Source organism: Zingiber officinale, chromosome 7A (genome assembly GCF_018446385.1).
Source record: "Zingiber officinale cultivar Zhangliang chromosome 7A, Zo_v1.1, whole genome shotgun sequence".
Classification (NCBI taxonomy): domain Eukaryota; kingdom Viridiplantae; phylum Streptophyta; class Magnoliopsida; order Zingiberales; family Zingiberaceae; genus Zingiber; species Zingiber officinale.
In genome coordinates, this window is record NC_055998.1 from 20,372,538 (window position 1) to 20,444,239 (window position 71,702).

Consider the following 71,702-nt stretch of genomic DNA (forward strand, 5'->3'; position numbering starts at 1 on the left):
GAAATTTAGTTTTTGAAACACTGCGACACTGAATACATTCATCATTGATGTTATAATCCGAATATTTCAAATGATTTGACGTCTTTTACTAGCAATAGGAATATGAGTCATTATCTTCTACATAGCAATAAAGAGAAATTGACATAAGGAGTTACATATAAAATAAGAAAACTTACTTAATTCAACCATAATCTCACTCATCTTGAGTAACGAATCATGGGTAACAAATCAAAAATTCAAAAAAAAAAAATCCAAGGACAGTTTCTAGGAAGATCTAAAAAAAGCATAAGCTTAAGTACACCTGCTCTAAATCAACTTTGTGAAGACTATTTCAAATCAACAAAGGATCTAGAATAAGGAAGGAATAGAGAAGAAGACGTGGTTTTTTGTAGTTCTGATACAAAAGGCATAGAAATATCATTGGAAATGCAAAACAAAATTGTAATTTGCTTAATGCAAAACTATCTTCTTTTTAGTATTTCTGCCACAATGACTTGAGGATTCAGTTACTAGTAAAGCAACGACTACCCTACTTTGTTCGTCTTGGTATAGAAGTTCAGAAGCAAATTGGGACAAGAAATATAAACTAAATGTAAGGAATGATTAAATTTGAATTTTGTTGACAAATACGTATAACGAATCAAGAATTAAAAAAAAAACAGTGAAATAAACAACAAACGATTCATTAGAGGTTTAGGGTTAAGGATTACTTTGAGCTTTCTAACTTGCTGTGAAGTACGACTACAGGGGAGGAAGACAAAGTCGAAGAGGAAGTGGCGGCGGATGCACTCGAAGAGCCTATGATGACTTGAGCCGGAGAGGACGATGTTGTCGCACGAAGTCAGGGGTGCTGTTGTCGCATGAAGTCGGGAACGGTGTTGTTGCATGATTTCGGGCTTAGGGCAAAAAAACGAAAGAAAAAAAATAAAAAATCTTTTATGGGAAATAAAAGCTATCTGAATGAGAATGAATTTTAAACCCACCTAGTTAATTGGGTTTTGTTCATTCCCAACTATTTAGGAATGCTTTTCAAATTTTTATTTCCAAACCCATTAACTAAACATCATATATTTCTTTTTAGTTTTTTCACTTTTTTTTTGGTAATAGAAGTTCTTATATGATGGCAATAGGGTTATATATTTAAACTCTCATTTTGTTGTAACTCAGTTGATGCCATGAGGACTATAAAATCATCGTATCAGATCAAGCGAGATTGGGTGGGAGATCCTTGTTCACCACAAGCTTTAGCTTAGGATGGAATAAACTGTACCTATAGCATCTCAAATCCTCCAAGGGTCACTACTTTGTGAGTAATAACCAAAAAAATTGCATTTCTTGAATTACCAAGATACTGAATCCCAAAGCAATTTGCTAACTAGTTGAAACATTTGCAGGAATCTATCATCTAGTGGATTGACTGGTGAAATAATCAATTCATTTTCCAACCTTGGCACTGTTGGTGTTAAGAAGGTTAAATTCACCTTCCAACCCTTTATCATTCCTCCATTAATGGAGGTAGAGGAAGATGTAACGTCATCTTTCTCTATAAAATAGGCGTCCAAGGCAATCAGTGAAAGGTGAAAAAAAAAAATCAGGAGCACAAGAAAGAAAAGAAGAGGGGGCTTGCTGTGTGCGAGTTTTGTGCAAAGTCAAAGAGAATGGGTTCGTCCCATATGAAAGGTCTCTGTGCAAGGTTCGTTCATGTGCACAAGATTGAAAGAGGCATGAAGAACATTCAAGATTGGTTTGTCTAATCTCGAAAGAGATATTTGATTTGTGAACTATGAAGAGCTTTTTGATTTGTTTGTGATCGCTCTCCCGACAGTAAATCCGAAGAGTATATTCTGTCGCCGATTGCAGATCTACAGGAGATCACTGTGAGTTTTTATAGATTTCATATTTCTGTATTTTTCATGCTTAGATCTATCAACCGGCACAATAAAATACTTGTAAGTTGACAAGAAATTTGAAAATGATTTGGTTTAAGAAAGAGAATGCACATTGTTAAGAAATCAATCATGTAGAAGGTGCATCAAATATATGATTTTTGTACCAAATTATATCGTACTTTAAGTTGTAGCTTATGTCATAACACTAACCGAATGCGGCTATTATGTTAACTTTAATTGAAGTTAAATCAGCATTAATAACTGATAGATTCATTGTAATGGGTGGTAGCTTTGTGATATTCCAGGGACTTGTCTTACAACAACTTAACAGGGACTATTCCTTCTGTCCTAGCCGAATTGACATCCCTCAAAGTCCTGTAAGTATATCCAGTAATTTCTTCTTTTTCTGCTTCCAGTATATGTAAAATGAAAACTTAATGGTTTCCTTAATGTTTGTAGAGATTTAACAAGCAACCAGCTAAAGGGACCGATTCCTTCTGCTTTACTTGAAAGGTCACAAAATGGATTTCTTACTTTAAGGTTTGTGTCTTTTAAAAACTTTTAACTTCAGATCCTTCCGTCAATAATTTTACACATCCAGATGAACATTGTTAGCTATTCTATACAAATTTCTTTTGTGTCATTTCTTGTCTTGCCAATTCTTTAACCCATAAAACATAGTTGGTCAAAATATAACAAAACCAAAGTAAGTGACCTAATTATTTGAGTACTCATCATACCACCATCTATCTCTTTTTTCCTTTAAGCTTGAGGGATAGATGATGACTGTGCAAGACTCCATGAGCCCCTCTTTTAAACCTTCATCCTAGCAGTAATATTCTGAATAATATCTTCTTATCGTTGTCTAATATAGTTATGATATCTGAAGTTCTAACTTGTAGAAATCTTCTGCTCTTCCAACATAACATCCTCCATCTTTCTTTTTCCTTTTTGTATACACTACATTGAGTGTTATTTCTACTTTATCAAACCTTAGTTTCTAAAACTTGTTATCATAATTCAGGCTTCATTTTTACTGGGATTAAATTCTGATAAATAAGTACAGTTTCATCTGCAAATTGACTACACCTAGAAGATTGTTTTGAACAAACAGTATCAAAGTTTATTTTGAATATAACAAATACTAATAAGAATTTCGTTATTTATATTCCCAATTGTTCCAATATCTAACATTAGCAACTTAATTGACTTTGAGAACTTTTGTTTCATTTCTTACTCTCCACAGACATACATTTCAAAATTTCATGTTGTGAGTCTTATAACTAATTAAGTCAATCCTTTATGATTAAAGCAACTTTATATATCTTATTTTTTTCTTATAACTTGGCATAAGAGCTTTCCTTCATTCATTAGACATTGTAGTTCCTACTTTTTGTTAGTGAACAAAACTATACCATGATGTCCTAAACCCTTCCATCACTACTTATACTTCTATTTTTGTTATTTATTCGAAACTTCCTTATTCTTTTTGTGTACACTTAAACTCTACTTTAAGTGAAAACATGGAGAAAGCTTTATTCAATGTTAACTTCAAATTGTAATACTTTTATTAAACATAGCATATGTGTAGTACTTCAATGATTCTATTTTATGCTGCTGCTTTTCAAAGACCTTATAGCTCTTCAATCGTTTAGTTTCTTTTCTCTCTGAGAATATTTGCAACCTAACAGAATGCCAATGTTTACATCTCATGCCAGAACTGAAGGTCATCCATCTCTCTGTGACAGTGGAACTTCTTGTGGAGTGATTTCAAGATCAAAGAAGAAACTAGCAACATCAGTGATTGCTGTTCTTTGTCTAGTTCCTGTTGTAATTCTGCTTGTGGTGATGGCCATAATTTGGAGAGTGAAGAAGTCACAAGGTGAGCTTTCTTGGAAGAACTCCTAGTCCATCTCAGAGAATAATGAAAAAAAATATTATATACCATGCGAACCAATTTCGGTGACTTGCGTTTGTTGATATCATATCATCATGTTTAACTTTAAAGGTTTATGGAGGAATACCATCATGAGTCCACAGAATCAAGTCTTCTCCAATCAAGGGAAAGGCCAATATCATAATTCATTGCAATTGGAGAACCGCCGATTTACATACATGGAATTGAAGAACATAACTAACAACTTCAAGAAGATCCTAGGTGAAGGAGGATTCGGGATCGTCTATCATGGGTGTTTAGAAGATGACACTCAAATTGCAGTCAAGATGCAATCCCGATAGGCATCACACGGAGCCAAAGAATTCCTTGCTGAGGCAATTTAACTAGCTCACGTTCCAATTTGAAGCTTGAGGTAGTGAAATTCTTCTCTGGTAAAGTGTTTGTATTTGTATGCTTTAATGTGGCATATTGTTCCTAAATAGAAATTACTTGGATTTTTATGTAATGATGTTTCAGAACTCAGATATTAGATAGCGCTCACCATCATATCCACTCAAGTTCTTGTTTAGATTTTTGTCATTTAAGCTTGAAAATTACTCTCCACTATTGTTTGTTTCCGGCCCAACACTTGACAAGGGTGCATCTCCGTTATTTAGTTTCTATGGTAGGTTAGTGTAGTGATGGTGATCATCTAGCACTTGTGCTCGAGTATATGCCACAAGGAACTCCATTAGAACATTTGCGAGGCATGCAACCTTGTGTTTTATGCCATCTTTACATCGAAACAAGTTCATTCCTTCAAAAGATGATGACAGGTTCATATAAAATTATACAGGCAGAACAGCCAGGACAAGAACTTTAAGTTGGGGGCAGCGTCTCCAGATTGTACGCGAAGCTGCACAAGGTTTGCTATACTCAAATTTTCTTTCTCCTTTCCCCCAATTCATCTAAACTTACAAATTTCATTGAGATACAGGGCTGAAGTACTTGGACAAGGGATGCAAGCCGCCACTGATTCACAGGGATGTCAAGACGGCAAATATCCTATTGAGCGAGAATCTGGAGGCCAAAATAGCTGATTTTGGGGTGTCAAGTTTTCCAAAGTGAGACAAACAGCCATATATTCACAGCAGTGGTGGGAACTCCAAGATACCTTGATCCAGAGTACGTATGTTATTGTTCTTCTCACTTCTTCGGTTTTGTTTGAATAGAACATTTAGTGAACTAACTTGTGCAGGTATTATGATGCCTTCAAACTCAGCGAAAAAAGTGATGTGTACAGCTTCGGGGGTAGTTCTCTTGGAGCTGGTCACAGGGCAACCTCCACTTATGCGAACTGTAGAGAATGAGAATACAAATGTAGCTCAAATGGTGCGGCAGAAACTTGTCAGAGGAGACATCGAAGATTCGTCGATGCCAGGCTGCGAGGGAACTGTGACATAAACTCGGTCTGGAAGTGCTCTGATGTCGCACTGAGATGCACCTTGCAGTCGTCCCATCAGAGGCCAAGCATGACTGACATCGTGAAGCAGGTGAAAGAGTCCTTGGCACCAATGTTTTGAGAATAGGATCTGTCATTGAACCGGTACGATGATCGAATTGAGATTTTTAAGATTTAACCGATCGAACCGATGGTTTAACCATTATATATATATATATTATCTTGTCCGGAATTTGAGTCGGATGGACCATTGGGTGAGGTGGCGAGAATGTTGATCAAGTCGCGGTGTCCCGGAGGGGGGTGTGCTGAGATGACTTCCGTGTTGATCAAGTCTTCAAAAGTTCTCTAGTCAACGTTATCTGTAGCCAGCGACCGAGTCCCCCGGTCCCTGGTACCCCGAGGCTCGAGGCGGATCCAACGAACATATGAGTAACAGACTAATAATATAATAATGAAATAAATGAGGGATGAGTACGGAAAACGTACCCTGGCCCAGGAGATGTCCTCGGATGGGACGCTACTCGAGTTATCACGACTCGGAAGAGCAGATGACTCGGAGCCAGATGTGAAGCTGGGTCTAGCGGCACGGAGCCGAATGCGGCCTGGATCTGGAAGACGATACGCGGACTGGGAAGCGAGATCGGCACGCAGGCCAGGACACGAGATCAGCACGCAAGTCGGGACACGAGATCGACATACAGGTTGGGACACGAGATCGGCACGCAAGCCGGGACACGAGATCGGCATGTAGGCCGGGACACGAGATCGGCACGCAAGCCGAGACACGAGATCGGCACGCAGGCTCGGGATAACAGTAGGTCGCACGCTGACATACAACAACACATAAAGTTGGAACAAGGCAACGACACGAAGGCCGGACCACAACGGGAACGAACCACAATCAAATCAGTGACAACGATAATGGTGGGCAGCTCGGTGCTAGGGGACCCGTAGAATCCGGATTGAGGCTGCATTTGGCCACCGAAGACCGAGGGAGAGGGAGGTAGCATGGAGGCAGCATTTGGGCTATCAGCATGCAGAGGGAGGTTGTGCGATCGGCCGACAGCCGCCGCTTGTTGCCGCTGGAGGTGGCGGCTGCGCAAGGGCTAGGGGTGGCAGCAGCCTCTCCAAACGCCAAGGAGGAGTGGAGCGTCGGAGGGTTGTCGGCATGAGGAACAAGCACGTGTGTTGCCGGTGAGAGGGGAGGCAGCGAAGTGGTTGTGTTGGCGGCGGCATCGCAAGGAGGACGAGAGGCGGAGTCCGCGGGGAAAAGGAGGAGAGGAGCAGTAGCGGCGAATCAGCCCAGTGGTAGAGTCACGAGGAGAAACAGGAGAGGAGAAGAGGTGGCAGTCGGCATCGGCGCCGCCGAGGAGGAGAAGGGCAGTAGCAGGTCTCTCCGACGGCGGCGTCACGCGGGGGAGCAGGCGCGAGAAAGGTTGGCTGGTGTCGAGAGGAAAGATGGCGGCACGATGAGGAGAGGGAGAGGAGAAGAGGTGGTGGCTGACGACCGGTGCCAGCGCCGGTGAGAAGCGCGGGAAGGAGGAAGAAAAGCCTCCTCCTCATTCCTGTTGGCGGCGGAAGCCGGGAGAAAAACCCCCCCCCCCCCCCCCCCCAATTTCTTTTCTCCTCAAGCCCTAACCAACCAAAAGACTCAAATGCCCTCCTTCCTCCCCCCAATTTCTTCTTTGCCCTTCACCTATATCTACATCAATATATATAAATCATATTTCAATCCTGATTGAACATGCGATTTTGACCGATTTTGATCTGTTTTGATCGATTTTAAACGATTTTGACCGGTTTTAATTGATTTTTTTATTTTTTTTTATTTTAATAGTGGACCGGACTAGATCAAGAGCCGATTTACGATTCAACTGGTCGGACCAGTTGGTCCAGTCCAATTTTCTCAATACTGCTTGGAACTGGAGAAGGCCTCTCATGGTAGGACTGGGAGCCAAGTCACTTGCAGTGAGAACTTGTACTCAGAAGCCAGCGATTTGAGCCAGAACAGCAATGACGTCGTTGGAATATAAAATATTGCAAAAATATCGTTCGAAGCGAGTGGGCCGTCAGCGAGATGATGGTCCACGAGCCATTCGAATGGCATTTGGTTGAACTTTTAGATTTTTACAGTTTGTTTCTATCGAAAGTGATTACTTAACCACACGTAGAAAAGTATTATCTATTGGATTATTGATAATCCAATCCATTAAAGCAAAGCACATGTTCAAGATAACGTACTTTTTGAGTTAAATAATGCGATTTAAGTCGTCCTGACGACCGCTATGCCGTATTTAATTGCTTCTTTTTTTGCCATTTATTGCCATCACTATCCGACTTTAAATCTTTAACGCCGCCGGGCGGCTAGCGTGTTTAAACCTAATGCCGATTAATAACATTTAAAAAGGTTTTTTTATACCCGTGATCTACACGCTCAGATGAGAGCGTTTAATGTGCAAAAATGATTTAAACAAATAAATTTAATATTTTATTAAATTAATAAATAAGTTTAAATTAATGATCATAGACAAATTTACTATTTACGAACAATCTGAATAAAGAAGAAATAAAGTTATTTCCTGAAAAAAAAAAGTGGTACGGCGGAGAAAACAATGCTGACGTCGGATAAAAGTGGGGCCACTTCCTGCCCGAACGATGACGTGGGAATTCCACCGCTTTCACTTTTTTCCCACGTGTAGGGCCCGACTCGATGATCTCGAAGCCTCCGTACGCTTTTCACCGCAGGATGAAAAAGCAACGGCTCGATGCGATCCGGACGAACTCCAGCTTTGGGGTTCTCGTGTCTTTGAGGAATCTCGTACGTTTTCGAAATCTTTATCATCCTGGCCGTCTATTAACTGAACGGTCCGAAGTCAGTCTTGGTCTAACGCACGGTCTCTGGAAAAGCTGACGTGTTCCGCCATCGGGATCACGGGGTTTATATGCGCGTCTCTCCCATTGGCAACTGTGCTTACGCCTCCTGCTTTCTCGTCGGATACCTGTCTCACCGCGTGGAGCAATAGATTGGACGCCGTGTGGAAGTTTGCCTGCCGAGTTGGTGGATTCCGGCCCACCGAAATCGTTTTCGCCATCCTCGCAGCTCCCGATCGAGGTACCTTTCGTCTGAATCGGTTGATTTGGCTGCATCTAATGCTCTTCTCTTTCCTCCTTGGCGTCCCAAAAGAGGCCTTCCTTCGATCGGCGTTCGATTCGAATGATTAGAGTTTGTCGAGTGTTTTGAGGAGGATTAGTGCTGTGATTAAGCGGCTGCAAAGCGGAATCGACTAGGATTAGTGATTTGTTACAAGGGATTATGATTATGGGAATTACGGAGTTAGGTGAGGGAAGAACGGACGAATGTGGCCGCCGCGAGATCGTGAGTTTTAGGGCCAAGAGAGCTCTTGTGGGAGCGGGAGCACGGATTCTTTTTTATCCTACACTTGTCTACAATGTCCTTAGAAACAAGATCCAAGCTGAGTTTCGATGGTGGGATGAAATCGATCAGGTACGTTTTTTCCATTTATTATCTCAACTTTCCATTTTTTTAAAGCAATTTGCTGCAACTAGTAGATCCTTTTTCTTTTTCTTTTTCTTTCCCTTTGAGCAATCGGGATAAAAGTCCCAAGGGTTCATTTAATGATTCAAGTGACGGGAAACGAAACAAAACTAAATCTTCAGTCAGGATTAGTGTTAGAGAAATGTTATCTTTGGAACGAACAAAATCATGGGTGTAAAGATATAAACTACTCGATCTTTCTTTGTTTTCTGGGATTTTGATGTTGGTTGTGTTATATTTAGAGATTTTAACACGCTCAACTTATTAAAAATTCGGTGAATTTGCTCTTTGTGGTGACAGTTTCTATTGCTGGGTGCTGTACCTTTTCCAAACGATGTTCCTCGTCTGAAGAAGCTTGGAGTTCGAGGAGTCATTACCCTAAACGAACCATATGAGACTTTGGTTCCTTCAAACATATACAAGGTACTGTCTGGATATGCACTTAGTATAATTACAATTTATGTTTGATATTAAATACTTTTCGAGCTTACTCTTATATAAACAATTTCTGTTTCCCTTATATCTTTTTTTTCTGGTGCACTTACGATTTTATCATTCAGACACAACTGAACTGACGAGGTTATTGTATAATTGTATGTTGCAGCAGAATTTAAGAATTAGCTATTTAGGCCTTGGTTCTAATAGAGCATTTTTTTTTTCTCTTCATTTCTTTGGAATTGACTTTGTCCCTGCCATCCAGGTTCATGGAATCGATCACCTGGTGATTCCTACAAGAGACTACCTTTTTGCTCCTACACCAGTTGATATATGCCGAGCCGTTGATTTCATCCATAGTAAGTTTTTTCTTTTATTAATACCTATTTGTATAGTAAGGACAACGTAAATGTTTTAATGCAAAATATATCTGACTAGTGTAATGGTCTCTTGTTTATGAGGATTGGTTGCTTACATCAAAGAAGAGATTTTCTTCCTTGTCCAAACATCATGCGGAATCACAAAAACTTCCTAGAGCATATTAGGCACATCCATGCTCAATGTTTTTTTAGTCGTGGAATATCTGTTTTGTGTTTTGTGGTTTATTTATAATATCTTCAGAGGAAAACATTGAATAGCAAGTTTCAACAATTTATTTGTGTTATTTTCTAGTACACTAATATCTCCTATTGAGAAAAGCAATCACTTCCTTAATATGGTTAAGGTTTGAGTTGGAATGATAAGGTTAACATACTGCTATTAAGCCAGGGCAGATTGCTTTATAACATGCTCTGTTATAAAGCTAGGTCACATTGTTTTTAGAACTAGTTTTAGTTTCTCAGTTCCTGGGTCTTGCTATACCAACTAGCTTGAACAATCCAAAGTCAACAATTAAACTAATCCCTATCAACCTATCAAGTCTGGTTTTGGAAACATTGATCACTGCTTGCTATCATGGTTCCATTTCTTCTCTCCATTGAAAAATCATATTAGTGACTTGTATTTTTCAGGGAATGCATCTCACGGGAGAACTACATATGTTCACTGCAAGGCAGGAAGGGGGCGTAGTGCCACCATTGTCCTCTGCTATCTGGTAATTAAATTTAAGGCGTATGGCCTATCTTTTATACATATCAAGTATCTGGCTTGTGAATCAACATAACTAGTTTACTTGTTATAATATGTGAAAATGCGATAAATTCTTTACTGTAACTTTGCAGATTGAATATAAGAATATGACACCCATGGCTGCTCTTGAATATGTGCGCTCTAGAAGGCCTCGTGTCTTGTTGGCTCCTTCTCAGTGGCAGGTATGAAATTAGTTTCAATTTTTTGCATAACTAAATTTATTGTTTTTTATGATGTATTAAATATCAAAATGGTATATGATCAGTGCATGAATGATTTCTACTTTACAACATGTTTTTGGAGAGTTCACGCTCCATAATTTTTAGTTCCTATATCTTGATGTGCAATGTATCAATTTAATTGATTTCTTGTCCACTTGTGTTGTTCATAACAATTTACCAGGCTGTTGAAGCTTATAACAAGAACAAGCTGGAGTTCCCTGCGATCCGAAGCCCAAAGCCTAAGCATTTACACACTGCAGATGTTGGAACTATCAGTCTGATGGACTCACCACGTAGTCCCCTCAAAGAAGAATACTTGATAACTGAGGAAGACCTAGAGGGGTATGAAAAGTTTCTGGATGTATATGAGGACACCACCTTATGTCCTTTTGAGGAAGATGGGATTTTGATAACTGACACAGATTTAGAAGGGTGCGAGACCTTTGTGGATGCTTTGGATGAGAGCAATACTTCTTGTTTTTCTGATGATGAAATTTTGATAACTGAGGCTGATCTAGAAGGGTATGAAACCTCTGTGGATGGTTGCAACCAAAACAGCATCTCATCGGATCAGATTAACCAAACCTTGCCAGTGATGAGGAGGCTTTCATGCTTCTTTGCTTCCATCAAGCTGTCTAATAGTGACCTACCAGTTTCTAGCCGACATTCTCACATCCATATAGTTAGTTCGTGATACAACAACCCTATTTGATTTTTCATGTATGTGATAAATCAATAGAAAAGCATGGTCTTCCATAATGGAATCAGTAAAAAGGCCTCAGATGATAATATAGAGAGACAGTCCACCACTCTGATTGAAATTTTTTGTTGCCTAGTGTTTTCACTACATTCAATTTTTGTAGTCTCTAAATTTATATATTTGTTTGATGAGGGTTTGCTTTGTATTTCAGTTAGTAACTTATACAAGTTTGTAGAAAATACAGTATAAATTGTTAGAAGTCATATCCAAGGATGTTCGACGGTGGCCCTAACCTCCTATATATATTCGGCTGAGAGTCTATTACAAGGTGCAGCTCTGGGGATTCGATTATCTGAGGAACTCACTGAGAACATGTGATAAGTTCCCGGCTCCAAAGGGTCAGTAGTCATGTCAAATTTTTGAGGAGAAAGTTATCAATGAAGGACAAAGAATCAAGAGAAAGATCATTTTATGCATGTTCGACAAGATCATCTCTCTTCGTTCTTGGTTGAACAACTGAGGTTAATAGTTTCTTTACCCTTTCAATGTTAGTCCTAAAAATGCTTCAATGCAATAAAAGTTTGATCAGTAATGAATGTAGTAATGCATAGTGAAGTTAACCTCAACCATGGAGAATTTCGTTAGAATAACATGTTTATATAGAGATGAAGCTATTTGGAGAAGAATGGCATTGGTACCTACAGCTCAGAAGCAATGATTTTTTTAAATGGATGGTTGATTTAAAAATATTGAATTGATGAATCGACAGCTCTAAGTCTTTTTTAATTTATTCTAGTGATGGTTGGAAAACTTTTTTTTTGAAGTCGGACCGGTTATTCTAGGATTAGTGGGAGTAAGTTGTATATTCGGTGTCAACCAAAAAAAAATTCAAAGGGCAAGAACTCTTAGGACATGTTTGTTTGAAAATTATTGTTGATAACGGTTGGAGAAATAATCTCCCAGAAATTCTAAGGAATTAGTTGAATTTAAATAAATAAAATTAAATTCAACTTATTTGTTGAAATGATCTGAGTTAATAATCTCAAGCTGATAATGGGAGTTGGTTTCTTCCAAGTGCTGAGTGCAGATTGGTCGAACAGACAGAGAGGTCGAGCGGGTAGTATAGCTGACCTCGCTGTATAGTAGATCAAGCTAAGCGACAGAGCGAGCGAACGGTTGGACGGGCATGTAGCAGAGCGGAGGAAGAGGTCAACTGAATGAGCGAACGGGCAGTCGGACGGGTAGAGAAGTCGAGCAACCGAGCGAGCAATCAACCAGGCAGAGAGGTCCAGCGAGCGACCAAGTGAGTGAGCGGTCAGTCAGGCAGAGAGGTCGAGTGGGTGATCGAGCAAGCGGCTGAGCGAGTGTTCGGCCGACCAAGTAAAAAAATCGAGCGGTTGGTCGAGTATTCGATCGACCGGGCAAAAATCGAGCAATCGGGCAAGCATGCGTCGAGACGAGTGAAGCAGGCAAGTGGCCAGTCGAGCAGAGAAGCTGAGCGATCGAGCGGGCGACCGAGTGAGCAAGTAGCAGGCCGGATAGAGAGGCCAAGCCGGCAAATGGACTAAGGCCTTAGATGGTCGTAGTTTCTTTGAAACAGATTCGCTCCACCTCTGGTTATGCTTCGAGGTTCACTTGGGTCGTCTGTTTCCCAGGATACAACGGTTAATCTTGATTCCCACCAAACACTGGTGGTCATGGCAAACTGAGTGGTACTCAACTGTTATCACGGGTACTCTGCCAAACAAGAGTTGCACGACAAAGCAGGAGGGGAACGGAGGTGAAAAGCTACTGCTTATTTTTTGTGTCTTGCTCAAGACCATGGTGAAAAGCTACTGCATATATTTAAAGAGAAGGTAGAAGTACAAGTATTAAGTGAAATATATGATGACTCTAATACAACATGGGATAAGATGGTATCAAAGTTGAAAATAGTAGCTAAGAATGTCCTCGGTGAGTCAAAGGGGCATGCACTGCTAAGTAAAGAATCTTGGTGGTGGAATGAGAAAGTACAAGAGAAAGTGAAGGAAAAACGAATAGCTTATAAGGAATTATATATTTGTAAGAACGAGGAAAATTTAAAAAAATATACAATAGCCAAGAAAGAAGCTAAGAAAGTAGTGAGTGAAGCAAAAAATGAAACTTTTGAACGGTTATATCAAAAATTGGATATAAAAGAAGGGGAAAAAGACATCTATAGAATAGCTAAAGTGAGAGAAAGAAAAACAAGAGATCTTAGCCAAATAAAATGTATTAAAGATGAATGTAATAGGGTATTAGTAAGCGATGGAGAAATAAAAGAGCGGTGGAAGAGGTATTTTCATCAACTTTTTAATTAAGGTTTAGGAGACCAACTTAACTTAGGTAATTTAATTAGGTCAAATGAGCATCGAAATTTTAATTTTTATCGTAGAATTCAAACTTCAGAAGTAAAACAAGCTTTAAATGAGATGCACAATGGAAAAGCCGTTGGACCAGATGATATTCCGATAGAGGTATGGAAGTGCTTAGGGAAACAAGGTATTGAATGACTTACAAAATTATTTAACATGATATTGAAAACGAAAAAAATGCCTGATCAATGGAGGATAAGTACTGTAGTTCCCTTATATAAGAATAAGGGAGACGTACAAAATTGCGCAAACTATAGGGGTATTAAACTAATGAGTCATACTATGAAACATTGGGAAAAAGTAATAGAAAAAAAATTAAGGAAGGAAACCATAGTGACATAAAATCAATTTGGATTCATGCCTTAAAGGTCGACAATAGAAACTATACATCTTTTCAGATAATTAATTGAAAAATATCGGGAGCAAAAACAAGATCTACACATGATATTCATTGACTTAGAAAAGGCATATGATAGAGTCCCAAGAGAAATTATATAGAGAATTTTAGAAAAGAGAGGTGTTAGTGTAACATATATTGAACTAATTAAGGATATGTATAAGGATGTAACGACCAGAGTAAAGACTTCAGGCGGAGTAACTGAAGCATTTCCAATAAAGATAGGCATCAAGGATCAGCTTTAAGTCCCTATCTTTTTACATTAATTATGGACGAACTCACTGCACACATTCAAGACACAGTATCGTGGTGCATGTTGTTTGCAGATGATATTATTTTGGTAGATGAGACACGTGAAGGAGTAAATACTAAGCTAGAATTTTGGAGGGAAATACTAGAAGGGAAAGGTTTTAAGCTTAGTAGATTAAAGACGGAATATATGGAATTTAAGTTTAGCAATATTAGAAGTAATGAAATAATTGTTAAGATAGGAGAGGACGAGTTGCCTGGAACCGAGAGATTTAAATATTTAGGATCATTTTTACAAAATGATGGAGGGATTGAGAGAGATGTCTTACATAGAATACAAGCAGGATGGGTGAAATGGAGGGGAGCGTCGAGTGTTTTATGTGACCGTAAAGTACCTCTTAAACTTAAAGGTAAGTTCTATAAAACTGCAGTTAGACCTGCTATGTTATATGGAGCTGAATGTTGGGCTATGACTCGAGCACATGAGCAGAAGATGAGAGTTGCAGAGATAAGGATGTTAAGGTGGATGTGTGGACATACGAGGATGGACAAAATAAGAAATGAGAGCATTAGAGAGAAAGTAGGAGTTGCATCTATTGAGGAAAAACTCAGAGAGACACGTTTAAGATGGTACGGACACGTATTTAGACGACCAATAAATGCTCCAGTTAGGCGATGTGAAACTATGATATGTTGGGATCGTTCGTACTCGGCTAGAGAGGGGGGGTGTGAATAGCCGCCCCAAATTCTCGCGTTCTTCCTACAGTTAGGGTTAGTCGTAGCGGAAATACAAGGAAGAAACTAAGGAGAAGAAAAAAAACAAACCGATGTAACGAGGTTCGGAGATGAACTCCTACTCCTCGGCGTGTCCGTAAGGTGGACAAAGCCTACCAATCCGTCGGTGGATGAGTCCCTGGAGAACCGGCTAAATATGAGCTCCTTATGGGTGGAGAAACCTCGCCACAACTACTTCTTGCAACAGCAAGATAAGGAGTACAAATACAAGAGAAGCAAGAAGTAAATACACAGCAAATGTAAACAACCCTTGCCTTCTTGTCGACTGTTGAACACCAACAACAGCAGGATATCCCAGTCGAGAAGCTCACGCGAAGCTTGCGAAGAAGAGCTCAACAAAGCTCAAGCACCAGAACAGCAGCTCTGTAGCAGAAGAGAAGAGGAAGAAGTTGTCGCGCAGCAGCAGCCCTCGACCCCTTTATACCTGCGAAGAAGACAGCGAAGAAACTAGCCGTTGCGTCGCAACGGCTAGAACCCTGATCGGTCTACGGACCGATCAGTCAGTGCACAGAACCTTCTGTGCGTACTCTGATCGGTCTGTGGACCGATCAGGCCACAGCTGGATCGGTCCACAGACCGATCCCAACTCTTGGCTTTGAAGCTCTTCCTTCCGCGACATCGTCTCCTGATCGGTCGCCACGACCGATCAGGGAAGCTCCTGATCGGTCCACAGACCGATCAGGCGTCTTTCTCGCGGCTACTGATCACCTTCTGATCGGTCTGCAGACCGATCAGATACCGATCAGTAGCACACTGATCGGTTACTGATCGGTCACCAGATCGATCAGATAACTAGTGACTTGGTTTTTGCCCAAACCAAGTCCCAAGCCTTCCAAACCAACATTCGGTCAACCTCGACCTGTTGGTACTTCATTCCTAGCATCTGGTCACTCCCTCGACCTGCTAGAATTCCCTGCCAAGTGTCCGGTCAATCCCTTTGACCTACTTGGACTTTCCTCAACACCAGATGTCCGATCATCCCTGATCCATCTGGATTTTCCCTTGCCTGGCTTCACTCACCCGGACTTTCACCTGGCTTCACTCACCAGGATTTCCACACTGCCTAACATCCCAGTTAGGACTTTCTCACTGCCTGGCTTCACTCACCAGGACTTTCCAACTGCCTAACATCCCAGTTAGAACTTTCCCACTGCCTGGCTTCACTCACCAGGACTTTCCACACTGCCTAACATCCTAGTTAGGACTTTCCCACTGCCTGGCTTCACTCACCAGGACTTTCCACCTGCCTAACATCCCAGTTAGGACTTTCCCTCGTGTCAAGCTCCCTGCTTGGACTTCTCCGTGCCAAGTCTCCATACTTGGACTTTTCCAGTGCCAAGTCTCCATACTTAGACTTTTCCCGTGCCAAGTCTCCACACTTGGACTTTTCGCGTGCCAAGCTCCCTGCTTGGACTTTTCCAGTGCCAAGTTCCCTGCTTGGACTTTTTCCGTTGCCAAGTCTCCATACTTGGACTCTTTCCCGAATCAGGTCAACCAGGTCAACCTAGACCTACGGTTGTACCAATAATCTCCCAAACATCTATTCTTGTCCCATATCAAGAATACAACTCTTCCACGAGTGTCAAACATCAAAATACAACTCAACTAGGTCAACCTTGACCTAAGGTTGCACCAACAATCTTCCTAAGTCAAACATCAAAATACAACTTGAGTCAGGTCAACTCGAGTCAGGTCAACCAGGTCAACCTTGACCTAAGGTTGCACCAACAATCTCCCCCTTTTTGATGTTTGACAAAACCATAATCAAGTTAATGTTCTTCCTTGAACATTATCTAGAACATTCTCCCATTCTCCAACACTCTCCCCCTTTTTGACACACATCAAAAAGAGAGAATCAAGGTCAAGAGTTTCCTCCTAATGAAAGTCTCATACCTTTCATTGAAACTCTTAATTTCCCCCTTGATACTAAACTCAACAATCAACTTAGTGACAATCCTATGTCACTAATCCTCAAAAGTCTTAAGGAGTAAAAACTCCCCCTAAGAGTCAACTCCCCTTGACAATTAGGTAAAAACTCCCCCTAAAGGTCAACTCCCCCTTGACCATTGCACCAACAATGTCTTGGAGAGTTTCAAACCTTTAGAAACCCGAAACTCAACTCCCAAAAACTGAAATTTCAGACACCTGCTGAAAATCAGAAACTGGCACGCACTGATCGGTCCTAAGACCGATCAAAAACCCCCTGGATCGGTCCCCAGACCGATCCATGCTTCATTGATCGCACTGGATCGTCACTGATCGGTCACCAGACCGATCAGGCCTTCACCAGATCGCACCAAGCTCTCTGGATCTTACTGGATCGGTCTGCAGACCGATCAGGACTTCCCTGGATCGGTCCCCAGACCGATCCAGACTCTGACAGGAGATTTCTGAAATTTCCTTCCCGAAATTCAGAAACTCCTAGAAAATTTCAGAAAATTCAAAAAATTGTGAAATTTTGAGGATACATTCCTCATAACATATACTATCATGGAAAAATAGTTTTCTATGAAAATAACTTCCATTTTTCAATTTTGATATAAAGTTCAAAAACCTTGAAATAGTTCAAGTTTAACTCAACTTTGTATCACAATGTTCAATGATGAATGCAATCACTAAGATGACTTCATCAAGGTTTTCCAAATCAATTTCAAAATGGTTTTAAACCTTTTAATTTAGGACCATAATCTTAGGGCTAAATGTACATGACTTGTACACAAGCTTTCCCTATGATCCTCCATTTCTTGAATTAGGCTCATCTAGGTACAAGAACTATGCACCTTGATCCTAATTCATGATCCTAATATCTCACACACATCTAAAGTGTATCAAACACATCCATGACAATTTTGATGTGAGATATGGGTTTAGGTATCTTAGACTAAGGTCTCATGCATTTTCTAAACACAAATTTGATCTCAATATCAAAATATGTTTTTCATCCTTAAATCAATTCAATTGATTATTAATGCAAGAGATGATGACATGGCATAAAATGGTATCATAAATGAAAACATGTGCCAATATCATGATGTCATGGCATAAAGTTTGAAACTTAAATAAACATGACATAAAAACTAGCCTAAGCATTATCATGACATTTCAAATGATAATAAAACTAAACATGATGTCATGACATGTGAGGGCAAACAATCATGGCAAGATTTAGCATAAATAAATATACCTAGATTACCTATCTAAGTATCCTTAACCACTTGGCTAACTTCAAATTTAATCCTAGATTGCCCCAAAATGCCAAAATCCTAATTTTGACACTTCTTGAACTCTAGATTAATTCATGCCACTTAAAGATCAAATTTATCCTCAAAACTTGGCATGTTTCATTTTTCCTCGAGAGTTCTCTAGATTTTTCCAAATTGTGCCAATTGAGATTACAAATGAAATTTCCAATCTTTAGGCACATTTAACTCTTCAAAGGAGTAAATGATAATTCCATTTCATTTTCAAAAGTTCTCAAAACCTTGAAAATGCTCCTTGAGTGTCAATTTCCTCAAAGTTGGGTTAACTACCCTTCTAATCGGAGTTGACACTCTCTAACCCATCTATGGGGTAGAGAAGATGCTCCTAGGAACCCAATACCTATTAGAGCTCATTGGGTTCACTAAATATTCACTAGGGATAACTTCCCTAGCAACCCTCCTAATGACCCTCTTAGGCTTTAAAGCCTTGGTCATTTGGGTCTCATCAAGGTCAACTATAGGGGTGACTCCCCTTGTGACCTTGGTAATGGTCTTCCTAGCCCTAGGTTTTGTTCCATAATCGAATGAACATTATGATAAGTGGGCTTGACCAATTGGGACTTAGGTTTGTGACCCAAACCTTTCTTGTCCTTGGACTTGGGTTTTTGACCCCTAGACCCTAGAGTTAAATCCTTAAGAGCCTTTTCTAGAGAGTCAAGTCTTGACCTCAAGACTTGATTTTCTTTCTCTAATACCTCAAGTTTTGATTTATCATTTTTCTTTGAGGTATTCCTAGGCATGTGTCTAGATGATTTGGGATTTCTATCTAGATTTTCCTTAGCCTTAGATGAGTTAATTCTAGGGTTAGCATTTCTAGAATTGTTCTTATCTAGGCTAACATGCTTGGCTCCTAGCACATGTATCGATTTCTAGTGTTAACATGCTTATCATTATTGACAATGGCAATAAGACTACTAGCATGCATCCTACTAGAATTGCAAGAATGAGCTTTAAATGTTACCTTAGGGTTTGCCTTAGCTCCCCCTTTACATGTGTTTGGCCTCTTGTCCTTGTGAGGTTGCCTCCCCCTTGGACATTGACTCCTATAGTGTCCCCGTTGCTTGCATTGGAAGCACACCACGTGCTTCTTGCTCTTGCATGTCGGGACTCCGACTTCCTTGACCTTTGGTGCCGGTGGAGTCTTTCTAACCATCTTTGGACACTTACTCTTGTAGTGCCCAAACTTCCTACACTCAAAACACATTATGTGTAATTTGCTTGAAATCACAGTGTTTGAGTTACCTAGGGTTGTGGATGTAGATGAACTTTCTTCTTCATCTCTTCCGGAGGTAGATGCCTCTTCTTGCTCCGATCTTGAACAAGAGCTCTCCTCCTCTTCTTCCTTGGATGTTGAGTAGCCCTCAACTCCCAATTCGCTTCCTCCATGATGTGAGCTACTTGGCTCACTAGGCTCCTCTTCATGGAATTTTGCCAAATTGTTCCACAATTCCTTGGCGTTGTTGTACCTATCTATCTTGCACAAAACATTATTAGGTAAAGCAAATTCAATAATTTTTGTTACCTCGTCATTGATTTCAGATTGTCGGATTTGCTCTTCCGTCCACTCCTTCTTCTTGATAGGTTTTCCTTCCTCATCCATCGGAGGGGAAAACCCTTCTTGTACACAAAACCAATTTAACATATTAGTCCTAAGAAAATACATCATCCTTACCTTCCAATATGTGAAGTTGTCGTGAGACTCGTAGAAGGGTTGAATCGTGACATCTTCTCCATAGAGATCCATCTCTAGCCCGTGCTCCCCCGGGTGTTGATCCGTCAAAGAGCGGCCTCGCTCTGATACCACTTGTTGGGATCGTTCGTACTCGGCTAGAGAGGGGGGGTGTGAATAGCCGCCCCAAATTCTCGCGTTCTTCCTACAGTTAGGGTTAGTCGCAGCGGAAATACAAGGAAGAAACTAAGGAGAAGAAAAAACAAACCGATGTAACGAGGTTCGGAGATGAACTCCTACTCCTCGGCGTGTCCGTAAGGTGGACGAAGCCTACCAATCCGTCGGTGGATGAGTCCCCGGAGAACCGGCTAAATATGAGCTCCTTATGGGTGGAGAAACCTCACCACAACTACTTCTTGCAACAGCAAGATAAGGAGTACAAATACAAGAGAAGCAAGAAGTAAATACACAGCAAATGTAAACAACCCTTGCCTTCTTGTCGACTGTTGAAGAAGCAACAGCTTCTTAGACGCCAACCACAGCAGCAGCGCAACAGGAAGAAGCTCACACGAAGCTTGCGAAGAAGAGCTCAACAAAGCTCAAGTACCAGAACAGCAGCTCTGTAAGAGAAGAGAGCGAGCACCGAAGATGCCCTCGTCTCCTTTATACCTGCGAAGAAGAAAGCGAAGAAACTAGCCGCTGCATTGCAAGCTAGAACTCGATCGGTCTGACCGATCAGCTGATCGGTCTGCATCGATCATGATCGGTCCCCCCGATCGCACGTAAACATTCATGCGATCGATCGTGGACCGATCACCGATCGGTCCACGACCGATCCCAACTCTGGCTTTGAAGCTCTTCCTTCCGCGACATCGTCTCGATCGGTCGCCACGACCGATCAGAAGCTCTGATCGGTCCACGCACCGATCAGCGCCTTCTCGCGGCCATCGATCACCTTCCGATCGGTGCAGATCGATCGATACCGATCAAGAGCACACCGATCGGTCTGCACCGATCGATACCGATCGATACACCGATCGGTCACCGCATCGATCAGATAACTAGTGACTTGGTTTTGCCCAAACCAAGTCCCAAGCCTTCCAAACCAACATTCGGTCAACCTCGACTGTTGGTACTTCATTCCTAGCATCTGGTCACCCTTGACTGCTAGAATTCGCCAAGTGTCCGGTCAATCCTTTGACCTACTTGGACTTTCTCAACACCGGATGTCCGATCATCCCCGATCCATCTGGATTTTCCCTGCTCGGCTTCACTCACCCGGACTTTCACCGGCTTCACTCACCAGGACACCGCCTAACATCCCGTTAGGACTTTCTCAGTCAAGTCACTCACCAGGACTTTCCAACCGCCTAACATCCCAGTTAGAACTTTCCCACCGCTCGGCTTCACTCACGGGACTTTCCTTCCGCCTAACATCCTAGTTAGGACTTTCCCACTGCTCGGCTTCACTCACTGGACTTTCCACCTGCCTAACATCCCAGTTTGGACTTTCCCTCATGTCAAGCTCCCTGCTTGGACTTCTCCGTGCCAAGTCTCCATACTTGGACTTTTCCAGTGCCAAGTCTCCATACTTGGACTTTTCCCGTGCCAAGTCTCCACACTTGGACTTTTCGCGTGCCAAGCTCCCTGCTTGGACTTTTCCAGTGCCAAGTTCCCTGCTTGGACTTTTTCCGTTGCCAAGTCTCCATACTTGGACTCTTTCCCGAATCAGGTCAACCAGGTCAACCTAGACCTACGGTTGCACCAATAATCTCCCAAACATCTATTCTTGTCCCATATCAAGAATACAACTCTTCCACGAGTGTCAAACATCAAAATACAACTCAACTAGGTCAACCTTGACCTAAGGTTGCACCAACAATCTTCCTAAGTCAAACATCAAAATACAACTTGAGTCAGGTCAACTCGAGTCAGGTCAACCATGTCAACCTTGACCTAAGGTTGCACCAACATGATAAACATGCATATAAAACGAGGAAGAGGAAGACCAAAAAAGACTTGGTTAGCAACAATAAAATAAGATAAAATTTATTTAAATATAGATGATGATATAATAGGAGATAGAGCTTAATGACGTAAAAAGATTCATACAGCCGACCCCACCTAGTGGGAAAAGGCTTGGTTGTTGTTGTTGTTGCTCAAGACCATGGTCTCCCTTTATATCGGAGCACCATCTCTTCCCAACATTGAATGACGAGTAATGGTCATTCAATTCCTAGGGTTTAATGATAGCCAATGACCATCAATGGCCGACCATTACTATCCGGGAGGTTACGAAAGCACTAGTTAATGCTTCTGTTACCTTTTTGTACTACCTGCTTGAGTAGCAAAAAGAATCTATGTTGGTTGTTCCGCTTGGGCAAATTTTATCCCAATCGGTCCGACATTTGGCACACACAAGTCGTGCTTGCACACGAGTCAACATGATTCAATGCAATTCGGGCCATGGATTTGTATCCCCTGCACACCCATGCATGAGAGAGAGTCTCTCCCCATGCATTTGTTCACATCATCAATGTATGTGAATCAATATAAATCAACTAATATGTCTTGAAACTCTCAATGTGAGACTAAAATCTCATTCATAATGGAGAGCTTTTTCCTTTTCCACCTTTTCTCTATTTACATATATCCAACAATAGCCCTCACAATCTTAGCTGAGTTGGTAAGTAATAGGTTGATTGTCACACAAGTAGAGCCCTCAATTTGGGTTAGGTCTGTCGGGTTGGGTTCGTCGGGTTGGTCCGCCCCGCCAAACAATTTAAGTGAGTTAGATTGAAATTTTATTAACCCAAGTCCGTCGCAAGTCGACCTGTCTAGGGCCGCGACTTGCACGGGTCAGCCCGCGACGGACTTGGGTTAGCCCGTGTATTGAGAAATACATGTAAGCTAAGTTTTATGTTAATTTATTATTTACTTTTTATAATTTTAAAATAAAAATAATACTTTTCATCAAATAGGTGTACTTATTTTGTCCATTTATATTTAAAATATCTATTTCTAGATATATTTCATTGATAAAAAACCTTTTGAAATAAAACATTAAATATATGATTTTTTTTTAAAAAAAATTCAAAAAAAATTTATGGGCTCACGGGTTGCCCCGCTTAACTCGCAATCTGCCTTTGATTGAATTAACCCGTGGTGGGACGGATCAATCCATCTGACAGCTCTACACATAAAGTCTTGAGGTCGAATCTCGAGGCTGGCAGAGCGTAAATCAACACGCATAAACTTACCTTACCTACTACTTACCTTCTCATCCATCATGATTTACCTCCTTTATATTGATCTTAGGACTAAACTGGTAAGCGCAATGGTGAGATATTCACCTTTTATCACATATATTTAATAATAATTTCAATTATCCATCTATCGTTATATTATTTAATCCTATTTAATTTAATTATTAAGTATCCACCGAGTCAAATGTTTTAATTATTTTCGAAGTGTGAAAATTCTACGTGATTTTAAGATTAATAAAAAAAAATTTTTTATTCATTTGTTTTTTCAAAGTGAGTATTCTAACATATTAATCCCTGAATATTCTATTTTCACACATTTAAATTAAATAAAAAATGATGTGGTAGAAAAATAAAAATAAATAGAGATGTGCAAGCTGATTTGGTCCACAACATACCACAGATCGAGTTTGACGCGTTGGGATTTCTCAGCCGTCCGATCATGATGTCCTTCCCGTGGATCGAGTCAAGTTGGTTCCCCGTAGCTCCGCTCCTACTAGGGTTCCTGCCTGGCCGATGCCCTTCCGCCTCCCGGTGCTCCTCCGCTGTCTGCGCCGCTCGCCTGCCGGTCTACGCTGCCATATTTGCAACATGGCCGGACTTCTATCTTCAGATAAAGTCGTAATACCGAGTACTACGCGGATCGGTTGGATCGGGACAGGCGTCATGGGCCGGTCTATGGCCGGTCATCTCCTCTCTGCCGGTTACTCACTGACCGTCTTCAACCGGACCTCCTCTAAGGCCCAGGCCCTGCTGGACCGAGGCGCTAAGCTAGCTGGCTCCCCGGTCGACGTTGCACGCGCCAGTGATGTCGTCTTTCTCATCGTCGGCTATCCCTCCGACGTCCGGCGAGTCGCCCTCGATCCATCTGAAGGAGTGCTTCCTGGCCTGGCTCCTGGCTCCGTCCTCGTTGACATGACCACAAGCGACCCTGCCCTAGCCGCCGAGATCGCCGATGCTGCTCTAGCGGTGTCTTGTGCGGCGGTGGATGCTCCAGTATCGGGCGGCGACCGTGGAGCCCGCACCGGAACTCTCTCCATATTCGCCGGAGGCGACAAGTCCGTCGTCCAGAAGCTTGAGCCGCTGTTCGGTTGTATGGGCACGGTAACCTACATGGGACGACCTGGGCAAGGCCAGAGAACGAAACTTGGGAATCAGATCGCAATCGCATCAACAATGGTGGGGCTGGTGGAAGGGATGGTGTATGCCCACAAGGCTGGGCTCGACGTCGAGAGGTGGATGGACGCAATTTCTACGGGCGCAGCTGGGTCAAAGTCGCTCGAACTATACGGAAAGAGGATCTTGAAGAGGGACATGGAGGCTGGGTTCTACGTACACCACTTCGTGAAGGATCTTGGCATTTGCTTGAAGGAATGTCAGAGCATGGGACTAGCATTGCCAGGTTTGGCGTTGGCGCATCAGCTGTATGTCTCACTCATGGCTCACGGAGAGGGAGAACTAGGGACTCAAGCACTAATTTTGTCCATTGAACGACTCAACAATACCCGTTTGGAAGGAGAGCCAAAGCCAAACACACAGTCGGCATGAACTCTGGTACTGGAGTTAAAATCATTTCCTTGCTTTTAGCCTAATCTTATTCCTTGATATGTGTTTGTTTGAATGCTTATGTGATTCCTGTTTAATAGTTTCGAACAATCTTCCTGTTTCTCTCAATATTATCTGCTGGTTTGGGTGCAATTTATTTGGTAATAATGTTATGTGATTGCACTGTCTTTGAAATGAAGACTATTGTTCCAGTTTTTGTTCCATTTTTACTCAATTCTTTGTTAGGAATATATTTCTGTCTATCACATTTCCTCAACAACCTTATTGGATGGTCCGTCATTGTTACACTGGTGTGACATCGCCTAGCTCGAATTGTCCACCTTCTGCTACTATCTCACAGGTACCTAGCCTTTTCTAAGACCTCTCAGTTCATCTCAATCCCTTCAACCATGAACCAGTGCAACCTCGCCACTTTGGGTCACGAGAAAGCGAGCTACTGCCTTGGGGATAGTGGCGTCTTATGGAAATAGGGACGGAAGCATGTACAAAGGGCACCAGAGGCTGCGGAGAGAGTTCTTGTTAGAGATGAGTAATGCATTGTTAAGAAAGACACCATCGTTGCAGATGAGGAAGATTTAGAGGTCGAGCCAGTTGATGACCCAATGTAGGAGAAGATTAACAGGTACCTAGCTGTCATTGGACAAGGGCCTCTCAGTTTGAGAAGCAGAAGAACCAGTACTGGAGTAAAGGATGTGAGTTGGGAAAGAAAGCCAGTTAAAGGTCAGAGGAACCCCAGTTTGAAAATACGAGGGTTCGTCGATCGAATATGCAGGACAATTGGTGTAGAAACACATGGAAAGAGGTGACTGAATCTTCTTCTGTGCCCAAAATGGTAGGCCTGAGTGTTTATGGTGTTGTCCAGTCCTAGCTGCATTGATGCAGAAAGAAGGGAGTTTTACGCTCTTTATGTTCAGGAAGGATTGGACTTGAGTGGAAACAACAAGAAAAAGGACAAGAAAGCAGCGGAGAGAATATTGAAGATAGTGGAGAAGGTAGGCTTGAAAATTGTAGAAGCCTCCAAGCATGACCTCAATATGGTTGTTGATAACAGACCTCATCGAGGAGTGATTCTTGATGCTTCTCCATAGAAAATGGTGAACATAAGAAAATCTCTTCTTTGGCTTGCTCGAGATGAGGTGACAGACCCACAGAACTCAGGGGGGCCATCATCAGGTCAGCTTATTTCTTTGGAGAAGAAGGGGTGTTCCTATGTGCAAAGAATCCCTTTAAGTGCAGTAAGCAAAGCCAGCGCTGGTTCCCTTGAACTGATTGGACTTTTGTCCTGCAAGAACATGACGCAGTTCGTCATCATCAGCTGAGAATGGTTGGCGAGTTCTTGGTGGATCAGTCTCTTCTAAGCCTGTTCCCTTAAGTGAGGTTGAAATTGGGGTGCCTAGAATTCTTGTCAAGGGTAGTGAAGGCAGCACCAGGTCAAGGCCCCTGGTTTAGAGGTCTTCGCACTCAATTAAGTAGAATCCCTGGAAGTTCTCCATCAGTTCATTCATCCCACAGGTTCAGGAACATATCATGTACCATTAAGCTAATGCCCTTATTAAATGATAAATCGCCGGATAAGCATGCCAATAATAATGTATATCTAAATAAAGGTTTTCACTGTTCAGAAATGCGTCTCAGTTCACCGTCTCTGCACCCGGACCTAACTACCGTTGTCTTTCATGTCTTTTCACTTTGTTCCCTTGTACATCAAAAGACCCAAGCTCTACTACCCGTCTCGCAAACTTTAGCTGGCTTTTAAAGAACCAGTCAAGCAATGGGATACAGACAGTGTCCCAACGAGCATCCATTCGCCTCCATGAATACCTCAGGGACCCATCCCACCTACCCTCCACCCATTTGCTCACATGCACTTGTTTATTTGTTAGTGTACACTCCAAAGAAGAGGAATAAATCATTTAACGCCCATCATTTTGATAATTATCGCGATGCACTGCACAAATTGATATGATTGCTATTTGCAGGAGACAGAGAGCCTATTTTCCAGCCGGAAGCCACATGTTCGGGTGCCCTTTTCCCTGTCTTTATCATCTTCTCCTCCCACATGCCGGTTGGTAACCGGAGACGGTGGTTTTTTTTTTTTTTTTTGGCAATTTACCATTTATTATTAATCTTCGTACGCGGGTGGGGTTCTCGGCCGACGGGAGACACATGTCTTCCCACGTGCGACGACGTCCCACTTCGAGTCCTCGATGTGACAGTCCCGGCCATGGCATCCGACGGCCACCTCCTGACGATCTCTGCAGAATGGACGGTTAATGTTCATCGAGAAATCTCGGCTTTTAACGGTTACAAAAAAAATTTCGATTCGACGGCCCAGATGCCATCTGCCAGCTGCAGGCCACCGCATCCAGGTCAGCGTTATAGTCAATTGCTGTTTTGTTTTTTCGCGGCTTCTAGTGCAGATTGACCGCTCTGCCCTCTTATTGTCCATGCAATTATCGACGGAGGGAGGATACGAAATGCAAGATAACATATTGAATGTAGAAGGGGGCAAGTTCGTAATATTGTTAAAGTATCAGGGTAGAATATCTGCTCGCTACTGTTTTCTCCATTTGCTATAGACCGACGGCACACACTTGTTGCAGTGAGAGAGAGGACTGAGCTTGGGGCTTGGGCTTTCGTATTCCCCTTCATCTCTCTCGCCGCCTCCAATCTTTCCTTTCCCCAACTCTTCTGCTCATGAATTCGATCCGCCCCTTCTTATCGAAGATCGTTGACTTACTCCATTTTGTTTGAATTCTTGGTTCCAAAATTCGTTTTTTTTCTCTGCTGCAATGGCGTTAATCCCGATCTCGCTCGCCGTTTCGATTCTGTTGCTGATCGATGCCGTTCCCTTGGCGTCCTCGACGGGGCCGCTCAATTGCTCTGACGTGGCCCGTGTTTGCACCTCCTTCCTCGCCTTCAAGGCGGGTCGACGTCCCGACGTCGCCCAAATCCAGAGCATGTTCGACGTCTTCCCCGAGGACGTCACCGTCGACGAGGGCAGCAGTCCCGGGTACGTCTTCGTGCGCAAGAACTGCTCCTGCCTCGCGGACAAGAAGTATCTTACAAACACCACTTTCACCGTGCGGGAGGAGACGAGCTCGGTGTACCCGGTGGTCGCCCAGACCTATGGGGGGCTCGCCTTCCTGCCCAACGTGACCCAGCGGTTCGCTCGCTCCAGAGCCGTCATCTCCCTCCACTTACTCTGCGGGTGCTCCAGCGGTCTGTGGAATTATCTGATGAGCTACGTGATGGAAGAGGGAGACTCGATCGCGTCGTTGTCGAGTAAGTTTGGGGTTAGCATGGACAGTATTGAGACTGTGAATGACATGTCCGGTCCGAATGGTGTTGTCGTTGGAGAAGTCTATTACATCCCACTGAACTCTAGTAAGCATCGTTTTCCTTCTCTCTCTTTTTGTATTATTGTACTACACGATCACCATTTTTTCTATCAAATAGATACATTTCTTATTGAATCAGTACATTAATCACTTAATTATATAATGGAAATGTGTTGTCAGTCATAATCAGTTAAACTATAGCCTCGATGAACTCTGAGGACTGTGGACGATGAAGACCACAAAGTCAACTTAAAGAGGAGAGAGAGATTTTGTGGATTAAATAAGTGCAGGGAAATTGGGAAGATGATCCTAGTTCTGAGAGACGAAAACTTCCATGTTGGTTATATTACAACAAATACTTCTGATACTTTGACCTAGCTTATAAAGAAATGTTTAGATTTATTTCACTTGAAAAACTATACTTATGTCTATTTTTTATCCCCAATAAGTTGAGGTATGGTACCGGTCTATGTCTTGATTAATTCACATAACACGTTATTGCACAAAACTTAATCATTTTCTTTAATTTGTTACATAAATATTGGTCCGCCTCAGAACTCATCTGCTCAAAACCAGACAGAAAACCTGTTTTTTTTTTAAAAAAAAATGATTAAACTTCTTCATTTACATTGGTTCAAGAAGGCAACTCAAAAGGTTTGGTGCCTTTTTATATATAAATAATTCCAATTTACCATCTTTGCAAGGAAACAAGGCCTTATCTTCTATTTCCATTCTGCTTTTTTTTCACCATTTAAAGTGTTTCTCTACTTACATTTGCCACATTTTGTTTTAGTTAGCTGATACTTCAGGCTTCATGATTTTTGCCCTTTTGTAGTTCCTGGCTTGCCTTATTCTGTAAACAATGGATCCTCTCCTTCTTCTGCACCTACTTCATCAGAAACATCTGTTACATTCTCAGGTATGATCTAATTGTTTATGTTTGTATGTGTTTTTCTGGTCCATTCATCTCTAAATGCATATTCCTTTCAAGTTTATCCTTGGTGATTTAGTAGTTGCTTGGATGAAGATATATTAGATACACCATGCCATTAGTTTCGTTCCATTGATTCTGAAATTTGTTCTCTTTCATTGTTTAAATGAATATTATTGATGATTCCTTGTTTTTCTTGTGTATTTTTATAACCAAAATGAACTTCACTAGAAATTTCTTATCACTACTAATCTTTTTTTAATCCTCCCTTCCCCAAGAAAAGAAAAAAAAACTCATTCATTCACTTGGAATGTTCCAATTGTGAAACTGTTCCTGAATTAAATATTATGTTCCTGCAGGCAATTCTATGCATAATTCTGCTGGATTCCCTTATGGGTGGGTTTTCGGTAGTATGGGTGCTTCTGTACTTCTTGTAATTTTGGTTTTATTTTCCTTTCTTTCTTTCAAGTCCTTCAATTCAAGGAGTCAAACAAAAGATCCTGAAAGATCAGTGTCCCATAAGTTCCACATCCTCCGGAACACTAGTTTCTGTTATTCTTCAGGAAGGTACCTTTGTTGCAATTCTGGAAATACAAAGGCATCAACAGGGGATGCAGGAAGTCACCATGCTAATATTCCCAAAGGTTTGCTTGCGATCCACTTTCATTTTACTTGAGATCTGAACATAATGGTTTAAGTTTTTCCCTACCATTATTTATGGGTGTTCTAAAAAGCTAATTAGATTTACATGTACTGGCGATTCTACAAAGATGTGGAAAACTAATTTGTTACTGGAAAAAACTTTCAAATGACTTTGCTCAATATCAACTGAAACGCAAGAAACTTGATGCCTAGCTTTCTGTTAATGTTGGTGGATGTTGAGGACATATTTACTTTGTTAGTGTAGTTTCCGACCGAGAGAAAATGAAATAAGGATTTGAAGAGCTGGTTGGATTGCAATTATCTCCACATCAAATATGTCTTTTGATAAATACTCAGAATCTTTAAATCAGCAAAAAGATGTTTGTAGTTATACTTTTTCTTTGTAACTGCTGATACAGATACTATAGAATATAGATAATACCTTGATTTATATATGTGATTCACATGCTTGTTGCTGTAATATTTGGATAATATATTATAAGCTGTCTGTTGGAGGTTCTACCTTGGGAATAATAGTGCATCTTTCTGTTTGTAATTACACTTTAACCCACCGTTATGCACAACCTTGCACTTTCTTCTATTTTTCCCCCATTATTTGTGCAGTATAACAAGTATAGTTTGTCCTTCAGGCATGGCTGGTGATGCACTTGACATAGAGAAACCAATTGTTTTCAAGCACGAAGAAATATTTTCTTCTACAGATAACTTTTCTGATTCAAATCTACTGGGTCATGGTCAGTATGGTTCTGTCTATTATGGGGTCCTTCGGGACCAGGTTAGTAGAGCTAACTTCCAAGAAAAATTTAAACTTCTAGCGTGACTATATTTTAATTGGTTATTATGATGTTTAGGAGGTTGCAATAAAAAGAATGACAGCTTTGAAAACAAAGGAATTTATGGCTGAGGTGAAAGTACTCTGCAAGGTCCATCATGCTAGTCTGGTAAAACTCTTTAAAACACAAGAAAATGCTTCTTTAGTTTGCATTAAGTGGATTCTATTTCTTTAATGTTTTTTTTTCATTTTAATTCACTTTTGTCAAGGTAGAATTGATTGGTTACGCTGCAAGTGATGAGGAGCTGTTCCTGATATATGAGTATGCTGAGAAGGGTTCGCTCAAGAATCATCTTCATGATCCACAAACCAAGGGTACGATCTCAACATCACGCACTCCTTAATGCAGATAAGATAAAGTGACTTAATTTGAGTAATAGAATTCCTGATGGTGCTTCTGAAATGTGAAAAGCTTGTATCTTTTGTTTAGTTCAATTGTATCTAGTAGATCCCATTTCTTCTTTCACATAACATCATGAACATGGAAATGAGAAATTTGAGGTATTATTGGTTGTAAACATGGAGTTTGTTTCTGAGAAAATATGTCATTGTGGTGCTGAAAGGGATTATGGATAGAAAAAAAAATAATGGAGCAATGCCAAGCATTAATACCATGTGCTTTGACAACTTAGATTTGGTTCTCCCTTGTTCTAATTCAGTTCTTTTATCATACAAAAGGCAGATATGTCTCCCTAGTTAATTATTGTCCCTCGACCATTCATTATAATTTTTTCTCTTGGGATAAACCTCGGCTTAAGAGGTCTAGTGATCCTTTATAGGATAATTTGTGTGGTCATGTTGCAATAATTGAAAAACATAATTATTAAAGAGTTGTCAGATAAAGATTCCACAAATTTTGTGGTTAGGAAACTGAAAAAGAGGTGGATGGAAGCTAGACCTTGCCCCATTGTGGATGTTCTGAACCAAATTTTGTAATACGGCTGTGCTCTTGAAAATGAAAAATTGGGCAAGTATGATAGTAGCTGAAGTTCAACATAAATTTAAACGGCTTAACATGCTGACTGTTTAACTTCTAAAAGATAACAATGTCCTTAGATACTCTCCATCGCTGAGGCATCTTCACTGGCAACCTTTTCTTTGAAGATTATTTAGGTTGGACGTTGGATTGCTGGTTGCATAACCGGTTGGAACTAGGAAAGTATTCATATGGCTCAAAATTCTTGCAAATTTTAAAGCCTCGATATAAAAAAATAATCAATGATGCCATGTTTTCAGTTACAGTAGTAGTGCCCTAGTATGACAGCTATAAGCCTATAAATACATATATATCAGGCCAGACCTTATCAAATCCAGATTGTAAGCAATTCTATTTTTGGATATTCTGCTTAATTTTTTATCAAAGAATGTTTATGCTACTTGCATTTAATGAGTCATGGAAATATGTCTTATTTTCTTGTTAGGTTCTTAACATTATTGTTGCACAGTAATGAAAAAATCTTTTCTAATGAACATGTTCAAGTCTGTCTTGCTAACCTGCCTATGATTTCATGAATATTTTTCATGACAATATTTGACAAAATTTACTTCTGATTTGATTTTTAGGGAATACATCACTATCTTGGATATCTAGGGTTCAAATTGCACTTGATGCTGCCAGAGGACTAGAATATATTCATGAGCATACCAAGAACCATTATGTTCATCGAGACATCAAGACAAGCAATATTCTACTTGATGGTTCTTACAGAGCTAAGGTTCATCCTAACTCGTAGCTTTGCTAATTATATTTTTGTTCTTTGGACATTAACATGGTGCACTCTTCCTTTGTATAGATCTCAGACTTCGGGCTCACAAAACTTGTTGCATCAACAATTGATGGTGAAGCTTCTACTACTAAGGTTGTTGGCACTTTCGGTTATTTAGCTCCAGAGTAAGTAGACGAAGGAACATTTTAGCAGTTCTTATAAGATAGTTAATAAATATAAATTTTATAATCTGTATCAGATACTTGCATGATGGTCTTGCCACCACAAAAAGTGATGTTTATGCATTTGGGGTTGTCATTTTTGAGCTAATATCTGGCAAGGAGGCAATAACAAGGACAGAAGGAAGAGTTCTGGCAAACCCTGAAAGGCGTTCATTAGCATCTGTGGTAAGCATTCACTTTCTTATTCATCTTTTGAAGCTAAAACCTTTAATTGTTAATTACCATTTAGCTCAATTACTGGACTCCTATCAGTTGCTTGCAAATGATAATTCAACCTTTAAATATCAATGGTTTTGCTGAATATGCTGTTAGAATGCTAGTTCTTTCAGCCCGTACAGCTGTTGCAGGCTTTCTTACTAGATAATCCGCTTGATCTACTAAAATGAAAGAGTATCTGTCAGGATAAATGAATTCAGTCTCTCATTTTCATTCAAATAAATTAATTGCACGCCAAATTTTTTATGTATGCCTTCCCGTCCCAATTGAAGAAAGAAATACTAACAAAATTAAAGAGGAGAACAAGTAACACTCCTTTTTTATACTTAACTCGTCCCACTGATATGACATATAGATTAGGTTACTATGCTTAGGATATACTCTCCTTTTTAATTCCATATGATTGGACTCATCCATTGGGCATGCCCAAGTTTCAGGGTTTAAGTTGGACTCGAACCTCTTGAACTTAAACACGTGTATTAGCGTCTTTTACACTATTGATTCTGCTAGCAGTTAATTACAATTAAGCATTTTCTTACCTCTAGACCACTGAAATTTTGCAGATGTTAAATGCACTGAGAAACTCCCCAAATTCAATGAGCATGGAGAGCCTGAAAGGTTATATTGATCCCGCTTTGATGGATCTGTATCCCCATGACTGTGTCTACAAGGTATGTTCAGACAAGCCATCTGTTCATTCTCAAGTTTCCAAATGGCTTCTCATTTCTCCAAAACTCAGATGGCAATGTTGGCAAAGCAATGCGTGGACGAAGATCCTATCTTACGGCCAGATATGAAGCAAGTGGTGATCGCTATCTCCCAAATTTTGTTGTCCTCCATCGAGTGGGAGGCTACGTTGGCCGGGAACAGCCAAATCTTTAGTGGCCTTGTCCAAGGAAGGTGATTAGTCGAACCCTTTGAATAAAAAGAAAATGAGAAGGGACAAAAAATTTCTTTTCTAGCTCAATGCTTTGGGGTTCTTTTTATAAAAAATTGTGTTCTCATGTGTTGACCTGAGTTGTGTATATGGTCACCCTTTTGTGTGTTGTGGGTTGTTGATTAAATATTTAGCCATGTTCTATGAGCACGTATTGATTTGGGATGAATATGACTAGATGTGAATTTTGTTTCAGATAAATGTATTAATAATTCATTGAATTGTGGTTCCTAAATTCGATGAAGATTGCTTCTCTTCTCTTTTTGAATACCCTACTTATATATTTTTTTTATATATAATTGGTGGAGTCGGTTGGATGAGATTTTATTTAAGAAGAAAAAAAACCCAAATCAAAACCGATCTAGGGGTGAAAAATCTAGCTAAAAAATTGGCTATTCAAAATGTTTTTTCATGAACCAACCAAATAAGTAAGAAGTATATTTTATGGGGCGTTTGGTTCTTTCCTAAGAATAGAAATTGAAATGAGAATCATAGTATTATAGAATGAGAATGGGTATGAGCATGGATATCACTTTTAAAAGTTATGTTTGGTTAGTTGAATATTTTCTATCGGAATCAATCAAAATTTTCTTTTTAACCCTTAAAAGAAAATTAAAAAAAAATAGATGTGAGAGAAAGTTGAATGTGAGAGAAAAATATGATGAGAGAGAAAGTGTGATGGGAAAGAATGAAGAGAGAGAGAGAAAGTGTGACGAGAGAAAATGAGAAAAGATAGTAGATGAGAGAGAGCGTGATAATAAAAGATGAGAGAAAAAATATGATGAGTGAGAAAATATGATGAGAGAGAAAGTGTAATGAGAAAAAAAAGAAGAAGAGAGTGTGTGATGAGAGAGATTGAGGAGAGAGAAAGTATGATGATAAAGAAAATGTGATGAGAGAAAAAGTGTGATGAGAAAAAAATAGAAAATCAAATGTGATCGGAGATATTGAGGAGAGAGAAAACATGATGAGAGAAAAAGTGTGTTAAGAAAAAAAGGGAGAGATTGAAGAGAGAGAAAGTGTGATGAGAAAAAAAAAGAAAAGAGAGTGATGTGAGAGATTGAGAAAAGAGAGGAAGTATGATGAGAGAAAATGTGTAATGAGAAAAAAGAGGGAAGAGAGTGTGATGGAAGAGATTAAAGAAAGAGAAAGTGTGATGAGAAAGAAAGTATAATGGGAAAAAAGAGTAAGAAAAGTGTGATGAGAGAGATTAAAGAGAGAGAAAGTGGGTAATAAAATGAGGAGAGAGAAAATATGATGAGAGAGAACAAGTAGAGAGAAAGTGATATGAAAGAAAAATTAAATAAATATATTTTGATATTTGATATTAAAAGGGAAAATTTTAATTTTTGGTCAAGAGTATTTTGAGAATAAGGAAATATTTTAATTGTTGAAAATAGGGTAATGACTCATTAAAGGGGAGAGACATGGAAATGAGTCATTACCCAATTATAAGGATTCATTCCCTTATTTGTATTCCCATTATTATAATCCAAACATCAACAATGGAAATCAATGATTACTATTCCCATTCCCCACTCTTATTCCCCTAAACCAAACGCCCCCTTAATATCAGAATACAAATGTGTAAGACGTCTTGAGAAAAGAATCGCTATAAATCATGAAAATAAATTAACTTATTCAAACTCCTAGTTAATTCAAAACTCCTTCGTCCTGAGTCTTACAAGGGAATAATAAAGAATGGCCTCGCAGAAGCAAGAACATGAGCTATCTCTTCAAGAACCCCATGGCCTGGTAGACATTGCTGAGAGTGATTTCCGCTATGTCAGCTGCTTTTTTAGCACCCTCTGACAAAATATGATCCAAATATGTTGGATCAGTAGTAATCTCTGAATACCGTACCTGAGAGAACCCAAAAAAAAAATCAAATCATGATTAACTTTATAATTGACAGCATTGTATCTTATATTTAGAAGGCTTCTACTCAAACAAGTTGGTTAGAACAGGGCTGGAGAAAAACAGGTAATAATATTCACATTAACCTGGATTGGATGCAGATGATCCACCACAGCATCTGTGAGGATTGCCTTGAATGTTCCCCAGTTCATATTTTGGCATTCATTTTCGACTTCCTGATAAAGATGGTGATCAAACAGTGGGCGATTGGGTTTGCGCACAACCTCTCAGAAAATTGTTTAGGGACATTGACTTGTCCATCAAAGGGGGGGAGAGAGAGAGAGAGTACCTCTTTGGTCTTCCCAGTTACAAGCTGATAGATAGATAAAAGATTATTGCATTCAGGTCTTTCAGGATTATCAAACTCCATCCTGCAAATTGTTAATGGCACAGGAGTTTGACATGAAACATTGACAGAGTTCATAAATCATCACTTCTGTCATTGAAAATACTTGAGCAGAAAGTAAGATTTTCAATAGTTACAATCGATGTGTTTAACCGTACTGACCATTGAGCAAACTAGTTATAGACAGGATGACTGGTGGGTAAGGAAAGAAAACAAGACACTTTAGAACCTTAAAAAAGTGTGTTTTCCTTCTCTAAAGAGGAATTGAACAAAAATGGCATGCGTTTTGTTGGAGGCATGCTGCTACAAGAACTCAAACAGGAATCCAGTAAAATTTTAAATATTTTTCTGACAGAACTCCTTGGTTTAGATGGGTGGACATGTAGGAAGGAGAGGAAGAGAGAAGCATATAAAATGGACATATCATTCATATGTATCTATGTTTTTTCCTTATCATTCCTCTTACCTCTCGTCAAGTTATCAATTCAAGTAATCCAAACCTATATCTAGAGCAAAACTAACATCAAACTGAAATGTGAGAAAATTGCTAATAGAACACATGCGTTAGACCCATTCTAAGGATCCAAGCCTAGAGAAAACTGTGGGATGAAAATAAAAATGTGGTGCAGAACATGGAAAGGGCTCACTTATATGCATCCAAAAGTTTCCCACAAAGAGCAAACCTACCAATGTCAGAGAACATTGTTCTCTGAACTGTTGACTATGTTACAAACTTGGCAACACTAAATCATAAATAGAATGATGAATGGACCTCCTATGTGCCATATAATTGGTTGACTAAACTTATGTATTATATGAACATAAGCAATAAACTTATCGACTATAGGAATATTACATTTCTTCATCTCTAGAGAAAGCAAACTATATATTTAGGTTTCTAAATACAGAACAAATTAAGCTTATGTAAATATGCAGCAATTAAATCCGAACTAAATGCACATGAAGAACAGTCTTTGCAACTAGAAGGGCACCTAAACTCACATAACAAAAAAACTTGGGGCAGTTATAGAAAAAGCATAATGTAGCAAAGAGCCAAAGGTTGATACAAATGTTAGGAACTACCAAAATAAATAAATAAATCAAATATCATCTTTTTTTTAAAAAAAAAAAAAGGTTTCGTCCCAGTAAATGAGGATATGCATAGATTCCGTCAGTATAATTCTATAGCTGAACAAGTTTTGATTAGAATTGATGTGAGAGGGTAAGGAAAAACTGAAGCAAATTAACAACTAAGATGTCCTTGTACATAACTTAAAGGTGGAAAAGGTTCTTCTAGTTGACCACAAATGGTTGACAGTAAAAAACTTCCTTCTTATGTATTTTATTTAATAAGGAAAATTTTATAATGAATAACCAAGCTGTAGCACATTGGGTCTATTGTACATAACTTTATTTTACATTGCAAAAAGTTGTTTTCGCGACTTTAACCCCTCACCAGGTTATATGGCAATAACTTTACTACTGTGCCAAGGCTCCCCTTTTACAAAGTATTAACAATATCTGTAAAATATTTCCACAAGGATTTTCCACCTGACCCTGCAGTATGCAACCAAAAACAATGGAACTAATTCTGTACTCTATCTTGGAAATAGGGAAAATGCAACAACAAGTAAAATAACAATGATACCGGCAAATTAGGTCAATGATTAGGGGCTCACTGTAAGTACCAACACTGAAATGGACATCGAGCAAACAAAGAAGGCACTCAATCTTTGAATCAATTATGTTTCACATAAATGAAATGCCCCTCTGACCTTCTAAAACCACTATGTAACCAAACAAACATGACTGGCATATTCGTATTAATTTTTTTTTAAAAAAAATCAGGAGAATAGAAAATATCAACAGCTTTGGGCACTCAAATAACCATAAAACACTGAAAAAATAAATAAGGCTAACTTCAACCAACCCCACAGTAAAAGATAGAAAAGTAAAAAAAAAAAAATATAACTGCGAAGGGCCTATTTTACAAACCCCGTGAATGAGTCGGTTTTGCAGCGTTTGATCTTGTTAGCAATCACCTAAAAACATCAACAAAGTGTGGTTTAGATTACAAAGGAAAATGTTATAGCCAAGGCTATGGTTTCAAGAATCTATGATCCTCCATTACACATTCTAGGTTCATCCTATTTTGCTGTGATGAAGGATTAACTTCACGAAATTAAATAGCCCGTATCAAGATCAAGTCCAAATTTCACAAACATACATAAATTTTATGATATAACCCAATGCTGCATTTACAAGTTCCTGGAGCTCATCCTAAGAAAATTGTATAGATAAGAAATACATCTAATATTACAGTGTAAGGCAACTGCTGAAGGATATGCTTGTTTTAACAGACCAAGTTCTTCCAAGCTCATTCCTACAAATATTTTATAGATAAGAAATACATATAATATTAGCGCAATGCTGCTGCTGAAGGATATGATTTTTTAACAGACTACACACTTCCAGAAAAATTCAAATAGAACCAATAAACATACATCAGGATCCAAACAGTCTGTAAAATCAGTCAAAAGTTAACTAGTTCATTGAATAACTTTTCGTTCATGAGAAAAGGATTGAGATGTCTTTATGGCAATTCGCATGTGGCATAAAGACAAGGATGTTGGCTTTATTTCAGACGTCCCAACGTGGTAAAAGTCAAATAAGATGAAAATAATAAAGAATGGATATGAGCTATATATATATCAAGCAGAATTATCATGGCACAACAGCTTGTGCCAGCTCTAATGAAACAAAGAAAATAAATTAACCTAAGTTGATCATGGGAACCCTAGTATGTATCTTTTGTTCAATGTTCTGCATCTGAATATTGTTTTACTACATGAAACTCTTTATTCACAATGAAGCAATCTTTATTTAATTTTCACCAAAAGAGACATAAAACAGACTAAAGGAAAAAAATCATAGCTTCTTACATCTTTTGTGTCAAGAAGATTGATGCGAGACTGATCAGAAGGCGAAGACTTCGACATCTACTCATCACAAACAAAGAATTGTTAGTTGGTTCAAATCACACTACATTAAGCCAAAGAATCTAATAGATATTATAATGAAGCAATAAGGAATTCATAAATATCACAGTGGATCTATTAATGGCCATTTCTTAATTTATAATTATTGGGTAAATATATTAGAAAAGACTCTCTTCATAAGAAAGTAAATTATTGCCTACCTTTGAAAGACCATCTGTGAGTGACATAACCCGAGCCCCTGTTGGTGGAATAAAGGCTTCAGGAACCTAAGAAAAGGAAAACAATGCCGGAATATCAATATTGTGAACAACAAAAATGATATAGTCAAAAGCTTGATGTAGTTAAATCAATCTCAATTAGAAAGAGAGAGACCTTGAATAACATACCACCTCTCCTGCAAACAGATGGACCATTAGAGAATACTGATAAAATAAATATTGAAACATTTGTTCTAGAGTTTCTCTTGGGCTTTGTAATGAGTAGTGTATGATTAAATCTTAATACCCTCCCAATTTCTTCCATTTCCTTCCTCCATACAAATAATTTACTCTTTCAGCTAATTCACGAGTAAGTTCCAAATGTTGTTTCTGATCCTCACCAACAGGTACCAAATCAGTCTGCATGTACATGACAATGAGTGCCAAGTCTATCTCATGTCAGAATGACAAGAATGTTTGAATTGATGAAACTAAAGTAGGATTTAAAATCGAGGAGTTATTTCCAATTATATTTTACTTGTATTTACATCTGTTGAATATGAAAAGGAGGATTATTTACCTGGTACAACAGAATATCTGAAGCCATCAGAACTGGATAAGTTAAAAGTGCAACTCCTACATTCTCATCACCCTAAGAAAAAAGCTTCCAGTAAGACGTCATGTAATGTAACCTTTTCTTAGTTTGAAGCAAGTATGCACATATTTTTCAGTTTACCAAAAGTGCAGACATGGAACATTGCTTTATAACACATAAGATAAGGTTCTTTCAGAAGGATCTGATTCATCTTTGAATGCTTATCAAGTGAAGGGATGCTATATTTTTCTACAACTGTTTCTTGTATTCATATGCCCACCAAAAAGAATTCACTTGCAAATATGGATTTTCAAACCTTCAGATATCAGGCATATTTAAGCATCCAACCTTCTTATATGATTCTGTCAAGGAAGTTGGGAGGGATAAAAAAGAGCCATGCAATCTTCTTATAGGACCCATGATACCCCATATTGGGACTAAGCCTATATGTGATAACACCAATATAATTTTTTAAGCCTAGCAGTCTCCCTCAGAGGTGAAGCATAGATACTAATCAATGTGCAGCTTATTACAAAAGTCCCACAAATGAAAAATAAGACTTTCTGAAGTTTGAAGAAGATGACAAAGACACTAGTGCAGTGGTTAAAAGCTTCCCTCAAATTCTGGTAGTGTGACATTGAAGTCAGTGAAGCTTTAAAAGAATACTCCAGTTATCTCCTTTCTTAACTCCCTCAGCCTGAAGATGCTGCAGGTACCCTAAAGTTTGCTAAAATAAAGTGGCAAATTGTGAGGGCTTGCAAGAGGGAAAAAGAAATAGAGAGATTAGATTCTAGAACTATTTCTGTGCATGGAATAAATAGTTGGAAAGAGAGCAAATAAAATCTGACATTAATTCGAGAGATGAAGAGAAGACTGAATATAATTTGACACTTACGTGAGCAAAAAAGATACTATAAAAGAGATGATGGCAAATCTAACTTTATGGTTATAATCAACATAAGAAAAGAGTCACAGGAAAAATGAAAGAATTCAAATACCAATTTTGAGAGGATAAAGACAAGGAGATGACTAAGTTTTTACTCTTATTACTTGTAAGAGATGGAGATGAATACCAGATTAAAGAGACTAAAAGTCTGACACCATCACAAAGCCCATAATATGAATGACAAAGATGAAACATGACGGTCCAAATTGAAACATACATGTCAAGGCAAAATGAGAAGGTCCAAGAAACCAATATAAGGGAAGGAGGTGCTAGGCAATGGCAAATCATTGATAAACATGACAATTGTCAACGTTGAGGTGAAATTTCAACTCAAAATTGAGGAGTGAAAGCAAGGGATATGTTGAGTAGAATTAGAGGGACCTAGCAAGGGTTTAAGTATGTCGCAATTTCTTCCTTATGATCACCATAATTTCCATATTATAAGCTTCAAATCTTCTATAATAATCTCTCCAACAGTGAAAATCATGCCATATCAGGCTAGTTGGCACATGGCAATGGACTTCAACGAGATGGAAAGGGAGATAAGGTTGGTGTTGTGAGTGATGCGGCAGGGAGAGACTGAAGTCACTGGTCAGAACATCTCGTCTGTCTGAGACAGCTGATGAGGAGTGTCTAGGAAAGAAAGATATGCATAAATCAACATAGTGGTGAGAAATCTTGCCACCCTTCTTTCGTCCCAAAAAGGGTGTGTTAAGAAGAACAACATGTCAGAGAGCTGAAGCATCAAATAACAATAAAACAATCTGATCTTGCAGTGATTGAGAAACACTGTTGTGTGAAGAAAATAGAGAAAATGTAGAGGAAGAGAAAGGAAAGCAGGGAGGAGGTGAGATGGCATTATCATATAAGCATGGCCTCCCCTGAATGGATTAAAAAAAGGAGAAATTGTAGTCCTAAAATTTGGCTTGATTTGATATTTCTATTATGCTACGTGGAACTGACCTATATATCATACACCCATATAACAATTAACTGTAACAGAAAAAAAAAATGCTCAAAAGATTTTCCTCTTTGAACCACAAAGGTTTTCTTGGAATTACTCCACGTGGACATTCTTAGACATGCACATGTGCACATACACAGCCTCATATACCTCTGCTAAGTACTCATTACTGATATTTCTGGTTTTTCTTGACACTGACATAGAACTTAGTGTCAGATTCATGTAATCTAAATTGGACTCAGAAACTAATATTTTTGTCCCCTGGGCATATTGCAACACAAATACACTGACATACTAGCGAACATATCACAAAACTGCTCAATGAAATTACCATAGTGGTTTATAATAGGGGTTAGTATCAGATCCATGGAATCTAAATTGGACTTGGGTAGTAGCATCCTCATAACTTGACATATCGACTAGTGAACAATTAAAACTTAGACCACTAGATTATTGACTGAAGTTATGGCTATACTTCACTCTCAATGTTCAGAGAAGCTTTTAGTGGTGAAATTTTCATTCTTAAATACATCATGAGGCAATATCTTTTCTCATCAAACTCATAAACAAGCCTCTTAAAGTATCAAGTCTATAGTCAATGCATGTTCACGTGTCTCCTAACCTTGCTGATCCAGAAATCATTGAATTTCAACAATGGAAAAATAACTTTTCTTTGAAATCACACAGATTTGTAAAATCTTTCATTTCCAATTAAGCCGCAAGATATCTTAGTGTCAAATAATTTGACTTCACTAAGCAAAAAATCATCAATAATTGTTCACATGTAATTACACTCGGTGCCAAAGAAAAATTATACTCAGTGTCAAGACTGTCAAGCAACAGGCTTGATTAGCTACATAAACCATTGATTGAATTTTGCACACTCAATCTTCCAGGCATGCACATGAAGAACCAATCTACATGTTTGTTGTCATGCTCACATATATACACAGTACAAAAGATCCATTCAAGATATCTTGATAGCTAACATTGGAAAATTTTGTCATAATAAATTAATTAAAAGGCTAATAAAGTGGGATTCCATTGAAGCTAAAATTCAGTGTTTATTACTATTAGAAATAGATAATTAAAAGAAATTGATTAGATAGCTAAGTAAACAAAAAGTACAAAGCTACCATACAACAACAACGCACCGCCATCCGAGATTTTTCTTTAAATTGGATCATCCTATTCAACCAGCCAAGTGGTGTGACAGAACTGAGCAGCCACATCAACTCCACATGAGCACGAACATGAGATTGCAAAAATACAGAAGCCTGAAATGAAGATAGTACATTCTAATGCTGAATAACAATGACCACAAAAAGACACCACCTGTACATAGCTAGCATAATTATATGTTTTAGAAGACAACAAAAAGATAATAAATACAATCATCAACAACAACAACCAAGCCTTATCCCACTAGGTAGGGTCGGCTAATAAATACAATCAACATATAGCATAAATATACCTTGGATGGATCGATACCACAAGCCAAATATAATGCTGCTGTACTTCTTGTTGCTTTAGACAATTCTGAGGCATCATATGGTAGAGTGATCTGTGAATGGCAACAAAAAGAGATATTCAATAGACTTTGCTCACAATCCAGTTCCCTCAATCTATACAAAATCTACCAAAAACCCTTGAAAGCTTTGCTGAATACTTCTACATCATGTTGGACTTCGAAATACTAGTTCTGCTACTTAAGACCATAACTGAGATATCTTAAGCCTAAGTGACCTCAGAGCCTTAAACCTTAGAATGTGTTCTAAGTAACTGGAAGAATTTCACTTTAGAAGAGGTGGCTTTCAGAAATTGTCTGTCACCCTCTTATTATTATCTGTTTTTTCTATTGTTTGGTGGGAAAAGGTTCTCTTAGGAATAGAGATGTTTGGTTTTTCTAGTTGTTCATACTTGATGGGCTTAGTTTACAATTCTCTACATCAACCAATATAAGCATATGACATGCTTGGGTAGGAGGCAAGGACTTTAAGATTGACACCCATAAGAGTAATAGTAATTCTGATTACGATGGCTACACTAGACAATAAAAACCTAAAATACAGTTGTAATTAAGGTGTAATCAAAGATTTCCTATATGGGAGTTTACTTAGTAATTATAGGTGGATTGATGGCTGGCCTGTTCTTGCTTGCGATAAAATTGCTTTTATCTTTGCTTGGTTAGTATCATGTATGCATGAACTAGTGAACTGCTTTCTGAAAATAACGTGTAATTTATCACATGCACATTCAACTATCATACTTATGCAGAGTCAATATAATTGTGCTTTAACAACTGTTCATTGCTCATATGATAAATTAAGTTTAACTAGTTAATCATTTTAACTAGTTAACCATTTTAATTGACAGGCAATTGCCCTCTTCTCTTGTTTGTCCTGATTTATTCACAATAATCACAAAGTTGGGGTCCAAGAGAACTTACCGCATGCAAGTCTACGATGAAGAAGAATGTATCATAAGTATCCTGCAAAAGAGATGGAATGATTAGGAAAACCGACACACAACTACACAAGTGATGCTGTTGTCCTTATAGGGATTCCAAACTCCAGGAAATCCATGATTAAAATAGTATAAAATTTAGACAAGCACATTCTAACATATGCTACACCCCACATCACACTATTATTTCTGATAATACAAATCCACAGGCTGCAAAAGAGAATACTAGCACTAGGTAGACAATGCTTTGAAAACAAGACTAGTAGGGTGACCACAGAAGTCCGGTCTGGTTCATGCTTTCTTGGTAGAATCAGCTCGTTCAGCTGGTTCAGACAGATTTTAAACATGTGCATCAGATCCAAACCAGACTACCAATAGCTTGTCAATGCAAGCCAGCTGGTCCAGGCCGGTTTAGCCATCAAAGTAAAATATTCTCAATGGTTTGCTTCCATTGAAATTCAAATTATAAGATATGAGCATGATCACGTGTATAAGGTAGATATAAAGCTAGCCAGACCCAGGAGAATTAAGCATTTTAATTATAATTCTAGCTGAGAACTGAGTTGCAGAACTACAAAAGTTGTTGGCTCATAATAACCCATCTATCATTTGCCCCATATGACTGAGTTGAATAAATATCCTTCTGTTATTTTCTTTGCACTATACAATCTAAGAAACTTCATGTCAAGAGAAAGAAGAGGACTATATTCCTTGCCGTTCATAATCAATAACTTACATCTTGAACATAATTCAAAATAATTACTACCAAAGAACATGTGTCCATAATGGTTCAAACTCTCGATGCATTATTAATTATTTTGGGTATACTTAAGTGCAATATGAGACAAATAACTATAAAGTTTTAGATAGCTTTCAACTTTGTATCTAAAAATCTTAAGTTATACCACTACTAAAGGAAGTGCAATAACCTGAAGTAGAACCCAATTTTTTATTGCACCAAGATAGTTTCCAAGGTGTACAGATCCTGTGGGTTGTACCCCAGAAACAACTCTTTTCCTGAGGATTATAGCAGACATAAACAAGTTAATTCATTACATGCAAACCATCCAAACACATGAAGCACAGATAGTTTAGCGGGTTACATAAAAAGAAATCAGCCAAAAACTAAAAGTCCATATGACAAGGAAAAAATATTGCTTCTCATCGACATTTAATGCATGGTTTTATGTTTGTCCATTCACAGTGTTGGCATCAACTTGACTATGAAATGTTACCCATCCTTTCTATTAATGGTGTCACTGGCAACTGCAAATAAATTTTAAGTTTCTAAGGATTTTGATAAGATGTACATACTAGCTCAGATTAGAATGCAAGTATACAATAGTAGGACGATAATGTCTGACAAGTTAGTGTATCCTTCAAGTAAACCAATTTTAAGTAATCCTTGTTTCTATAAGATAACACCAATCTCCCAAACCCAACGCTCACAGGAGACACATGAACAAATAGGCCATTATTATTCATTATATTCTTTAAATAATTGTTGTTAACCAGCTTGCCCATGAGCTTCTTAGCAATACTACATACTAGCCAAAATTATACACAGCTGTAATGAGTAATCTAACATAAACTGGATTTTTTAGATTGTTTATGTAGCATGATTCTTGGTCATTGAAGAACCTTAGTTAATATAGCACATTGAGATTTATACACACAACTGTAATGAGTAATCTAACATAAACTAGATTTTTTAGATTGTTTATGTAGCATGATTCTTGATCTTTGAAGAACCTTAGTCCATAGACTGCAAGTATACAATAGTAAGTTGACATTGTCTAACAAGTTAGTGTATCCTTCAAGTAAACCAATTTTAAGTAATCCTTGTTTCTATAAGATAACACTAATCTCCCAAACCCAATGCTTACAGGAGACACATGAACAAATACTCCATTATTATTCATAATATTCTTTGAATAATTGTTGTTAACCAGGTTGCCCATGAGCTTCTTAGCAATAGTACATACTAGCCAAGCTCATACACATAGCTGTAATGAGTAATCTAACATAAACTAGATATTTTTGATTGTTTATGTAGCATGATTCTTGGTCTTTGAAGAACCTTAGTCAATATAGCACATTGAGATTTAAGTGTTCACAATAAATCCCCAACGAAGTAAAACTGTCGTGCAAAAAAAAAATGTTGATTCACAACTTGTATGAATTCCAAGTGACCGGATGAACCTTAATATTAAAGCATTTTAAATACACCAAAACATCTGATACCAAACTGATGTAGGACAAGTTTAGAACTTATTTTTTTTTCTTACATTAGACAAGAAAAATAGAAAGGAAATGATCAGCACTTGGACATCGCATGGAGCATGACTTAGTGCTGTTAAAACTGCTAGACTAGTAGCAGGCTTTGCCCCAGGTCAATGACATGCAGTTCCAGGTTGCAACACTTAGGGCTGTAAATGAACCAAGTGTTCGTGAACAAGCTTGGTGTTCGGCTTGGTAAGAGCTTGTTTATGTTCGTTCAATATACATAAGATTAATTAAACAAATAAGCTTGAACAATTCGTTAAGCTAAACAAACAAGCTTGAACACATATGTGTTCAGCTCGTTAACATTCGTGAACAACGTTCGTGAACAATGTTCGTGAACAATATTCGTGAACAACGTTTATGAACAATGTTCACGAACCGTATTCATTAATAAAACTCTTTTCAATATGCTAAATAAATAATAAAATAAAATAAATAAATTAAATTAAATTATCAAACTCAATAATCAATCAAACAACTAAAAGTTTCAAACAATCAAACAAGCTTGAATTGAGAGCTTGATAATATCTAAACGAACTAAGCTCGAACCAAGCTCAAGCCAAGCTTGAATTGAGAGCTTGATAACATCTAAATGAACCAAACTCAAGCCAAACTTCAAACAAGCTCAAGCTCATAAAAAATCAACCAAGCTAAGCTTGAACACTCATTTCAAAAGTTTGGTTCATTTTAAGCTCGGCTCGGCTTGGTTACCTTATCAAACAAACTTGAACACCCCAAAGCTCGACTCAGCTCGGCTTGTTTACAGCCCTAGCAGCACTGTCTGGGTTGGTTTGTGCACGGGAGGCTCCAAAGCATTGGCAGTGTGAAGATTTGATTACACAATGCTCTCCTTGGCTAGTAATTTGATCGGGAGACTGAACAACCAATACAATCACTTGTACAAATGTCATCACAACAGTCAAATTAAATTCATAGTAGATCAAACAGTTAATGCAACCTACTTAGATACCAACATTATCTGCAGACAACCGAGCATTTTAATGAGGCTCAAACTAAATTATGGAGCTGGAATGAGCGTGAGTGAATTCAAATCGAGCTTCTTGTTCAAAAGAAAAAGAAATAAAAGTTTTGTACATTAATGAACATGAATAGGGCATTAACTAAATAACAAAGTCATTAACACGACTATACTACCAACACATTCAGATTTACTTATTTCAACTAATCCTTAACCAAGAGGCAATGCTAAATCCCAGGAACTGAATGGTGTGCCCAAATAAGTTTGACCACTCAAACCCAACACTAGTACACTACATAATAAGAACCTCTAGAACTAACAAGAAAGAAACAATAAAGAACAATTACTTGGATGGACTGGGAGAAAGCCCCGGAGCCTCTGTAGCAGGAGCAGGAGCGGAAGCGGAAGCACTGCAGTCGCAACTGAAATCAGCAACCACTGCACGAGACGGGATGCCTACTCTCCTCAAATACTGACCACGGTCGCTGATTTCATCACCAAGAAAACAACTTTTAGTTGAGAGAAAGGATAAAAATGAAGCAGAAATGAAGAGATACGAACATAATCGATGCGGATAGTCGCGGAGAGGCAAAGGAAACGTTGAGAAATTGAGAGAGAAGAGCACGACTCATGTTTATCCACTATACAGCCGGCGGGGCTTTGGACCCGTCCTTTGTGGTGCCGCTGAATCCAGTCCTCCTGTTTGGGTTGGTGGCGGCTCTCGAGAATCGCTCGGAGACAAAAGAGGCCTCGATCAGACCTTCGGCACTAGGAAGAGAAGTCGTGTTCCCCTTGGTCGGTGTTGGAGGTGGCGCGGGCGTGCGAGGGGAAAGAGAAAGCGGCAGGCGGAGAGAGTGCCGGTATTAGGGAGCCGGAATCGATGAAGTTGAGCGAGGAGCGCTTAGAAGGTCAGGGGAAGGTGGTCGGAAAGCAGCAGCGATGATGGCGGCGGCGTGGAAGTGCGGGGAGCACCGAGGAACAGATAGGAGAGGGAGAGCTGCAGCCAAATAAAGAAATAGCGAATAGGGATAAGAAATAATATATTTTATCATATCCCCCAACATTTACATTATTTTAAACATGCCCTAGAGTTTCCAAATTGCCAGATTCCCTTATAATTTTGAAAATGGCATTCACAATTCAAAAATTCTACAATCATCAATACAATTTAACCGAATGATAATATAGAAAATTATAAGATAAGAAAATTACGGGCATCAATTTGTCAAATTTTTAACAAAATATTTACAAACTTAAAACTCATAGGGGTGATTTCAAAATATTATATAAATCTTGAGGGAAAAAATAAAACTTTTCCTTTGTTTCTCATTTAAAAAAAAACTCACCGTGTCCATAACATTTATCTCATTTCAAAAGTGCCTTGTGGAATTTTAAAATTATCCAAATAGCATGTATTTTTTATAATCTTACTGGCCAAAAATTAAAAGAGCCCTTTTATGTTTCATCGAAGCAATGATAACCCACCTCAACCTATTTTCATTTTATATCATTATCGATCCTATTTAAAAACGGAAAAGATTATATACTGGGCAAGCGGATCTGAAATTAATTGTGTGAAAACTCTCAATTAGGAGTATAAATGAATCAAATTATTCATGAGTTATTTGAAATTCGATTTTATAAAAATTCGTTTGAGCTCGTTTAATAAGATTTGTTAAGATAAATAAATCAAGTTTAAGTTTCACAATACTTGACTTGTTAAATCATAAATATGTTCGTTAGTTGAATCAACTTTTAAATAAAAAAATAATAGTTTTGATATTAAATTTATAGATTTTATATTCTACTTATGAAAAATATAGACAAATATATTAAATTTATTTATTAGAATAAAATTATAAATTTTAATAAGAATATTATAATTTTCTCTAAATATATCATTTAAATTTTAATGAATATTTAAATTCATAATTTATATTTATTAAACTCGAATAAGCTCATGAGCCATGAATATATTCGTTAAATAAAGTTCAAGCTCGACTCGATTATAAACGGGTCAAACTCAAACATTCAAAAGTTCGGCTCGGCTTGGCTCGGCTCAGTTCGACTCGATTACACCCCTACTCTCAACTAGAAGAAAGGTTACTCCAGATGATCCTGCGTGTAAAAAAGAACGTCAATAATCGGGTCAGGGAATGGTCCTAGCGCAGACACTCCGGCGCTCAAGTCAGTGACCGATCAAGTATAAGGCGATGAATAATAGTAAGATGAATAATGGATGAGTAATGTAGTGTAGCATTTTTCTCATGTAAGTGTACTTGCGCCTGTAGGTGGAGATCCCATTTTATAATATTATTGTTCTTCTGTACATGAATCTTGATGCATTGTTAAAAAAGGATAGACTCTCAAAATGAACCCATAATTTCTGCAAAGAAGCTTCCATCATATAGCTGGCACAGGGAATATTCCCTTGATTCTCTGATAGTTGTTGCACAAAACTATAAGAAGGAATGTTGGATTGAGGAGCCCTTAATATGCTTAGCTGGCAAACCGACCAAATTCCCTCTACAATACGATCGGTTGTAGCATGTAAGAGCAGTCAGATCAGATTTAAGGAAAGTTATCAAGGACTCGGTCTTCACCCGACCTCTCTGTTTGGTCAAAAATTCTGATTTGACCAAGTGTCTAGTATGCCCGATTGGACCTATGATCTAATCACCTAGATCACTCAGTCGAAATAGTAGATCGTGTTATCTTGAGTGGTGAAGAGGACTTTCTCTGAATTGTACTGGCTTAGCTTGGGGCTTTATCAATAATGAAGGACTTGTGATTCGACCGAACCAAGAGTTTGATCGAATGACCGCTCGATCGAGACGACCAACCGTGCTGACCCCAAATATTTAACCCTCCTTGATTTTGACTAAAGTTTGAAGGAGAATTTGCGCTTTCGAAAAGCAAAATGGAGGTATATTTTAAAACTAATTTTAATAGTTTTCTAATGTTAAAAAATAGTTTTGAAGTACCCAGGGATGAAAACAGAGAACACAAAGAGGAACACCTGTAGAACAAAAAGCAGGAGGTCGATTTTGTGGTTAACAGAAAAGTAGAATTCCATCTGTTAATCGTACTACCACCACAAGAAGCCAACCAAATCAGTGCTTACAACTCCGCCAAAGACATCTGGGAGAAATTCCTGTAGCTCTATGAAAGCACCTCAGAGGCCAAGCTAGTGAAACGAGACATCCTCTGGAATCAGCTAATAAACCTCCGGATGAACAAGGGAGAGAAGATGGCTCAACTCCAAGCAAAGATCAAGGAATTAATCACCAAACTCAATAACCTTGGAGAGTCGGTAACGAATCAGTACTCAATCTGATAGCACTCAATGCCTTTTTGAGAACACAAGAATGATCATCCTTAGTAGATGCATACTACATCTCTAAGGACTTGGAAGTAAGTACCCTAGAAAAGTTATTTTCAACTTTCAAATTAAACAAGTCTCGATGTGTAAGAATTTCAAAAGAAATAGAGTCAAGTTAGAACCTAGCCTTGCAAGCCAAGAAGGACGAACCTGATTCCGACACATTACTCGATGAAGATGAAGCTACATTTATGGTAAGAAAGTTTAGAAAATTCATTAAGTCTAAAAGTTTAACAAGTCATAAAGTTTCCAAGAAGCAAACGAAAGGTTCAGTGTTATAACTGTCAAAAAGAAGGGTCATCAAGGACAACTTCTCAAAACTAAAGGAGAAAGATAAGAACAAAAGGCCAACATGAACGAAGCACAAGAACCTAAAGGTGGCGTGGGACGTATCATCATCATTAGAGTCAAAGATTGAAGTATACGCTGAACTTGCACTTATGGCAAGTGTAAAATATAGCACTCAAATAATATTTAAATAATAAGATTATTGGACAAATAATCTTATTAGATTTTTCAGGAATTTTTAGAAATTTTCTGGGAATTTTTCGGAGTCCGTTTGTCGTAGTTTAAGGGGATCATTTATAGGCTAAGTGGAAGCCCGCTTAAAATACCTAAAAGTAGGAGTTGATTGAGGAAACCAATTTAGGGTTTAATTAGATTAAACTAAATTGATTAATTAAAAACCTAAGTTTTATTTATCCCTCCTTCTCCTCCACCGATTACCCCTCTTCCTCTCCCTCACGCGCCGCCTCTCCCGAACACTTATCGCCGCCACCTCCTTTAGCCGACGGTGAGCCCTCGCGCGACCTCCGCCTTCTCCTCACCTAACTCGGCCGCTAGCCTTGTTGCGCCGATTTCTCTTCTCATCCCATGTGAGCGCGACGGAGGCCAGTCCACCACCGGATCGCCGATCCACGTCGTCGCCCCTTCTGTCTTTCTTTGTGTCATCTTCGCCCAACACCTCGACGTTGTCCATTGCTGTGTTGCCGAAGGACACCAGTTGAGCTGTGCCCTCATTTCCACCCGTCTCCTTGAGCTTGACGTAACCGCTGGATACTCCTCGCACTCGACCGCCTAGCCGCCCTCTCCGATTCCCCGTGCCCTAGCTTCACCGCTGCTTTTCACTGGAGTCGCTCCAATTGAAGCCGCACCGACGTCTCTGCTCTCTCAGCCGATTTTCTGTCGTCTGCGCCGTGCCCTAGCTTCCATCACAGCTGATCTTCACTGATTGCCACACTCTGCTTTGGGGCGACACCATGGTAGTATTTGGTTTTCTTCATAGAGGAGGTTACGGATCTTATCAAGGGGAAAGGTAATGTTTAGAAATGGATTAGCATAGATTGTTTTTCCATTATATGTATTGGTGTGTGGAGATTTTGATATTTAGCTGCTTCTTGTGGTTTCAGCTAGCACTATTTGCCGACGATCCACAGTTCAGTCCATCATTTCTGGAAGCCACCTTTCTCAGTTGTGAGTCCACAAAGGAGTCTTCCTATTAGGGTGAGTTGTTGGAATTAGTTTATATTTATCTTAAGCTGAGTTGAGTATGGAATGTTATGAATAGTTGAGATTGTTATAGTTTTGGTTAATTGAGTTAGATGAATTAAGTAGAATAGAGTCATGATGCCTAGTTGATTTAAGATGTGGATTAAATGATGTATTAATTGAGGATTTGTGTTGATGAATTGGAAGGGAATAATTAAGTTTTAAATAACGACTTGTGGTTGATTGAGGATTATTAAATCAATTGACTGATATGATCAATTAAGCTTGCATTTGGATTATGGTTTGAGGTTGCTAATCTACACTTAGTTGGTTGGGATTGATTTGGTGACGTAACAGATCTGGAATTCGATGGAATGTTAAAGATGGAGATCAGATTTCATGGTATGTGGTGGTTTGGTTAGCATTGATCTATGTTTGTTTAAATTGGTTGGACTATGGAGTTATTAGGGTTATTGAATTTAATGTAGTTATGATTGATGGTGAAAGAGATTAGTCCATTTTATTGAGATAAAACAAGTAGAGTTGATTCATGATGTCTAATAGGTGATACAATGGATTAAATGATGGATTTATAGATTTGATTATGATTGAGAAGATTAAAGGAATCATAGATGTGTGTAATTGATGTTAATCATATCGATTAGGGTTTCCCCTAATTATTTTAGGTTTTAGGGTTTAGCTAGTTATTGCATATGTGGTTAGCTAAACTGTATTTTGTGTGATTTGCAGGGCGTTAGTTTGAGACGAGCGTCTCAACAGGGGATTGTTTAGCTCGATCTACATTTAAGGCGGGTACTTCTTGCTTTGTCTCTTTGGTATTTTGATCCTAGTGCATGAGCTTTATGTTCAGATAGTTGTTGTATCTATCTTGACTCCACTCTTAGTTTTCTTGCGTTTGATACTTCCACTCAATCTTTGAGCTACTCGTTTCTGTATCTATACAGTCTCTCGTTGCTATTCATGATATTTAGCAGATACTATATTACTAGGTATTGGATACCAGATACCAGACATTAGATAGTAGGTATTGGATATATGGACACCTGATACCATGTTTACCTGCTTTGATTGCTGTTTATTTACACACCTTGCTGAGCTTCTGTTTATATATATATGATGACTGCTGCATTATTCGCATCATGTCATTGCATGCATGCCGGCGACCATGTCTCCCTTGTGGTTGAGAGGGTCATTGGCCAGGGCCGCACGCTCGGCCACTCATGGGTAGTGGCGGCTGGAGCGTGCCGCTTGTCCTGTCGTGCCACACTCGGCCACTCATGGGTAGTGGCGGCTGGAGTCGCGGCCAGCAAGGACCCCCGTCGCAGACGTAGCTATTCAGCTACTATGCAACTGTCCACTCGGTCACTCGAGAGTAGTGGCGGTTGGAGTGTTGTACAGTTGTCATTGATCCGGCCTCTCGACCATACATGGGTCGTGGTGCAGAGAGGTGGGCGGGATGACCATCCGTGCATACGCTGTTATTACTATACTTGTTGATACTGCTGTTTGTTATGCTGCTGTTGCTAGATTATGCTGCTGTTGTTTATTTATATTGTTATGCTTACATAGGTTGAGATTTATACCTGTGATATGTGTTTAGACACTGGCTTACTTACTATTGACCTGTATACACCTCACATGATACCATGTAGTTATGAGCAGTACTGTAGCTGGACTTTGCTACACCTACCCTCCATTACTAGCCTAGGATATGGTTTCAGGTATGGACACTTATTATGATATCACTGTAGTATCTGATATTTCCATCCGAGACTGTATTCCTTTGCATTCCTAGTTCTTTACTATACTCATGCACTATCTGTCTATTACCCGCTGAGTCTTTATACTCACCACCCCGTATATTGGTAATTTCGCCAAGTAGCAGGTAAAGGATTTATGGAGTCGCCTGGAGAGCCTATCCGCCAGTCCCACGTCACATTCGAGGACGACCTTACGATTTTGGTATTTCTTACGCTATTTGTATTTTGGGTTTTGTACTTGTTTATGTATTTGAGTTCTCTTGTATTTAGTTTGATATTATTGTGTCAAGCTGAGCCGGCTCGCAGTTAGTTGCTTTATGTTTTGTGATCGTTATTTGTGATTTCCGCTGTGTTGATTTTAGTACAGCCGAGTGGGCTGATTATATAACTGCGTGGTTGTGTTTATTTCTGTTCCAGCCGAGTGGGCTGATTATATAATTGCGTGGTTGTGTTAATATATTCCAGTCGTATGTGGCTGATGTATTTTGTATGTATGTATGCCTCAGATTGTCACCCGTACAGGGGAGATGCTGCTGAAATTTTTCGGTAAGGACTCCTCTAGGGGCGTGACAATTTATTGGTATCAGAGCTTCAGGTTTATGAGGCCTATTTTCGTTTGGTTTTTCGTGATTTGGTTTCTCGATGTGACTTTTCGGGTTTTGGGACCAGGCAGCGACAAGATTCTCCAAGCTATAGGAGGTATGTTTGCATATTGTTATCTTACATTTCTGTTAGTGCATGCATAGTTGTTATGTTAGTTATGTTATGTATTAGTATGCTTTTGTTAGTACCTGTCCAGTTGTTTTGTAGCATACATCAAAAGTGTTGGGTCAATCATTGATCACGGTTGACCCTACTAGAGATCAAGGAATACAGTCTCATAGGATTTCTTTTACCATACCACTAGTGTTATTAACTTCTGTTATACCTAGTTTAGTAGTGGTTAGTATCTGCTAAATATCATATTGCTTCGGTTCGTGGAGAACCAATTCACTCGTATTGCTTTGGTTCGTAGAGAACCGATTTACTCTTATTTGACTTGGGTAGTAGAGGATTGATTTATCCTAATTGGTTCGGGTTGTAGAGGACCAGTTTACTCTTGTTGCTTCGGTTAGTAGAGGACCGATGTACCCTTGTTGACTTGCTAGTAGGGTTGATTTACTCTGTTGGTTTGATTAGTAGAGGATCGACTTATTCTAGTTGCTTTAGCCTATAGAGGTTCGATTTACCGTTGTTGACTTGGTCAGTAGAGGACTGATCCATTCTTATGTTCTTAGTTCGGTCAATAATTCAGTTAGTAGGAGACTGACTTGCTCTATTTCATGAAGATTCTGACCTTTGGGTTAGTTGTATTCGGTTAGATAACCTAAGAGTTACGTTTGAGTTCAGGACTTGTACAGACGGAGAATTGACTGAGTTAGCTGCATACCATTGTTGGGTTGATTAGTCTGTAAAGGATCGATGCATCCTATTTCATAGGGACTTTGACTATGGACTGTATGTATCGGGTAGGATGACCTTGAGGGTACATTTGGATGGACGACCCCCACTGACGTGGAAAAGTGTGGAGCTAGTTGCTTAACACTTACGAGATATTTTATATCTGTGGGAGGTTAGGTGTGATCCTGAATCACTTCTTATCCGGGAGGAGTTTTTGTAGGAAAACACCTCGATATGGATTTGTGATACATCCGGGTGACACCTGATGTATAGGGACTTAGAGCGTTTCTATTAGTTGAATGACATGAAAAAGACATCGCGGATTTTGTAGCTTGATGTCTAGTATGTCAACAAGTGGAGGTTGAACATCGGAGGTTAGTAAGATAATTCAGTAGATTCGGATACTAGAATGGTGATGAGCGCATGTTATGACGAACTTTATTGTGGGATTACCAGGACACAGAGAGGATACGATGTGTTGGGGAAATCAGTGATTGGTTGATGAATTTGTTCTCTAGCTATTGATTTGTAGGATGGACTTATTAGATCGATTAGCTGGGTTATACTGTAGAGAGATCACAGGATTTTAGGGTATATCTCTGAGTATTGAACCAGATGGAGATTCGTGATCGACATCATGGCTCCAGTAGTGTTTACAGTAGGTTATGAGTATTGAGATTTGTTGTGATATAACTTTCCACTTTCAGACAGATGGATAGTTTTAGCGCTTTATATAGATGTTTGAGGATATGTTGATAGGGGATTAAGAATTTCAGATGAAATTGATTTACCTACCGTTGGTTAGACAGTAGTGTGGGAGTAGCGGAAGTAGGGTGAGCTCATAACCCACAGAGCCATCTTTTACAGTTGGAGATTTGTGATGATATTTGGATGGAGTTATATATGAGTATGTTGCTGGATTGTTACACTGAGATGTGGATCCCTGAGTTGAGCAGTAAATTTGGGGACCAAATTTTTATTAGTGGGGGAGAATGTAAAATACAGCACTCAAATAATATTTAAATAATAAGGTTATTGGACAAATAATCTTATTGGATTTTTCAGGAATTTTTAAGAATTTTCTGGAAATTTTTCGGAGTCCGTTTGGCGTAGTTTAAGGGGATCATTTATAGGCTAAGTGGAAGCCCGCTTAAAATACCTAAAAGTGGGAGTTGATTGAGGAAACCAATTTAGGGTTAAATTAGATTAACCTAAGTTGATTAATTAAAAACCTAAGTTTTATTTATCCCTCCTTCTCCTCCATCGATTACCCCTCTTCCTCATTCCCGATCCCCTCTTCCTCTCCCTCACGCGCCGCCTCTCCCGAACACTTATCGCCGCCACCTCCTTTAGCCGACGGTGAGCCCTCGCGCGACCTCCGCCTTCTCCTCACCTAACTCGACCGCTAGCCTTGTTGCTGTAACGCCCGCCCTCCCTGCTACCCTAAGGGACGGGGCTACGATACTCTACGTATAAATTTTTTTTTTTAAAACAGCGGAAGACTTAAAATAATTTTCATAATTTTAATAAAACTTTTCTTTTAAATTTCTTTTGAACTATACTATCACATGGCATCAAAATCATAACATCAAATCCAGTGGAACCATAATGTCAAGCCACACATGTTTAGGTATCACAAGTCATAAAATACCAATGCATAGTTCTTTCAAGAAACTTTAAGCAGGTTCTTATTTATTTGGTTGCCTAGCCACTGCCACACACATCTTCGTTGCCCCTCCTGCTGCTCCTCTAACTCATCCAGCTTTTTCCTTTATCTGTGGTACAAGGAAAGTAAGCTATGAGCACTCATGGCTCAGTAAGTTCCTTTCCTACTCACTAAAACCAACAATCAGCACATAATCAAGAATGCATCAACAAGTCATAATCTCAACTAATCATGGCATAACATAACATTCTATTCAAACATATCATGCATCATAATATAATCACAACTAGTCATAGCATATCAAGCATCATCATGGCCGAAACATATACATAGTGCATTGCATAAAACATAGCTAGACATGGCATAACAAACAAGTATCATGGTATATCAAAGCATGGCCGAAACATGTATATCAAAGCATCATACAATGGCCGAAACATGTACATCAAGGCATCATCATATCCATGGCCGAAATTTATATATCAAGCATCAACAAATCCATGGCCGAAACATGTCTATAAGGTATAGCATGAACATAACATAATCATCCTTATCATGGCATATCATAATCAAGAGCATAACATGAAACATAGCATAATCATAAGGTGTATGCAATATGATTTTGGAAAACATGTATCCGAAAAACATGTGTATGTCTCATGATCTTTAAAACCATTTTCTTTTACATATATATTTGAAAATAATCTCAACATAAGGCGGATCCCGGCTATGTACCACTTACATATTGCGCGCAACCTTGTAGGTCCAAGGTAGCAAGTCTTGAACCCTACGAGGCAAACATACTAGGCCCTTAGTCCTAGGGGCACTTAGGAGCCCATCCCTAACGAGGTCCTTAGTCCCTGGGGCGCTTATGGAGCCCACCCTTGGTACAAGCCACTCACATATAAAGTAAAGTACATGTCATACATATCATGTATCATAAAAGCATGCATCACTTAGGCACACATCATATCATAAAAGTATGCATCACTTAGGCATACATCATGTCATAAAGGTATGCATCACTTAGGCATACATCATGCCATAAAGGTATGCATCACTTAGGCATACATCATATCATAAAGGTATACATCACTTAGGCATACATCATGTCATAACAATATGCATCACTTAGGCATAGATCATAAAAAACATGCATATCTTAAGCATAAAGCATATCATCAAGCATGCATGATTTAACCACATAGCATATCATGAAAGCATGCATATTTTAAGCACTAAACATAGCATCAAAGCATGCATAATTTAACCTCATATCATAACATAAGCATGCATATTTTAAGCACAAAGCATATCATATCATAAAAGCATGCATATCATATCATAAGTCATAAATCACAAGCATACATATTAAGCATAAGGGTGTATCTTGTGATTATCCTATCATAGGAAACATGGTATCATATTTATCTTGGTTTTAAGCTTCCTAAACCCTTGTGGCCGAAACCCTTTAGAGCTCAATTTAGGTTAAACACAACATCCAAGCATGTGGCACCTAAATTATCATCATAACATTTTCATAGGAAGCGTTATAAACATGATTAACTTAGTTTCTAAGTTCCTCAAGTCCCTAATTTTTACATGGCCGAAACCTTAAGGTGTGAAACAAGGTTCCATATGACATAAAAGCATGGACAACTTTAAATCATATTTATAACATTTTTACCAAGGAACAAGGTAAACACATTTGACACATTTGAATTAGTTCCTAAGAACTTTAAGCCCTTAACATATGTCATGGCCGAAATTTAACAAGTTCTCATTAGGGCTACAAACAAGCATACAAGCATGTGAACTTGGTCTAACATTTTGTATAAATTCATACAAGGCATCATCCAATAGTTATGGCCGAAACATACCCTAGCATCATTTTAGGTCATAAAGCAACATATAGCAATTGAACCTTGGCTTTCTACTATCATATTTCATGTAGAGTAACATGAGCATATTTAATTTAAGTCCTAGGGTTTCTAGGGCATCTAAACCTTCATGACCGAAACATTCAAGGGTTCATTTAGGTCATGGAAAAATTATACAAGCATGTGAAAAAATCAACACATTATCCTATTTTCATAATAAGTACTTTTAACACATTTGGTTTCATTTCTAAGGCCTCTAGGTCTTTTAAACCCTACTTGGCCGAAACTCACAGAATATGAACTTGCTTCAAATAGCCTAAAAGCATGAGAATTTATACAAGTTTCATAGCATGTATAAGGACAAGCATAATGAGTATACATATGAATTGTGTCTTAGGCTTTCTAGGTTTCTTTTCCTCTTTTTCTTTTATTTTTTTCTCATGGCCGAAACCTACCATTCCTTAGCTAGGTTTTTAAGTGGCCTAAAGCATGAAAAACCTAAGTAGGTTTCATGGCAAAAGTTACTAAGAAACATGTATACAAATTGGTTCATGAATAAGCTAGGACCCCTTGTGGTCATACATGTTATATGTCATGCAACTAATTTTTCTACACCCTAATTAAGCATGAGGGCATTAACCAACTTTCATATCTAAATAGCACAGAGGTCTTGAGCATATTAAAATTTTGTTTAAGCTTTTCTAAGCCATCCATCTCATCATGGCCGAAAAACCCTAAGAAGGAGTTCATGGAATTCTAGCAATATTCAAGCATACCAATCCTTTAAGATCTTTGTATTCTAACACATGAGCATGGTTATTTAAATTTAAAAGTCTTTCTAACCCTAAACCCTTTCTTGGCCCAAACATATGAGTGGTTTTCTTTTAGTTTCAAATATCTTCTAAGGAAGAAACACTAATACATAACCCTTAATATTTCATAGGGAGAACCTTGTACTAGTTGGGTGAAACAATAAATTTCCCTAGCCTCTTAAGAATATTTTTGGCCGAAATTCTAGGGTTCAGTACTCCTCTGATCAAGCATCATATAGGTATAAAAGCATGAAGAAGAACCCCTTTACATAGCATAGAAAAATCTATCATGCAGTGAAGACTAGTTTAAACACCATTAGATTTTGGAAGCTCTTCTTGGCCGAATTTTCTCAAACTTGTTTCTAGGTTTTAAAATCTTCATAAAATCCGAAAAACACATAAAAGCCTTGTACCACAGGTGAGGGGAAGCTTACATCCTTTTTCGCTTGTGGATCTAAGGTATGAAGAAGAAGAAGTAGCCTCTTCTTCTAGTTCCTTTCCCTTGATTCCTTTGCTAAGTCCTCCTTGTATCTTAGGTTTTCTTAGGAGAAAACCTTGGCTTGGGGCCGAAAATGGAGGAGAGGGGAACTGAGGTTTCGGTGAGGGAGAGGAGAGAATGAGAAAAATGAGAGAAAATAGAATTTTCCCTTTACATATTCTCTTTTATGTTAAGGGGGAAGAGGTAGCAAACTTAGTTTTTGCTTTCCTTCTCCCTTAGCCCTTTTTTCTATTTTATTTTTATTTTTATTTGTTTATTTATCCTCATCATTCATGGTGAAATAAGGGGGAATGAATCCCCTTAATTCCTCTTTAAACATTTCGGCAAAATCAAAGAGGAAGAGGGAGAGGAAGGGAGGAAGGCAAGTTGCCTTTCTCTTGCTCTTTACTTGTTTCCTTTTGGCTAGCTTTTACTCTTACCTTTATCATGAGTTTCCCTCCTTTGCTATCAACATATTATTCCTATCCCAACTGGTTATTACCCATTAATTCTATGAAATATAATATAAGAGGTTCAAGGTTCAATCCTTGACCTCTCCCTATTTTTATTTCTTTTTTATTTCCTTTTTGGTTCAACTCACTTCCTATTATTTTTCTAAGGCAAAATCCCACATTCATATATTTATCTTACAAGCTTAGTGGGTATTACAATTGCGCCGATTTCTCTTCTCATCCCATGCGAGCGCGACGGAGGCCGGTCCACCACCGGATCGTCGATCCACGTCGTCGCCCCTTCTGTCTTTCTTTGTGTCATCTTCGCCCAACACCTCGACGCCGTCCATTGCTGTGTTGCCGAAGGACACCAGTTGAGCTGTGCCCTCATTTCCACCCGTCTCCTTGAGCTTGACGTAACCGCTGGATACTCCTCGCACTCGACCGCCTAGCCGCCCTCTCCGATTCCCCGTGCCCTAGCTTCACCGCTGCTTTTCACTGGAGTCGCTCCAATTGAAGCCGCACCGACGTCGCTGCTCTCTCAACCGATTTTCTGTCGTCCGCGTCATGCCCTAGCTTCCATTATAGCTGATCTTCACTGATTGCCACACTCTGCTTTGGGGCGACACCATGGTAGTATTTGGTTTTCTTCATAGAGGAGGTTACGGATCTTGTCAAGGGGAAAGGTAATGTTTAGAAATGGATTAGCATAGATTGTTTTTCCATTATATGTATTGGTGTGTGGAGATTTTGATATTTAGCTGCTTCTTGGGGTTTCAGCTAGCACTATTTGCCGACGATCCACAGTTCAGTCCATCATTTCTGGAAGCCACCTTTCTCAGTTGTGAGTCCACAAAGGAGTCTTCCTATTAGGGTGAGTTGTTGGAATTAGTTTATATTTATCTTAAGCTGAGTTGAGTATGGAATGTTATGAATAGTTGAGATTGTTATAGTTTTGGTTAATTGAGTTAGATGAATTAAGTAGAATTGAGTCATGATGCCTAGTTGATTTAAGATGTGGATTAAATGATGTATTAATTGAGGATTTGTGTTGATGAATTGGAAGGGAATAATTAAGTTTTAAATGACGACTTGTGGTTGATTGAGGATTATTGAATCGATTGACTGATATGATCAATTAAGCTTGCATTTGGATTATGGTTTGAGGTTGCTAATCTACACTTAGTTGGTTGGGATTGATTTGGTGACGTAACAGATTTGGAATTCGATGGAATGTTGAAGATGGAGATCGGATTTCATGGTATGTGGTGGTTTGGTTAGCATTGATCTATGTTTGTTTAAATTGGTTGGACTATGGAGTTATTAGGGTTATTGAATTTAATGTAGTTATGATTGATGGTGAAAGAGATTAGTCCATTTTATTGAGATAAAACAAGTAGAGTTGATTCATGATGTCTAATAGGTGATACAATGGATTAAATGATGGATTTATATATTTTGATTATGATTGAGAAGATTAAAGGAATCATAGATGTGTGTAATTGATGTTAATCATATCGATTAGGGTTTCCCCTAATTATTTTAGGTTTTAGGGTTTAGCTAGTTATTGCATATGTGGTTAGCTAAACTGTATTTTGTGTGATTTGCAGGGCGTTAGTTTGAGACGAGCGTCTCAACAGGGGATTGTTTAGCTCGATCTACATTTAAGGCGGGTACTTCTTGCTTTGTCTCTTTGGTATTTTGATCCTAGTGCATGAGCTTTATGTTCAGATAGTTGTTGTATCTATCTTGACTCCACTCTTAGTTTTCTTGCGTTTGATACTTCCACTCAATCTTTGAGCTACTCGTTTCTGTATCTATACAGTCTCTCGTTGCTATTCATAATATTTAGCAGATACTATATTACTAGGTATTGGATACCAGATACCAGACATTAGATAGTAGGTATTGGATATATGGACACCTGATACCATGTTTACCTGCTTTGATTGCTGTTTATTTACACACCTTGCTGAGCATGTTGGATTCATGTAGCATACCTGTTTTCTGTTTATATATATATGAAGACTGCTGCATTATTCGCATCATGTCATTGCATGCATGCCGGCGACCATGTCTCCCTTGTGGTTGAGAGGGTCATTGGCCAGGGCCGCACGCTCGGCCACTCATGGGTAGTGGCGGCTGGAGCGTGCCGCTTGTCCTGTCGTGCCACACTCGGCCACTCATGGGTAGTGGCGGCTGGAGTCGCGGCCAGCAAGGACCCCCGTCGCAGACGTAGCTATTCAGCTACTATGCAACTGTCCACTCGGTCACTCGAGAGTAGTGGCGGTTGGAGTGTCGTACAGTTGTCATTGATCCGGCCTCTCGACCATACATGGGTCGTGGTGCAGAGAGGTGGGCGGGATGACCATCCGTGCATACGCTGTTATTACTATACTTGTTGATAATGCTGTTTGTTATGCTGCTGTTGCTAGATTATGCTGCTGTTGTTTATTTATATTGTTATGCTTACATAGGTTGAGATTTATACCTGTGATATGTGTTTAGACACTGGCTTACTTACTATTGACCTGTATACACCTCACATGATACCATGTAGTTATGAGCAGTACTGTAGCTGGACTTTGCTACACCTACCCTCCATTACTAGCCTAGGATATGGTTTCAGGTATGGACACTTATTATGATATCACTGTAGTATCTGATATTTCCATCCGAGACTGTATACCTTTGCATCCCTAGTTCTTTACTATACTCATGCACTATTTGTCTATTACCCGCTGAGTCTTTATACTCACCACCCCGTATATTGGTAATTTCGCCAGGTAGCAGGTAAAGGATTTATGGAGTCGCCTGGAGAGCCTGCCCGCCAGTCCCACGTCACATTCGAGGACGACCTTACGATTTTGGTATTTCTTACGCTATTTGTGTTTTGGGTTTTGTACTTGTTTATGTATTTGAGTTCTCTTGTATTTAGTTTGATATTATTGTGTCAAGCCGAGCCGGCTCGCAGTTAGTTGTTTTATGTTTTGTGATCTTTATTTGTGATTTCCGCTGTGTTGATTTTAGTGCAACCGAGTGGGCTGATTATATAACTGCGTGGTTGTGTTTATTTCTGTTCCAGCCGAGTGGGCTGATTATATAATTGCGTGGTTGTGTAAATATATTCCAGCCGTATGTGGCTGATGTATTTTGTATGTATGTATGCCTCAGATTGTCACCCGTACAGGGGAGATGTTGCCGAAATTTTTCCGTAAGGACTCCTCTAGGGGCGTGACAGCAAGTCACTAAGAAGTCAACGATGAAGCAAGCTCATCCGAAATGAGCATCGAGAGCATCAATGAAGGGGAAGCTACTTCAGAAGAAAGTAGCGATGAAGGGGGAACGTTAAACAATGAAACTAACATGGTAAGTAAGGTACATACTTTACATCCCGATCAATTGTATAAATTTGTCAAAATATTTTCTAGAAGTTCTTGTAAAATGGAAATAAAAAAATGCAAAACTATAAAAGGAGAATTTAGAATTAAAAGTTATTTTAGTAAAATTATGCCTATTAGAAGATTGTAATAAATTGAATGTTGAAAATGAAAAGTTAAAAGATATAGAGAAATTAAAAAAAGGATCATTCATGTACACATGTTTAAAATCTTTCAAGATTTAATTGGTATTTTAGATTTCACAAGGTCAAATTAGAAATTTTCCTATAAAATATATACCATTTAAATTTTTGATAAATCTAGTAAGTAGGAACTTATTTTAAGTTTTTAAATCATGCTTAGTTTAAATCTTTATGCATATTTTATTTTTTAATTTACCTTAATTTTTTTTTGCATGCTCAAAAATTATCTTATAATTAAAATTTTCAAATAAATTATTTCATATCCTTTTTGTTTGAAATTAATATATTGTAATTTTTCTTTGAAAAAGAAACTTATTACTTATTAGTTGAAAAAAAATTGAGAATTTTTCAACTATTAAATAAGTTTTTATAAATTTCTTAATGAAAATTATATTTTAATATTTAAAAAGGTTGTGTGAGTTATTTTTGTAAAAATTTATTTTTATATAATAAAATATTTGAAATAATTTTGATATTTTTTTTATTATTATCTAATTTATTTTGAATTATTTACTGAAAATTAAGTTCTTAAAATTAAAAATTATCTAAACATTATGTTTAAAAAATTTAAATATTTTTTTAGATAAGCATTAAATTTTTTATATTCAAAAAAGTTATCATGATTTTTAGATATTAAATTCTATTTTAAGCATTTAACTTTGAAAATTAATATTTCTGATTAAATAATTCGTAGCGGTCAAACTAAATATTATTTATCGTTAAATTTTTTTTAGACTTTTCTATTTCTGTTTGACCATCTGAAAATTTTTCAATATTTTTCAAAGTAATAAAAACAATTTTGAAATTATCTTTGCTAAAACTAGTTTTTAACTTTTGGAAATTTGTATATTTAAAAATAATTCTTGAAATTTTTTCACACACTTGGTCATTGTTTAATCACCCTTAGAAATTGTTTTTTTAGATTTTTTTTTTGACATTTATCCTAATTTTTTTTATGTGATCAAAGGAGAAAGAAATTTAAGGGTTAAGGGGGTGTTAATAATTTGAGATAATTTTACTTGTACTTAATTGAAATATCTTAGTGTAATAATTGCCAAATTATTGTATTATTGCATTAATTACTTATTTTATGTTTTGATTAACCTCAACTTAACTTGGGCTGATGCACATAAAAAAGGAGAGATTATAAGTACCTCGCGTTGATTTTGATATGGTCAACCAAGTCAAGTTAGGTCTTGTTGTGTTTTAATCCTGATGTTTAAGTGTGTAGGAACTTAGAAACACAAGAAGTCGAGCTAAAGATGCAATGAATGAGAAGAATAACACAGGGAGTGACTCAGAGGGTTCGGTGCATCTGAGGGACGAGAAGCTGTGGAAGAGTGTGTCAGTGGAGTGAGAAGGATGTGCGCGGTGTTTCCAAGGGATGAGAAGCTAGAGTGGAAGATTGTTCAAGGACAAGGCCGGAGTTGGGCTCGGGTGAGCTCAACTCTAGATGGGCGAAGAATCACCCAAGAGACCGGAGCAGAACACTGGATAAGTCAACACAGTGTTGACTTGTCTAGACGCTTGGACTCCAGGTGCTCGGACCGCCTTGGTGTCGAACAGGGGCCTCATTACAAAGATGTTGCTGCAGATGACGTTCGGGTCCACGTTAGCAGCACTCCTAGCACCCGAACCGGTCCAGGCACCTGGACAATGATAAAGTTTTATCATCGCACTTGTATTGTGAGCAGATAAGACACACAGCTGGGGATGCCCGGAGAGGGTCCAGACACTCAAAGATGTCACATCAACAAATGGTTATTTTTGACCAGTGGGCTATAAATAGAGCCCAGTCTTTTTCATTACGAAACAACACTTGTATTCGAATATCCAATCTCTGCATTTATTTTCTAAGCTATTAATCGTTGTACGGGGCTTCTTCGCCTCCAAGAATTTGTTCAAGGAAAGAGTTTTGATAGTGTGCTTCACTTGTCTTGGATTAGCAACTTCCTCGGTTGCAAACCAAGTAAATTTGATAGCCTCAAATTTTATTTTATGCAATTTATTTATATTTTTCTAACAAGTGTTTCTTAATAAAAGTCGAAAGTTGTGAGAATGGTATAATTGTTATTTCAGAGTAATTCACCCCCTCTTGTCGGTTGCATCAGGACTAACACTAACAACCCAAAGAGCTGAGTGGGAATCTTTGTGAGTGAACTTAGAGGCCACATAGACTACCCTTATTGCCTCTAAATCTAAGTTGGCGGGTCTTTCTTCTAAGCTGATGGCATCTCGGGCGGAGCTAACAACCTATCAAGAGGGAGAGGACAAGCGGTTTAAAACAAAGAAAACAACCCTCCTTCAGTCACGAAACTTTAACCTACCAATCGTTACCTCCATCAACAAAGATCTATTCGTTGGGGTTAACGGTACGGTTACACAACTCAAAGAGGGAGACTATTTTGCATCGGAACCTTCAGCTCATTTTTTGGATGGCCAAGGGCTGGTGAAGGAGTGCCCGCCCGACTTATTCCCCAATCTCAAATAATTTTTTCTTAACTCTACTTGTGGGCAAATAACTCTTATGTAGCAAAGTTTTCTTTTCCTGTAATAAGATTCTATTTGCTTTAATCTACTCCTGATTTATGCTTAACTGTCTTATTTGTTAGTATTTTTCCTACGTGTTTGAGAGTACTCCCTTTGCTTAAGTGGAAGTCCTGGTCTTATTTTATCTACCGAGTGACTTAGAAATCCTAGTACTTGACCCCTTGGGCACCAAAACCTTGAAGATCGGATCGACACTAATACCGATCGAACACGTGATGAGGGATGCGCTTCGATAAGGGTGAATCCTTCATGGTCCGCGTGGAGTTATGTCCGTATGGAGTGAAGACCGAGTGGACTTTAATTCTTGGGCTACTCAATATTTAATAAAGACTGCGCCTAAGAAATAGGAGAGACGAAGTCTAGAAAACCCAGACGGGTTTAGGGCTGACTGGACTTCAACTGCCTTAAGTATTGAACACTAACAATAAAGGAAAGTCTACCTCGATGCACACGATAGTGCTTTAGAATAATGATTTACCTATCACATCCATTGTAAATGTATGTCTCCTATTCGTGATACGTGCTTTATACCCTCATTTCTCTGACACGACAATTGATGCATAGTTTTCCATATGCATGACGATTTACCTTCCATTCTAATAGCTATGATAATTGACCCGTTCTTTTACCCCCTGATCCTACTATCCCTTTTAAAAGTGAGCTCGAAGGGTTATCTTTAAAACCCTAGTGCTCTTTTTTCTTTCTTCATTCTAACCCTCTACTTTCACGAGCTCCAATGAATTCTCCTCCTCTTTACTCTTCTTCACTCCTTTCCCTCGAATCTAGCTATTAATGTTTCAGGTGTGTGGTATACCTTCCTTACTCCCAACTTTAATGAGGTAGACTTAGACGACCTCCAATTTACTTATGACATCCCCCACTCCATACACATAATTATATCTACCAACCAAGACCATCCTCATCTTCCTCCCTTTGGTTATGTAACTATTTTCAAGGAGCAAATCTTGGTGCCTTACGTTTTCCTATCTCATCCCTTTTTTTTGTTAAGGTCAGCCAATATTTCTACATTCCTCTCTACCAATTAGTCCTCGACTCCATTCACCTTCTGTGTGTCATCGTTATTGTGTTATGCTTATTCGGGGTCTCTCTAACCCCTAAAGTATTCCGTTATCTTTTCTATCTTCAAAAAATAACTGAAGGTCTATTTTTTTTGTGCTCGTTCCAACAATACCCTCTTTGATAAGATTCCTTCTCAAGGGATCGATTGGAGGAGCAAGTACTTTTTTATCCGAGTTCCTACCCCAATCTCCTGGCTGACTGCCTGGTAGTCGCACCTTCTTGCTGGACTTGCTCAAGGTGACCCTAGCATGGGTTGAAACCTCAGTGCAATTACCACCCAATTATCCTGCTTGCAATTCAACATTCCCATCTTACTTCAAAAGGGCATGTTGTTTATCTTCGGGCTGAGTCCTACCCTGATGGGACCGGAATCCTCTTTTGGTAAGAATCCTCCACCTCCCTTTTCATGTTGAGTATGATTGAGACTTGATGCTTCTCTCTACAGCGGAAACTATGTCTAAGGATGTTCACCTGATGAGTACCAAGCTGGATAAAGCTACCCTAAATCAACTAGGGAAAGCAATTTTAGAGGTGAAAGAAGTCGAACTGGCCACCTCACAGCCCGACTGCTCCCAGGCTTCAGGCATAGCACAGGAATCCACTGACTCAAATGTGTCACTATCATTTAGGTGGAAGAGACATCGATTAGGCGCTCCAGCTTCATCTAGACAGCCAAGGGTCGAGCAAACCATTGCTATTGCATCTCAGGCTCCCCTTGCTCGTGGAAAAAGCCTACTTATAACTGATTGACCTCCGACCGGACCCTTGGTTCTAAGGCTGACTGGCTCTTCTTCTGTGCCCTCTACGTTTGCTCGACCTCCTCGTCTAGCACCATCAACTAGCCTTACTCTGGGCTCCTCTTCTTCCAGGCCAGGCTCTCCTCTTGACTCGGATCGCCAATTCAATCTCACCTTCAGTTTGCAATCTCAACAAGAGATGGCTTCCACCTCCTCACCATCTTACGAGGTGGTGAAGTTAAAGGGACCACTAGCCGAAGCCTGGAGGAGTGAGAGGTGATGAATGAGGGAGTTCTTAGTCTTTGAGTGTGCAGACGAATACACCTAGAACACCACCACAGTAAGTTTTTAAGTTTACCCATTTTGGCAAGTAAATCTCTCAATACTATCCTTTTTATTTTAGCTTTACGCTACAGGGCTAAAATTGAGCCACCTAGTGGTGGACTTGGAACGAGATAATAAAATCCTAAGAAAGCATATGGAGGAACTAGAGCTCTTCGCATCCAATCCAAGAACTAAGGTGGCCAATCTGCAGAAAGAAGTGAGTGTCCAGGTCGAGCTACTCTCAGATATGGAGAAGGCTATAAGAGAGTCCCAACAACTGGTTACTTCTCAATAGATGGATAGAAGGAAATTGGAAATTCTGCTAAGTACTAGTGAATCCAAACTCCAAGCAGAAACTACAGTAAAAGCCAAAGTACTAGCAGACTTGACACAAAAAACCACCCTGCTAGAAGAACTAAAGATTTCTCACGCCTCAGGATCAGCTGAGCAACCAAGGAACTATCATCCAAGGATTTGTTGATATTAGAATAACAGAGAAACTTGGACACACAGGAAGCCTGGCTGGAATCATTGCGGGCCGAATTAGAATCAGTTAAGTCTGAACTGGCAGCTTATAAGATCAGAGAGGACAAGCGTTCTAAAATTTGGCAGAAAGCTTATATCGAATCTCAAGAATTCGGCCACACATTTGCTGCACGCATCGCAAGGACACTCACTCTTGGAGCTGAAGGGGCGGTCCAATAATTAAGGGAGGGCAGATACCTATTGGCAGAATCACCTCAATGCTTCGTAAATCACCAGCGGCTTCTAGAAGATCTCCCAAAAGACCTTCTAAGTAAATTTGATTGAACGTGTAATATGCTTATTGTTATACCTTATGCCTCGTAATTACGGAAGGAAAGAAATGGAACTTAAACGAAATATATATTGATCATTATTTCAAATCATACTTGCCTCCTTGTATATATTCACAATTTTATTGATATCATCCTTTCGGGACGATCTAGTGGCTAGTGCATGAGGTGTTGCCACCATAAAGTCTGGGGTTCGAATCTCGGCATAGTCGAGGTAAATGCCTCCCTTATGTACTAGTCACTATTCCAAAGGCTAGTAGCCGCCCGTGATTTACCTCCTCCTTGTTGGCCCTGGGACGGGTTGGCGGGGGTGCTGGAGGCGAGCCTATTCACCTTTTGCCACCACAATTTTATTGATATCTCCTTTTATAAGATGAAATCCAGATGAACACTCCCTCATAAAAAAGGTCCAGTAGTACAGAGATCCAAAGGTTAGGTGCGAGATTCTTTCAGATGATGGACTTGGTCTGGAAGTGAATCAAGAAGACCGGGGATGTCGATAAACTGGGTCATAGTGGAGTAGACCCTACAAGGTAGTGTAAAAGGTCATCTCGGGCTCCTTTTACTTCTAAGATGCAGATGGAAAGAACTTAGAGCAGCTATAGAACACAAATCACCTGCAGCCTTATAGAGCTTAAGAGTACGCTTGTAATACATTAATGTAGTATGTTGAATATTTGCACTTAATGAAAATACAGACAATTTTACCTCGAAAGCCTCATGCCCTCGACTCCCGAGCCGTTCGACCAAGTTATAAATGAGCATGCTCTTGTGTTTATATATTCCAGACTTCTGAGCCTCCGGTTGGGTTATAAGCGAGCATGTTCTCGTGTCATGCCCTAGACTCCCGAGTCGTTTAGCCGGGATATAAGCAAATGTGCTCTCGCACCTATATATTCCAAACTCCCGAGTCTTCGGTCGGGTTATAAGCGAGCATGCTCTCACACTATATTCCAGACTCTCTGTTGAGTTTTGTGTTTAATTCAAAGTATTTTTCTTGGTTTTAGTTGTTATGGTAATGCATATGTGAATGCATTTAGTCCCACATTGCTAAGCTAAGAAGGTCGGAAGACCTTATATATGGATCCCTTCCATCCTTGCTTAGCAAAATTAAGGGGACCTACATGCATGCGACGGCCGAGCCCAAATCAGGTGGTTTCGAGGGGTTCGAGCTGGAAATCCATAAACCGGGCGCGACGCACGCGATCATCGCGTGCAAGGGGGGTGCAAATCCCCAGCTCGTGGGCCTCACGCTTGCAAGCGACCTGGTTTGTTTTTGCCAGTCTTTGGTTTGGTTTGGTTTTGTCCCGGAACCGACACACTTGGCGAGGTTTGGTTCTGTCCCGCGCGTGAGGAAGCGACGCACTTCGAACCAACACTTTGGTTGGCTGGCGAAGCAGTATCCCGCAGAATCGACGCTTTTGTTCGCTGGCGAAGCAGTGCTTATTGCTTCGAAGTGAATAAATACTACACCTCTGTTCCTCATTCAGAATCACTCGAATTCTGCTCTTCTCCTTCTTCCCTCTCTCTGTGTGTCCTGAGGCTTGGTTCCGCGATCTGAGGTTGAGTCCGAGTGCGCCGTTCGTCTTGGAGTGCACCTATGGACGATGCGAGTGGTTGTCGGATCTTGGGAGGATTTTGCCGGAGAGTCTCTGTACCGTGGGCGGCAATAAATTCTCTAAAGACAGTCGACACGCCGACGCTTCAACCGAAAGATACCAATTTCTGAATCTTACTCTTTTATTTACCTGTTTATTGCATGCTTGCTATTTTGGTGTAATTTACTACTGTTTAGTACTCTCGTACAACAAC

At 39.1% G+C, this 71,702-nt stretch overlaps 4 protein-coding genes, 1 long non-coding RNA gene and 1 pseudogene across 7 annotated transcripts; 4 read left to right on the plus strand and 2 right to left on the minus strand.

Annotated features, from left to right (window-relative positions):
* Positions 1-4,579: 4,579 nt before the first annotated feature.
* Positions 4,580-6,824, minus strand: LOC122001120. Its single transcript, XR_006117279.1, has 2 exons — positions 5,714-6,824; positions 4,580-5,615 (listed from the first exon to the last, which is right to left on the minus strand). It is a non-coding gene; the product is annotated as an uncharacterized LOC122001120 (long non-coding RNA).
* A 1,359-nt stretch (positions 6,825-8,183) lies between these two features.
* On the plus strand, positions 8,184-11,455 carry LOC122001118 (phosphatidylglycerophosphate phosphatase PTPMT2-like). Of its 2 annotated transcripts, XM_042555703.1 has the most exons (7): positions 8,188-8,339; positions 8,412-8,732; positions 9,084-9,206; positions 9,484-9,577; positions 10,229-10,311; positions 10,439-10,528; positions 10,749-11,455. In XM_042555703.1, the coding sequence occupies exons 2-7, from the start codon at positions 8,541-8,543 to the stop codon at positions 11,259-11,261; spliced, it is 1,095 nt and encodes a 364-aa protein (XP_042411637.1). In that variant the 5' UTR covers positions 8,188-8,339; positions 8,412-8,540; the 3' UTR covers positions 11,262-11,455. The 2 variants fall into 2 exon arrangements, with proteins under 2 accessions (XP_042411636.1, XP_042411637.1); XM_042555702.1 differs by having other exon boundaries at positions 8,184-8,732.
* Positions 11,456-23,772: 12,317 nt separating this feature from the next.
* LOC122001119 (probable 3-hydroxyisobutyrate dehydrogenase-like 1, mitochondrial) lies at positions 23,773-25,062 on the plus strand. Its single transcript, XM_042555705.1, has one exon. It carries the CDS (start codon positions 23,810-23,812, stop codon positions 24,839-24,841), a length of 1,032 nt encoding a protein of 343 aa, XP_042411639.1. The 5' UTR covers positions 23,773-23,809; the 3' UTR covers positions 24,842-25,062.
* A 186-nt stretch (positions 25,063-25,248) lies between these two features.
* Positions 25,249-27,284, plus strand: LOC121999258 (annotated as a pseudogene).
* A 186-nt stretch (positions 27,285-27,470) lies between these two features.
* On the plus strand, positions 27,471-33,948 carry LOC122001117 (lysM domain receptor-like kinase 3). Its single transcript, XM_042555701.1, has 11 exons — positions 27,471-28,246; positions 29,036-29,119; positions 29,491-29,775; positions 30,424-30,569; positions 30,646-30,735; positions 30,836-30,941; positions 32,190-32,341; positions 32,420-32,517; positions 32,592-32,739; positions 33,354-33,461; positions 33,530-33,948. The coding sequence occupies exons 1-11, from the start codon at positions 27,652-27,654 to the stop codon at positions 33,692-33,694; spliced, it is 1,977 nt and encodes a 658-aa protein (XP_042411635.1). The 5' UTR covers positions 27,471-27,651; the 3' UTR covers positions 33,695-33,948.
* A 1,376-nt stretch (positions 33,949-35,324) lies between these two features.
* On the minus strand, positions 35,325-48,433 carry LOC122001121 (tryptophan--tRNA ligase, chloroplastic/mitochondrial-like). 2 transcript variants are annotated; one of them, XM_042555706.1, is made up of 15 exons: positions 47,984-48,433; positions 47,770-47,907; positions 45,087-45,174; positions 44,141-44,182; positions 43,166-43,255; positions 42,846-42,968; positions 39,767-39,838; positions 39,494-39,606; positions 39,362-39,383; positions 39,190-39,255; positions 38,933-38,989; positions 37,986-38,032; positions 35,934-36,015; positions 35,731-35,820; positions 35,325-35,590 (listed from the first exon to the last, which is right to left on the minus strand). In XM_042555706.1, exons 1-15 carry the CDS (start codon positions 48,052-48,054, stop codon positions 35,456-35,458), a joined length of 1,236 nt encoding a protein of 411 aa, XP_042411640.1. In that variant the 5' UTR covers positions 48,055-48,433; the 3' UTR covers positions 35,325-35,455. The 2 variants fall into 2 exon arrangements, with proteins under 2 accessions (XP_042411640.1, XP_042411641.1); XM_042555707.1 differs by lacking the exons at positions 37,986-38,032; positions 39,362-39,383.
* Between the last annotated feature and the right edge of the window lie 23,269 nt (positions 48,434-71,702).

Excerpts from the sequence above, each read along its gene's own strand:
- LOC122001118 (XM_042555702.1), top strand. The coding sequence starts at position 8,541 with ATGATTATGGGAATTACGGAGTTAGGTGAGGGAAGAACGGACGAATGT. Across the intron at positions 8,733-9,083 it reads GGTGGGATGAAATCGATCAG|TTTCTATTGCTGGGTGCTGT; the intron begins GTACGTTTTTTC and ends TTGTGGTGACAG. Across the intron at positions 10,312-10,438 it reads CCATTGTCCTCTGCTATCTG|ATTGAATATAAGAATATGAC; the intron begins GTAATTAAATTT and ends GTAACTTTGCAG.
- LOC122001119 (XM_042555705.1), top strand. The coding sequence starts at position 23,810 with ATGCCCTTCCGCCTCCCGGTGCTCCTCCGCTGTCTGCGCCGCTCGCCT.
- LOC122001117 (XM_042555701.1), top strand. The coding sequence starts at position 27,652 with ATGGCGTTAATCCCGATCTCGCTCGCCGTTTCGATTCTGTTGCTGATC. Across the intron at positions 30,736-30,835 it reads AGGTCCATCATGCTAGTCTG|GTAGAATTGATTGGTTACGC; the intron begins GTAAAACTCTTT and ends ACTTTTGTCAAG. Across the intron at positions 30,942-32,189 it reads TCATGATCCACAAACCAAGG|GGAATACATCACTATCTTGG; the intron begins GTACGATCTCAA and ends TTTGATTTTTAG.
- LOC122001121 (XM_042555706.1), bottom strand. The coding sequence starts at position 48,054 with ATGAGTCGTGCTCTTCTCTCTCAATTTCTCAACGTTTCCTTTGCCTCT. Across the intron at positions 45,175-47,769 it reads CTTTCTCCCAGTCCATCCAA|GAAAAGAGTTGTTTCTGGGG; the intron begins GTAATTGTTCTT and ends TATAATCCTCAG. Across the intron at positions 35,821-35,933 it reads TAACTGGGAAGACCAAAGAG|GAAGTCGAAAATGAATGCCA; the intron begins GTACTCTCTCTC and ends CATCTTTATCAG.